Genomic DNA, 69221 nt, shown 5'->3' with positions numbered 1-69221 from the left:
ATGAGAAAATCTCACAGGTTTTCATGATGTAAAGCCTAAATTATTTTAATGATGTCATTTTTTTAGAAACACAAGGAGCAAGCTTTAGTTTTAAAAATGACTTAACAGCAGGGACTAGCTTGAACATCTTAAGCAATGGCAAATATCGTAAGTCTAATCTTACATAGCTGTCATATTTTCTCACATCTGTCCCCATTGCAGAGACTGCTGCAAAACCCACCAATGCAGCACTGTTCAGTCAGATGTTTATTGTAGGGAAAACCTGCCCAGTTCATGTGACTGATCACCATTTAAGTGGTTTATTGTTTTGTTATCAGCACATAATTAACTGGCCATTGCTGAACTATACGCTTGGGATCAGTGTCTGCAGTGCAACAGATAAAGCTAGACTATATAGTTATGAAATGTTAATGTGTGCCTAGAAGTTTATAAACATCCGTGTATAACTAGGATGGCGGTGTCTGGCAGGGTCACGCCGGCCTCTCCGCTGCCCTGCTCCCCTCTTCTGCATGCTACGCGTCCTCGTGTTTTCATGTTTTGCTTGTTTGTCTGCTCAGCTGACTTCTCCTCCAACTAAAAGCCTCCTGGTAATTCCCTGGTTGCTGTTTAATACAGTTGATCGTTGTCTTCCTCTTCAGCCAGATGAGCTGCGGGCAAATGACCTCTCGGACAGTGGGGGCATCCACTCACACAACACCCTCGCACCCTGGGCTGTCTGCCCGGCCGGTGTCACCCAGGCCTGTTTTAAGGCAGCAGGGCTGTGTAGGTACCCGCTCAGCTGGCTTTCTCAAAGAGCAGGCACCTGGTTCTCCTAGACTTGAATGACAATATACATCTAAATTGAGGATCTGCAGTTTGTAAGTGAGCTAAATTTAATAAAATAGGTGGGAAGCTAATTGGTCTGAGTGGCGTTAGCCCATGCAGGTACCGAGTCTCAATACCTCTCCCTCACTAGCTTTCAAAGATGTACTGTCTTAGTGGGCAAGGAGCATTTTGTGGGTTCAAACAGGATTTACGTGGACCCCCACTCCACCCCAAGTTTAGCACCCTTTCCAGAAAAAATAAAATATGCACTTTAGGTGGAATGTAAGTCTTCAGATATGTTTAATATGTAAATATATTCAGATGTGTTATATTTACTTTTATGATTGGATTCAACTTACCAAAGGGACCTTGGTGCAGCTGCTGAACTAACTGAAGTCAGCTAGGACTGCCTATGTGTAGGCATATGTAGGGTTACTAGATTACCCTATACCTACCTATTGTGTATACCCTATATGTATATGGGGTTGTTGAAGTGCCTGGTGCACTGCTGTTCGTGCAAGCAGCAGTGATGAGCTCCAGCAGCAGCAGGACTTGGACTCTGCGGACCTCCAGGAGGAGCTCTGGATTCAGTGTACGGCAGGAAACTCCAGCAGGCTCGGAAGGCTGCAATGTTCAGACAGATCCTGATTTCAGTCTTTCTTATTGCTCGTGCTGGAGGGAAAAGGGCCTGCTTGGAGGTGCTTGCCCAAAAAGCTGGGGGGGGGAACCCTCCCACCCTCCCCACTTCCCCCACAAATCCCCACTTTTTCAAAGCTAAAATGCTCTTTTAAATACTAACCCCCCTTCCTGGCTGCTTTTCTGGCCTCTGTCTCTTCTCTTACCTTCCCCTCTCCATGGCCACCAGCTTGGTTCCCTGCTCCGGACTTGCAAACATGCAGGACAGCAGGACCTCAGAAGCAGACCTTTCTGCAGAAGTTCGCCAGCCCCCGCCTGAAGTACCCACCCCGTGACAAACTGGAGCTACGACTCAAAGATTCAATCAGTTAAAAGTACCCGTTTTTGAAGAGAAGTCCAGCCCAGCACGATGAAGGGACTTAACCTCTTTAATACTGGTTCAGCAGATTGTGCTTTGCAGTGACCAGCTGCAAGCTGGAAGTCATTGCAACACATTGAGGACACTGAACTGCGAAGAGGGATTTCACGGTCAAGTGTGCGTCTCCCAGCCCTTGCTAGGGTTCAGAGCGTGTCCGCAGTTGCGTGGTGATGTCAGTGTTAGGTCGGGTTAGGTGGGAACGCATGGGATGTGCCTACAGGAACTGCAGCGGTTGGTTTTGAGGCTGTTGAGAATGTTCAAGTGTAAAATTAATCACTTTTTGATTTATTGGGGATTTGGATCTTAAACGTAATTTTACCAAGAGGGAGAGGTCTTATTCATCGAAGGAAATTCAGTCTGAACTGACACAATCAGCAGATTGGGCCCGTTTTCAGGACTGGCTACACGGTAGAGCTGAATTGGGTTTGGGCTCTGACCACTAAGGCAGAAACTCTGCAGCCCCATTAGCTGCTCTAGTGCAGTGTCTGTGCGTAACCAGGGTCATTTACTCAGCTCTCCAGGAAAAGCTTTACCACCCTTGAAGAAGTATTGCTAGACTCTGGAGCACCTCGTATCCTCCTTCAGGACCTGCAAGAGTACCTGAAGCAAGGCACTGCAAAATGGTCCTCCGGAAGGAAGGCAATAGGCTGGAAAGAGGAAGCCGTAATAGAAGCATATCAAGAACAAGGAGAATAAATCATATAGATAATGCTTTGATTCTTTCACCATGCTTTGCAAATGTACTTTTTACACTGCACAAGCAAGAGCTTGAGAGAAAAAGCCCTTCAGATCTTCTGCAACAAGCGGCTGTTAGGGTGTCTTGGCTAAGCTAGAAACGGTGGCAGTGGCAAATACCAAATTTGGTCACAAGACCAGGTAAAAAAAAAAAAAATCCTGCCTTTGGCTCAGTTAATTTCTGCTAAAACAAAAACAAACACAGTGGAAACTGCATATGGATGCACAAGTAAAATGGATTATGTTACCAGTGACCTTCCTATGGCTGTAATGCAAAGCTTCAGAAGTTAATAGCTGAACGTGGGTAGCAGAGACCACCCCACACCGTTCAGGTCAAAACCTTCAGCTCCCAATGCTTTGTAAGCTCTGTCAGCAAAATGTGTCCAATCGATTTAGTTTCCTGAGCTAGGAAAAAAAATCCTCCTGCATGGACCAAGAAATTCTGGAAAAGGTTTATAATAGCATTAACCTGACAACAGATCTTGTCTGTATGTTTTATCAGGCACTTGTGGTTGAACACAAAGGGTTTTATTTCACAAAGACGACAATAGGAGAAAAAAAATGATGAGGGAAAATGATAAGTAGTTGAGACATGAATTTATGTAGCCTGAGAATCTGTCTAGAGCACGTATTGAGTCTGAATACTGAAATCTGAGCCAACAGCTGCTTCACCAGAGCAGAACAGAGCAGCCTCTTTGTTGAGAGAAGAGATCTTGTGCTCTGACCTTTGGACGATCATAAGTCTTGTGTAACTCGTGCCATTTGAGAAGTGAACGATGTTGGTCTTTCCATGGTTTTCTAGATTCGGAACTGAAACACGTATCTCAGAGAGGATGCCAGTAGTTGACTACAGCATGCCGACAGCAAAGAGAGAGAGAGAAAAGTAATTATTTGCACATGTTCTGTTTCTCAGGTTGACTCACAGCAAGGTTGAGCTTCATTTTTTGTTGTTTAATACTCCTTCATAACACATTACTTTGCACATTCATTTTGCAACACACTCAGCTTATTTTTTTAATTGCCTATTTAAGTAGAGACGATTGAGTCAGCTCTGACTGGTGTGAGATGAAAAAACAGTTATCTCCACAAGAAGCTGGCTTATCTGGGCTCTTCTTGTATACGTAAGCAGAAATAACACCTCTGTAGGCACATCACCATCTTACTGAATGGCTGATTTTATTGTTTTTCAAAAGATTATGTAGAATGAGACAGTTTTCTCATCTGCCTCTTCCCACACAAGTTATTATCCCCTTGCCCAACTCCAATCTAAGAGGAGTCGCATGATGTTTTTGTTAGGTTTACATTATCCTACAAGGTATGCTGTAAGATTTCTAAATTAACACTGCACATCAACACACAAAAAATAAACTTCTCAGGGCAAGGCTTTCTCTAAATGTACAAAGCCGCTGCCATAATAGGGTAGATCTCTTGCCCAATGCCTCTGCTTATCCCCGTAATAGGCGTATTTATACGATAGAACGAGGGTGAAAGGGAGACCCCTTCACATCACAAACTATCTGCCCCATAACCTGGCTACCAGAAATGCTGAGAACATCTAGGAGAGCCACAGGAAATCTGAGAGGAGCGATCCTGTAGGAGGTTTGCCACATGTTGCAATTGCTTCCTAAACTACGTTTATCTATCTATGCATCTATTTTTCAAACATGCAAAGCAGTAATGAGATCTTGAAAGGTCAATGCGCAACATTCCCTCATTAGGCACTTGACAGATGAGCAATGCTTGGCAAACCCACGTGAACTGGCAAACAAACTTACGGGCAGCGTTTCACAGTCATCCTCAACATTTCCATAAAACAGCTGTGGCAGCTGTGGTTTCTTCTAGATGAAAAGCATTAATCCACAGGGGGTTCAGAGGCTTGTTTCTCCACTACATTAATGCAAATGTCCTAGTGTTTTCAGTTTGAACTGGTAGAAGAAAAGAATATTATAAAATCTAGAAGCAGCTAATAATTCATGAGCAAGCATATTTAGACTTGAAACCCAGTTGAGCTATCCCAAGACATAGTTCCTGTGTTATACAGACAGGAGTCTCACCGGATCAGCGAATCATCTAATTTTAGCCTGCTGACAAGGCTATGGGATCAGCAGTAACGCCAGGACTACACCAACTGACTTACAGTGCAATTAGGGTGAATCACATAATTGCTTTCTTCCTCATTTCCCCCATTTGCAAAGCAGAGGGAAATACAATACTTCTCTCTCAGATACAAAGTGGGGACAAATTCATTATCTGGAGAGCACCTTGGTGATCCGCGAGTCACAGGAGTGCTGAGTCCCAAACAGCACGCATTTGAGATCTCCATGAGGAGCTTAAAAGGGGTAAAAGGGGCAAACGTCTCCATGAAGGCTGTGTTGAAAACCATGAAAACATAGGTTAGAGTACTCCTCCTGAAGGCTCACAAAGGGTTGTGCAGAACCCGCGAACTTCCCTTAGGACAGATGAGACTGAGGCAGCGCTGGGAGCTGAGCCCAGAATCCCATTTATTAGGCCAGTGCTTTAATCTGATGAGCCACAACGCCCACTGGCAGGCAAGACCCACGCTGATGGCTTCTGCACTGTGAGGGGTGATCTCTTCTCTGATGATGCATGTTCCTGCCTCCTGAAGCCGAAGGGTTCAGCTCTGGCTAGCAGTGACAGCAATTTTCAGGACTGGACTGAAATTATTACTCAGGTTTACCACTCCCACTTCCAAGTCTCCTCTTTCTCCAGAGCCATGCTGCCCTGCTTGCCATCTGGGATCTTCACAAGCAATACCAGAACTCCAGCCTGGGCTGGTCCCCTGCGATATCCTTGATGTGACAGAAGAGGCACAAGTCACACGAACGGGGACAGGCAGAGGGTAAGGGTCTGGGTTACACACAAGACAGATGCGTTGCAGACAACTTTTCTGCCGGTCGGTTGGAGGTTGAAGGTATAAAAAGAGAAAGAGCAGCTTTTCCAGTTCAGCTAGAACATCATTAGCTTTCCTGAATTGTAATTTTAGCGTCAGGTGCTGTTCCATTGCAGAAAGACTTCATGCTAAAATTTTTCATTATCTGTTAAGTAAAAACGGCCTACACATCAGGCTTTCCGATTCATCCAGCTACACAGATTTACATTTGAGGGCTCAGTAACTCTGGCCATTTGCATGGCTCCTTCAGCCTTCCGGTTACCTCTCAATGCCAGTGAACCACGCCTGTCTGTCAGAAGCATCCTGTGCTCTGGGCAGCCTAAACGTAACTCGCGCTGACCCTTGGTAAGCAGGATCCTTCAATGCTAGTGTCAGATTATTCTGATGATGCTCGATAAAACTGCAGTTTGGAGCTTTAAAACCTGCCCACCAGAAGAAAAAAGATGCTTTGTACATGACGTATGGGGTTATGCTTAGACACATCTCGTGACAGCCTTCTCCTGACGCTGGAACGACCATCAGAACGGTTCTGAATTCATCAACCCAAGGAGAAATTCAGAGAGAAACATTTCCCATTCCAGTATAACATGCAAGCTATCCAACTGGAGAATAATTTATAAAGCAACAGCAGGATAGATATGGCCAACAGTCACTATTACTGGTAAGTAGGGATGACATAAGTTTGTCCTTTATATCTGTTACAAGATAAGAGTATGTTAATCTTTTTTTGTTTAGAATAAAGGACTACATTTTCCCACCTTTCCACTCTTCCAAATCCGTACAGTTGCATCAGATAACAAAAGATACGTCCAACTTTGGGACGAGATTGAAAACATTTAACAAAAGCTGTAGCTCTGTTTTCCTTGCAATGCGCAGCCAAATACAAAAGGTCGCCCTTTGAAACAAGCCCAGGATAAAGGTTAGCGCAACAAGGAACTGCAAAGGAACGCCAGCGCTGTGGGAGAAGAAACCCTAGGAGGTTCCTGAATGGGTTAAGAGGACACAGAAGCTAACATTTAAACTAACATCTAGCAGAGAAGCGATTCTGGTTAGCAAATGATTGAACCAATTTTCACTTTCAAACGGGAAAAATCCTCAAGTGGAAACTATGGACAAGGCAATCCCCTCTTATCTCCTCTGCCTTTTCCACTCTCTCTTGCATCTTTCAGTTAGGAAGTTAAGATCCTGTGCATTAAAACTGTGATAAAGATAAAAAAATCAAAACGTAAAACAAAAAACTCCACTGGTCCGTACCTTGCCTGTTCACCCAGAACACAAATAAGAGACACATCTTTTGGAGACGGCTGCGTTACCCGTGCTCCCGAGTTCAAAGAAAGAAACATGGATGTGAGGATATAGTTGGGTTACCCTAGCATCCCTTAAACCAAGCCCTGTATTTTACAGGAAAAGTACCTATCTAGTTTTGAATGCTGGACCTGTCTAGAAATCTGAATGTACTGATCTCTGGGACAAAGATTTAACTGCAATACAGAAAGGAATAATAGGAAGACAGACCCCTGGACCTGGTATTCCATAAGGGGAGTGTTTCCTACAGGATTCTTCCCTTCCTTGGTGATTCATGACCTTGGACTATTTGTGTTATCTGACGTTTCTTAAAAAAAACTGATTGCAGCAGCAGCAACTCTTCTGAATTCCTCCCCCAGGGTGTATTAGAGCCTGCTGCATCATGGGGAAAAAACCTCCACAGGTAAAACCACGTAAATCTTCCTATATAAATTTGCATTTGTTATCAGTTCTACTAGAAATGCAAATTTCTGGCAGGATAATTGCTACTGCTTCGTAGTTACACTTCAATGAAGGAACAGAAACGGCAGAGAGAAAAATCAAACTCCTTAGTGGTCTAACGAGATGCACAAGGTAAGAACGACTTGGGACAGACATACCACCGAGAACGGGCGCTTTCCCCGTCCCTTTTCTCCACAACTATGACCCCCCAGAGCAACAGAGAGATGCTTAACACAAAGAGGTGAGGAGAGCAGCCTACCGGGACACTCACTGCCTAGGCTGCTACTGCAACTGCCAGGTGCAGTTCGGTGAATTAGCGAACGTGCTCCCTTCCTCGAGCTGGTTCAATGGGACTATTATCTCCGCAGTAATTAAGGGTCCTCACAGTGGGAAAGGCATGAAGTGGGAGTTTTAGATGGACTCATTCTTGATTTGAGACTAGTCAGCATTTTAGTCGATTTATGAGCATACATATCAAAAGCAGAGAAGTGGCCTGGGCAGACTGCAAGTGCTTTGGAAGATAAAAAATCCTGCAGGATTATTAAATTTAAGATGCAGTATAAAAAAAACCAAGCAAAACCCCAGTAAGTTAAGCTGGGTACAACGTATTAAAATCTAAAACTAAGGGAAAAAAACCCATTGTAAATCAGTGGCAGAACTATTAAGACAATTACCTTTGGACTGATTTAACTACAACAGAGAAGAACAAAGTGTTACTGGTCGCAATTCTTGTAATTAGTTCACTCTGCTACAATTCCAGTTTGAATACTCCTCTGCTCATTGTGAAGAGCACAGAATTCCACTGTCAAATTCTCGTGAATGAAAGAATTGGAAGGTTGCTTCTTCCGTACTGAAATTGCACCACTGAGGGAAATGAGAAGGAAATGGGGGGAAAATAGTGTCAGAATGGAAACCAGCACTATAGAAAAAATTCAATATGGGACAGACTTGGAAACCACCCTGATCAGGATGTCCAAGGCCACCATGGGTTGTACAGCTCAAATTTTGCATGTCCCTTAGCAGGGGAGCCAGTCATTAACCAATAACATAGGCCAAGTGGTACCATGTGATACAGGTGAAAAATTCGCATTTTTCAGCTCAGTTTAATTAAAAATCAAGACCCCCCCCTAAACAAAACTGTCTATTCATGGAATACTAAATATTTTGGCCAGCAAAATATCTTATAAACCTTAAAGACAGAGCACAACATTTCCATTCCTTTGCCCTCTCATGACTGAATTGTAAATTATATTAATGCTTTCTTTAGTGACTAATTTGCAGATTTACCTGAAGTGCTTTAGAAATTCCTAGCATCTATGACCCATGCACCTTTTCAAGATTTTTAAAACATTTATAGTTGTAAACCTAGCACTATTTCAATATACACAGTTCCACCTTCTTTTCAAGTATGTAAGTGACATCTGACAAAAGATTACATGAATTTTCAACCAGGTGTCAAAAACTTTATTGAGTTCACTCAACATCTATGAGGATTCATGTAGAATATATAAAAAAAATTAGTTCCTTTTTTATTTTAATCTTGAACAGAAGTACAGTAAGTTTTCTGGTGTCTTGTTACAGAATTCTCATTCTTTTTCATGCAGACAATTTTTGGTACAAACAGAACTCAGATCAAAAGCTGAGTAACTGTAGGAAATCGCTGAGGTAAGAAATGTCTCTTTCTAACAGTATTTTTATCCTTTTACTAGACAGGCATTGAACATTTTTTCTACAATGGAAAAGAGAAGACAGGTGTTTTGTCCATAGTTTTATTTCACCAGGAAGGTTTATACAGTTCTGCATGACGGTCATTGTATGCACAGCCTGAAGTACAAAGCTCCCTTTGAAAACTCCAGCACAAAGACACTGCATATTGACAACATTAAACAACAATGTGGGTGGTATAGGGCAAAAAAAAAAAAGATTAAAACAAAACAGCATTCTTCCTATTGGAAAAGCAGAATAAAACAAGGCACTTTCAGTAAATAAGTGAAGAATAGAAACAAGCTGCATCAAAGATTCCACAGAGCTGACCCAGAGCACTGTAACAAACTTCTGCAGTAATGAACAAGTAAAATACAAAAAGGCACTACATAATCCTCTCCCTGCAACTCCCCTTTCTCAACCAATTAGCCAACTGAACTTGGCACAATGGAGTCTTAATGATAAAGTGCATCTCCTGTCTTAATACATTTTGAAAAATAGGCTATACAGCACATGTAGCAATACGCCCATGTGTACAATATATTGAAACAAAAATACATCGCAACTAGATTCCATCTAGTTACGAACTGTGCAGGAAAAAAATATGGCTTCTTTACAAGTCTTTCAATCGTCTCCATATAATCTGGAATATTTTTAAACAATCATGAATGTATTAGCAAGATGGTAAGAGGTAGTGTTCCAAGTGAAAGGCAAACTCACCGACTTCATTGTTACATGGGTATATAGCAAAGGTATCCCAGATTTTAAAAGCAGCATTACCGAACAAAAAGTATTACAGCATGCTATCTTGGGATGAAAATACACAGTGTTTTGGGGGTCTCATATTCGTTCCTTCAGCAAAAATGACCAGTTTTTTTAAAATGTCCAACTATAATCCCATTTTGTAAGTACTTTTCTCTTGGTACTGTAAGTTTTCCTATTGCATTGCATTAAAATTTCCAGAGAAATATTTTTCAACTTTAGAAATTAAAACCAACACATTCTACACTCTTATTAAACGTAAGATGAGTCCATTTTTACTTCAACAAGCATTAATTTATGGCTATAAGAATATGAAAACACAAATATGAAACAGATGAACACATCAAATGTGTCACATCAGTGGCAACACACGACATGCTAGTTAGATGCGTTTGGTGATTTAACGTGAAGTTTTCGTCACTCCTCTAGGAAAGTCAGCCAAATTGTATATGTACACTATCTAAACTTCAGCTGATTTTAGCCCTTATTAAGACTTTAATATATTAAATATATAAAGGCTAGATAAAAACTGAAATCAAAGCAGCACTAAGTATATTTCTTACGTTAATAGTTTGTAAGGATTTATGTAAACATTCAATATGTGCATTCTTGCTCTTTGCTGTAAATTCTTCACAGCTACTATATGCCTCTACCCACAGAGTATGTCCCAAACATGAACCTTTCCCAGGTAACAGCAGCTGCTACTGATCTATTCTTCTTCATCAGCAGTGTACGCTACTTCAGCGACTTCAATTTCTGGTACAGAATTTTCAGCCAAAGAGCCACTCCAGCATGCCTCACGGTTCTCTTTATCTGAGCTGCAACCACAGATCAATAAGCTTTGTCAAATGGAAACTAATATGATTTTCCACAGTCATTTTATGCCTGCATTCCACAAAACATTTACAGAGCTTGTTCAACTTATCACTTATTCCAGATCTAAAACTACCTATCCTGAGGGCCTTTATGAAACATAGGATAGCTACAGAAAGGTGCAATACAATGCTGAATTCCTCAGTTGTTCAGAATTTATGCAAGACCAAACATTTAAAAACATACTTAAAAAACCCCTAAAATATAAGTAAAATAATAGTATTTACCAGCTGTCCTCACCCAGGGTACCCTGGTCTGCTTCTACTGCAGAAGACTCCACCTCACCACTGCACTCACTTTCTTCTCCTGACATTTGACGAGTCATTTTTCCTAAAGATAAATCCCTACAACAAATAAGAACAGAGTACCACCAATCCGTACAGCAAACATTCATCACTGAAGAGCTCTTTGTTTCATTTTAAACTTTGCAGTTTCTCGGAACCTATTAACCTCACTCCTATGTGCCCCATTTCTTTTACTACTACAGAGATGCAGGGCTTGCACTGGAGAGCTATTTACACAGTTTATTTGCTCCAGCTGTTTATTCCTAAACTAAATTCTATCCTCTGGTTGCATCACAGTTTAGTAGCTTTACAAAATCCAAGTCCCAGAGGAGTGATTATGACTTCAGGTAAGAAATTACAAGCAGATGATCTAAACCACACAGATCTTGCCTAAATGGCAGAAGGATTATAGCTAAAACATAGTCAGAAGGAACACAGGCAGGATAAAAAGATTTCTTCAACAGTTTCCCAAGTTTCTGATTGTAACTTTTAGAGTCACATATGAAGTTTCAGAGCAACACATTTTGATAAAGAGACAGGTAGTAATTTTTTCTTAACAGCAACATGAGTTGGCAGTCTGACTAGCCTGGCTACAAATAGGAATACGGTCATGTAAAACTATCAAAAAACCTTGTTTCCAAAGTATTTCTGTGTGGAAAATGTATCAATTTAGTGTTGAAAGCTGTCACTTGAATTGGAAAAAGCTTGTGAACAATTCTGTGTTCAAAGTGATACTACTATATTTCACCCTCTTTTTAAATTACTCTAACTACTATTGTTTCTATAGTTTTATTTTAATGCATGCGTTTTAAGTAATACCTCAGCAGTATTCTCTAACATGATTATTGGCCTATGTTTGGACCAAATCCAGCATGATATGTAAAGGCCTACAAGTCTGATGCCTTGTCCAATTGTCCCCTCCTACCTCACATACATTTTAGGTACCTGGCCTTTAGAGCATAAAGACAGAAGATGCTTAATTCTTACTGGGCCATCAGATCAAAATTCCACTTCAACAAAGCCAAAGACACACCTGTTTCTTTTGCATTCAGTTCCCATCAGATAAACTGAATTTCTTTAACAAGGTCACGGGTTTACTTGGTAACTTTTACAACTACAAATCACAGTATTTATTTTCCATTAAGACTTCAGGTACTACTTGGCTACCTTCCAATAATTTTACATGTCTGGGAAACTGGCAGGGTGTTTGTGTGATCCTTTCTTCAGGCAAAGCACCTAAAAAAATGAAATTCCTTTTTGCTACTCACGCCTTCTTATTTTATTTTTAGTCACACAGAATTTCCTATCATGATGTTTTAGCCAAATGAGAGTTATTTAATTTTTATTGGCTATTCCACTGTTTAAGCCAGCGGTAGTCAGAACTTTCTCGTCAAACAAGGAAAGCATCTTTCAAATGTAATTACTTGCCTTCAGGAGTAAGTGACAAACTGAATATGGTATTCAGATGAGAATTTTCAATAAGCCACAATTCCATTTAAATCCTTTTCCAAATGTAGTTTGCTTAAACCTTATATCCAAAGATGTGATTTGTTGGGCAGCCTGGATATGCTAGACTCAACAACCCAAGCAGTATTAATATAACTTCTAAAGGGACCATGGGAATTTACTCCTTTGCTAAGGAAACCCCACAATGACTGACCCAGCAGGTCTACTGGGACACTGAATAGCCCAACATCAACTCCCCTGGGCCTGCTACAAAATTTGGCAGACAGGCACCATAAAGTTTTGTTATAAAACTCCACCATTTGTTTTTCCTTAGATTTAAATGGATGATCTGCAGCATCATTCCAGGCAATTCAGAACAAAGTTAAAGACACTAATACAGACATACAATCACTCAATCACTATGCTCTGTCAAAGCTTTGAGCACAGGTGGGATTTTATAACTCAAAGCAATTTTTCCACTGCTCTCATCTCTAGCAGGGCATTTTACATATTCAACATTTCAAAAGCAGAAGAGAATCTTTGCCTTATCTTTACAGGACTTAAAGGACTAGGAAACATAATCCCAGTTACTTTAGAGGGAAAAAGATAGGAGAACAGTTTCTCAGTCATTTAAACTAAACAACAGCTTGTTAGCCAGCATATGAGAAAGAGCCTACTGAAAAATACTGCTTTGTGTGTGGTTATGTCGGGAAAATTGTTTGCAAGAATTCATTTAAAGCTGGTGCTTGTGAGTGTATAGAGAAAACACATTCATGGAAAGAACCTCCAAAACCCTCAGAATTTATACATACCTAATTCTTCTTTCAATAGCATCTATATGAAGTTGCTTTTCACTTAACAATTTCTTCAGCGATTCAACCTCCCTTTGTTTTTCAATCAGTTCTTTTTGTAGACGGTAATTTGTTTCCTCCAGAGTTTCACAGAAAGCCTAAAAGACAAATGTAAGAACATCTTCCATTTAACTTCAGTGGGCTGCCTTTATTGATTTTTCTTTCAGAAATATCCACCTGTAACAGAATTATAGCTGCTTTTCTTTGTATTACCATAAAGAGCTATATAAACTTTAAAATAAATGTTCCGTCCTTAATAAAACAATGCCGCTTTGCTTTGAACAATGAATTTATTATGTTAAACTGCATCGCAAATACTTTTATCACATCATTTGTTTGTCTCACAAGAGACTTTAGAAAGAGGTTTCTCTCCTTTGATGTGCAGTCCCCAATTTTAAACCTTTTTGCCTATATGAAACATCAGCTGAACTCTCTTCTCCCCTTTCCCCTCATATAAGCTTTGCTTTCACATGACTTGGAAGTCAATTTCAAAGTATTTAATTATTCCCAAGATGCTAGGAATATTTGGATAAAGTGCATGTTCTTCCCTCACCCAGGATAAAGACAAAGTTGTACAGTTATGTACCAAATAACTGTTACAAATATGACAATCATGAGAGTCACAAGACCAATTAAAAAAACATTTTGAAAAAGTTTAATGAAACGCTAAGAACACTAACTACTCAACCGTGGTAAGTATGTTGTGTTACTCTGCTGAGCGTGACGTATGTATGGTACACCCTGATGAGTGTGACGGTGAGCAATCTCAAAACTTACCGTGAGGAGCCAACGTATAATGCAATACCCACTGAATGCAGGAAGTGACAGAGCGTTGGCACAGAGCCTGCTGATCTATTACTGGAAAGCAGATGTCTACCAACAGTAATGTGCAATTTTGATTTAATAATTTACACATTCTCGTTAAATAAGAAACCCACATAGGAGGCTTTCTTGGCTTAACATTACATGCAACCAACCACTAATTCACAGAATCCACTGAGTAGAAACATTTTATATGAGCTCAGTTAAGAACAATGCTGTTACAACACTGTTTTCCTAAAGTTTTAAAATGGGCTACAAACATCAAGAAGATACTATTCTTTGCTTTAATTGAAGCAGACTTATCAACTTCTTTAAAATGTTAAGTTTTCCTGTAATTATACAATTCAAACAAATGCAGTGTTTTTCAATCCAATAACCATTTCAAATTTTTTTTTTTTGCACTGAGTTTTAATTTATTTTATTGACTCGGATAGCAAATTTATCTTTGTTGACAGGCATTGAAGACCAATCATCAGTTAAGCCACAGCTTTACTCGCATCTACTAGAGCCGAGAACATGCGGAATGCAATTTTTAGTGATTGCTTTAGCAATCATTCCAGTTAAGCAGTCATCCTGTTTCATCCAAACCGATCAAACGAATTCTAGTGTATTTTGTAAAACTGTTTAGGGTTGCTGGTGCCCTAGCTGAAAATTGGCCATTATTTCCTTAAGAATATAATTAAGTTACATTATTTCTACCTTTAGATTTATGCACATGCAAATTTCCCTATTCACAGAATAACTAAAAATATTCCACATGTGTTGTCAACTGTTTCATTGTTCTACATGAGAACTGAAAAAAGCCTTTTGGAAAAAAACTCATCTCTAGCTGCCATCTGTGTATCAGCTACCCAAGGGAAGGAAGTCACTCTTCACAACTGAATAAGAAAACATCAACATACTCTGAAGGATGCCGTAAAAGCAGAAAGATGAACCAAAGCTGAGAAAGACCTATCAGGGCATTGTGTGTAATAATGAGATATCTTGCTCCTTGAAGAGCTGGACACCTGGAGTCTGGTACAGTTCTAACACCCAGGTGGGACCAATTTTCCCTGTAAGTTCTGAAAGGGCAACAGAACTAGGCCAGCTGGAAGACAGCTTTGCTTCCTTCTTCAGTGGATCATGAAACACTGATGGCTGGGAAAGGACCTGTGGGAACAGTCACCAAGCATATGACAAAAAAAAAAAACAAAAAAAAACCACCTGCTTTCGTGAATATTTTGCCTACATTCCTGTGATTAAGTTTCTGTAAGGCCTAAACAATTTCTAATGGGGGAGATACCTGAACCCATCCCAAAAAAGATAAATACATTTTGGCAAGTCCTTATTGAACTGGAATAACAGAATGGACACAAAACAAATAGAGGATATCCATATTTTCCATTATCACGAAAACAGTAATAGAAGATTTTTTTTTATTTTTTTTTTTTTGCAATGCTTTGTATGACAACAGTAACAGCAAAAATGTGGAACAGAAGTGATTTTTGAGATAGCTTTTAAAATGAACTCCAGGAATAAGTATGTGAACCGTAGCACTTGCCCTGTAGTTGGGCATTGTTAAAAAAAAGGCGAGGGATGGATATAGATGCTCTCTGATATGTAGGAGTTCAGGATCCTAAGAGGCAGGAGCATAGCAAAAAGAAGGACCACAACTATGGATTTTGGGTGAGCAGACTTCAATCTCTTCAGAAATCTGCTTAGAAGAAAGAATCCATGGGAAACCACCCTGGAGGGAAAAGCAGCCCAGGAGAGCTAGTTGATATTCAAGGATTACCACCTCCAAGCTCAAGAAAAGTCCATCTCAACAAGCAAGAAATCAAGTAAAGGTTGCAGGAGGCCTATATGGATGAGCAAGGAACTCCTAACTAAACTCAGACATAAAAAGAAAGTTTACTAGCGCTGGAAGCATGGAGAGGTGACCCAGGAGGAATATGGGTCTGCTGTCTCATCTTGCAGGGACAGGATTAACAAAGCAAAGGCCCAACCCGGAGCCAAATCTGGCAAGGTATGTGAAAGGAAACAAGAAAGGATTCTACTAGTACATAATCAGCAAAAGGAAGACTAGGAAAACCATGGACCTCCTGCTGAATGGAGTGGGGGAACTTATGACAAATCACACTGAAAAGGTTAGGGTACTCCATTCCATCTTCGTCTGTCTTGACTGGTAAGACCGACCTTCAGGAATCCCAGAACTCTGCAACCAGAGGGAAAGACAAGGAAGGGCAAGACAGACTTACCCTCAGTGGAGGAGGGCCAGGTCAGGGAGCACTTAAACAAACTGGACATACGTAAGTGCTGAGGGAGCTGGCTGATCTCCAGCTTGTTGTCCACCAGGACCCCAGGGCTCGTGACTGAAAGATCATACTCAAAGATAATTAAGGGACGTGAGCATCTTTCATGTGAGAAGAGGATGAGAGAGCTGGAACTCTTCAGTCTGGAGAAGAGAAGGCTCAGGGTGATCTTATCAATGGGTATAAATACCTGATGGAGGGCAATGAAGAAGAGGGAGCCAAACTCCCACTGACAGGATAAGAGACAATAGGTACAATTAAAAACCAGGAAATTCAATCTGAACACATGAAAATGCTTTTTTTTTTTTTACTGTGATGGTGATCAAACACTGGAGCAGGTTGCACAGAGAGGTTGTGAAGTCTCCTCTGTAGATTATTCAAAACCTGACTGGACATCGTCCTGGGCAATCTGCAGTAGCTGACCCTGCTTGAGCAGGAAGGTTAGACTAGATGATCTCAAGAGGTCCCTTCTGACCTCAACTATTCTGTAATAAAGTGGGGTATCCCTTGCAAACCAGAGTTTTATGACAGCTGTGTATGACAACTTTATAGAAATGGTTAATAACCAAAACTACAAAAGCACAGCTATTTTAATAGTTTGCCGAAAATCCTATGGTGGAAGAATAACCCCGAGACTTCACCACTGCACGCATGATCAAAATCTCTATGAAGGCAGCACTTAAATTTCTTGATTATCTGAACAAATAATTCCTGTAATTTTTATTACTTTTCGTCAACTTAAATAGCTATGATGAAAAGTGATTGTATAGAAATCAAGTATGAGCTCGTAACACAGAAACCATATCAAATTCTTCAGATATACATAGTAATGCAACAAGAACCAAGGCACACCCACTTATATGCAAAACAAACTGGTAAATATAAATCTAGTTGAAAGAGCACCACTTAACATCCACAATTTCTACAGCATTAACAATGTATGTGCAATTTCAAAACACATTGTTATTCTATAAAGCAAGAAAATTAAGACAACCTGTTCTAGACAGACTTGGTATAGCTCTGCATGCCAGTGAAACATACTTCTAATAAAACAGGCTGCAGCATACAGTATTATTTGTTTAATGTGCTCATGTGCACGTTGAAAGGCTGCTGTTGTAAAACACTACTTGACACTGCTCGGTTATCTGCAAGAACACTATTTTTGGTGGTGAGAATTAATCCTTTCATAGCAAGAACATTTCAAAGCAAGAACATGTTACTGCAAGACCTGAAATCTAAGGCGTACGCATTGTGACAATGTGCTGAATGTAAACCTACAAAAACTCTCCTTACAATCAGTAGTTGCCTTAAAAAAAATTTATCTGCTGGTCATAAAAGACAAAAGGAAAAGATTTTATCTTGGGACAGGGATCAAGTACAGCAGTCAAAGATTATCAGTGTGCACCAATAATCAGACTGTGTCAGTTTTAGAAATACATCCATTTGCAAATTTTTGTGAAAGCACAGAAATAAAAATGTTTTGTTCCATTCCATTCAGCAGGTTTTACAATATCCTAACAACAACTACTTCCTTTTGCATTCTCTTTTTATCATACTACATAGCACTTACCCTGCTCTCTTCTAGACTGTCAAAAGGACCTGGAGGATCATCCAGACAAAGAAATTCTCTCACTGCAAGGCTTTACCAAATAAAAGAGAGTGAATTACTTGACGTACAAAAAAAAGCAACAATACTTAAATACGATGATACAAGGGCAGTATTTCTTTAAAGGGACACAAACACCTATCTTCAAATTTACTCCCAAGTATTCAAAATCATGTTAACAAACTATTAAGTCTCAGTTATATGTGTTAACCAGGGACAGTATTTAAAACATGACTTAAGAAGTTGCAGAAGTACAGTTAAAGAGTTTTCAAACAGAGAGTAAGTCAATTTAGAACATGATTTTTCAAATCTTCAGGGAATTCATTGCTACATGACAACTGACAAGCAAGTTTATGCTTTTGGTATTGAAGAGGTTTGAAAAATTCTCCTGGTGAAAAATAAATATTAAAAGATGGATGAAAAAGTATGCTGCTAAAATCCATATGCAGATCCCTTCAGGAAATATCAGTGGAACTAAGCATGGGTACTGAAACACGCTTACATGTCTCCATTTTGCTAAGATCATAATCCATTGACATATACACAGTATGTAATTTATATATATACACAAAGTATACACACAAAGTATACAATTTTGTATCTCTCTCTCCCTCTCTAAAAAAGAATAATAAATTATAAAAGAACAAGAAGTGACAAGGTTAATGTGCCATGGATATACCACATAGTATCTCTAAACACACATTTTGAACTAATGCATTCAACTTAAAATTGTGTACAAGTGTGTAACAGTTGTCATCCCCCTCTATGCATTGTTTTGCAAAGGCCAGAAGAAGGAAGTACATGCAATCCTGTGGTTTACTATGGAGTAAACTATTTTGAGCATCTTGCTCATTCTGTCTTCCAAGCTTAGCTTACTTTTCACAGAACTCTTCAACATCTCCAAACATGTCCCTTCACCCACCTTTCCCGCTCTGTTGTATTCAATCACCTATAAATAACTTCCAATTGGAATACTGTATTCACAATTAATTAGCAATTCTGTGCTTGCACTCACTACTACAAATCTTTAAATCATCTCCCACTGCAAAGAATGCACAAAAATGGAAGATGTGAATCCAAACTAATTCCCCGCTTCTTCCTCCCACCTAAGTCCCGCGGGAAGGTGTGGGCAAAGGAAGTAGTTTTCTGCCTTCTGCTCATTCTCTGCATTTGAGGCAGACGCGAAGTACAAACACAAGAAAGGAAACTTCTTTTACCCAGCTACTAATCTAACCGAACAGCTTCAGGTTTAGCAAGCAAAATGGGGAGAGAAGTTTTTTTTCAGCAAATACTAATTGTTGATTATGCCAACACTTCTAGTTTTAGAAACGCTCTGAAGAATATTTATCTAAAATACATTGAACCTTTATTTTGTTGCTGGATTTTTGTAAGCCTGTTTTCAAGTGCTTATTGCACATGTGGAGATACCGGTGGGTTTTTTGGCCAATAGTTGGTAAGAATTCTTGTCTTTGTATCCATTTTCACCTCATCAGCCAACCTGAAAAAAATTCTCCTATCATCATGATCATTCCTTTCCCTACTGAATCTATGTGACATATGTGATAAAACCTTCCTTTTTCAAGGCCTCTCCATTGGTTTATATTCATCAATCCATTATCTGTGCAAGCCATAGCCTAAATCTGTATTATTAAAACAGCTTCTCCCATGTACTCATATAAAAAATTTCCACTACTTGAACCAAGACTATCACTCCAATTAGCACAAAAAACTATAGATGGTAATAAGTCATTAGTTAAATTATTAGAAAATGTAACCTCAAGCCAAATGAAAAGTTATTCAGGCATATAAAGTACATTTTCAAGAAGAGCAGGGTTGTTTTTTCCCTCTCCAAGTAGTTTAATCTGTTTGAAGTGACCCTTTTCCAACATGATGCTCCAGTCCATTTTTTAATGGTTGAATTGTTCTTTTCATAAAGATGAAGTTGTGCTGAATGAACTCATGTACGCCTAATGCAGAAGAATTCATTATGTGGAAACAATTCTGCTCATCATTTTTCTTCAATATCTTCATCCGTATTCACATAGCTCAGTTCAAACATTTCAAAAGTATTTAATTTCTACATTTTGCTAGTAAGTTTATTGTGCTATTAAAGGGTAACATTAAAATGGCATAACATGCAATAATGCTTGTGAGTGAAAAAGGAAATATCCAGAAAAATAAATGTGCAAAAATATCCAATCTACATTATCATCTGCTTACATCAGGTCAAACCCATTTTTTTTCCTGTTTTCCCTACAGCTGCTGGCAGAAAACTGTCTTTTTCTATCATTTTCAAAACTTCTTGAAATTGAAAGCTTTAGATTCATTATTTTACATAAGGAAGGCAAGAAACTTAAAAGTCACAGGTCACTAAAAACATTGTTTCTGTAACTAAAATAGGCACCTGATGGCATAAACATTCATTTGCAGCCTAGCTTTACTCCAAGAGTCTGCTTTGACCCTGCTCTCCCCTCCATGTGTTACACTTGTTCCTGTCATTTAAGAAGTAGGAGAAAATTCTGCCTTGCAAGTACCACGGAAATCTTCTACATCATGTAACAGAGATTGCTGTACATGGCTTCTTTCTTTGCTCCTATGCTAGCTGACATCCTTCTCGAGAGAGGCAGCAATGCCAGCGTACACCAGCGTTAAGAAGGGGCAGTGCCGCACATGGGATCCCTGACAAGACTCAACAGCTGACTGAGTTCCTCCCTTTCAACCTTCTTCTTATATAGGGCGGAGGCAGAGGAGAGCTGTGTCATCTATATAAAGCCAGATGACACTACTGTTTAGCAGGTTAAACTTCTTTCTCGCACTTCGTGGGTCATATGAAATTTTCTTGAATACATTAAACTCTGTGGGTGGATTTCAATTTGTTCTTTCACTGAATCTTCAATACAATGCAAAATACGAGAAGAAATCCGTAAAATGCAGACTCTAAATTTAGTCACCTGCATACCATCCTACGTTTTATCTTTAAACTACTTTGTGAATCTGGTTTTATTAAAAAATAGGTATACCAAATAAGGTCTCCTATCCCTGAAAGGCCAATATTTCCCACTATCAATATGTCTTAATGATAATACAGTGCATAAAGAGAAATGAAAGAGACTTCTCTACAAAGAAAAGGCTCATTTGATTTTGGTGCGACCCAAGAAGTTCAACCTATTTGCAAAAGTGTAGAAGCAAATGGTGAGCTTTTAAGGAGGAAGCAGGGTCAGATGCTCATCACCGCTCATGTAAGGTACAAATATTAATTTCTATTAATAGTAACTTTAATTCTCTGATAAATGGGTAAAAAAAAAAAAAAAAGCAGACAGATCAAATCTCCCTGGTTTTAATCACTTCCTGAGGAATCCAGACCTTCCATAGATCCAAACATTACAACATAAGCTGTACCAATATGTTATAAAGTTTATTAAAAAACTTAATCTTCACACAAAGTCTTACACAGACAAGATGAGAGTTCTCCTCAAAACCACATTTCCGTTAACTATCTGTTCATTAACCAAAATACAAACTGATTCCACATGCATTTCAATTCCCTTTTGTATCTGATGAGTGATGCAGTCTAAAACTTATGTTTTCGGGTTTTTTTGCCTTAAATTATGACAAACACTACTTTGTCCAATATGGACCATCAGCTAGCTTGTTAGTAGCTTTATGAAATACCAAACTAGCTGCAACATGAAACATAAAGCCTTCAGATCTATTCAAGCAGACTAACAGTCCACCCAGCTCACTAGTCTGTCTCCAGCAGCACAACATAAGTGACATTTAGAGAATATTTCCTTTTTTTTTTGGCACACCCATCATTGTGTAATTTAATAATCAGGAAGTTCTTAAACTTCTCAGCCACATATTTTGCCCATATAATGACATTTAATAGCCACTGTCAGAGAAGCTGACAGGTTGATCCCATTTTCTTTCTGAAACCACTTAAGCTTTCTGTCTCTAACATCTCACAACAAAGCTTCACAACTGAGTGTGACATATTGAGAGACGACTATGAAACATCCAAAACACTAACATTTTGAGTCATCTTCCCTATCCCCTTGATGATTTCATATACCTTGTTTAGCCAGCCCTTTCCCAAGACAACACACTAAAGAGAACAGTACTCTCCTTGCAGGGAAGTTTGTCTGTAGCTTCATGGGCTCTTGCTCACCTCTTCTGTACTGCTAGCAGATCCTCTTTTGAAATTGAATGCTCTGGTTTAGCACTGGACTATGTGGAAGTACAATTCAGGTTCCCACAGCAATAAATTTTTTTTTTCCCTTTCAAGTTCCTCTTCAGCAATTTTTATGCAACTTTTGGACTATTGCTGAATACTGAACTGATTTAGAAAACTGTATCAATACCAGTAGTTATTTTCCAGGTTGAAAAAAATCAATTGAGTTTATGATTCTGTACGTATGTACTTACAGTCATTTTGCACTTCATGACATGAAATTTAATGTTAGTTACTCAGTGCCTTGGGATCCTCTATAATGCTTCACGATCTCATTGCTCACTCCCTTTTCCAGATAATTTCCAGATATTCTGAACACCACTGTCCATAACTGTGATCCAGCATTCCATATGTAACATCCCTAAATTTCCATCAATCCTTTTCCCTTTGCCTTTCAACGATTTTATACAAGCTTCCTCATAACTACTTGTAAGATAGAGTTCCCTCTGCAAAAGACATTATTGCTTTTCCAAGTATATCTTTGTTTACCTGCTTACCACTTCGGGTTTTTTATTACAAGCAGTACCAAAAGTCAAACTTACTTACTAATCTTTAGTTCCCAGACTCAACAGTCAAATGCCTTATAAAATGTGCCAAATGTCTTAATAGCCATTCTACTAAAAAGTAAAGTAGATATGAGCATTAGGTGGTCTCACACCACAGCTCAGCACTTTTGCATTTTAGTTCCTCTAAAATTCTTGCAGGAATGCTGTTTGCTCTAGAGAATTTCTTACTCTGTTTGTAATGAAGTTTCAGATGAAGACAGTTCCTCATACTCATTCCTCAAAGAATCTCTGGTACAGCAACCTCACAACTTTTTTATTTCTCGTGTTGTAAAAGGTTTTTAGAACTAGCTGCTCTGCCTCTAGCAACTTGTTTAATAAAATTCTCTTTTGGCCTATATTAAATTGGTTTTACATTTCATTTGCTAGAATTATGTTCTACTCATCTTCCAGCTTTGGAAGAATCTTCCACTTTGTATGAAAAAAGATACCATTCAAAGAGACTTCTGCACTTTGTTGCTTAAACACATTATGTTTTTCAGACTCTTCTTAAGCCTTTTTTGATTTGTGGCTTACATTTACTTATGTAAAGCAATCTATAAGGGTACTTCTATCACTATCATGTCATGTAAATTAAAAACCTTTAGTTTAATACACATTTTAAGAACTAATCACATAATAGTGTAGGTACTTTCCATTATGAAAGCCTAACATTTAATTTCAATATAAATTAACAATATATCAATTCTGCATTCAGCACATAGAAGTAATGTTTTCGGAGGAAACACGGGATTAGTCCAACATTTTAAATATTACAGCTTTTAGTTAGTAGTTAACCACATACAATTTACAATACTGCAATTCCTTTTTTGCTTAGGCTAAGGTGGGATTAATCTAATAGAACACTAAATAATTCACATAATGACCAAATGCACAACATGAATGTTAATGCAATTCCTTACTATGTTGCTCAAAGATATACTGCTAGAACCTAAGAGTCTACATGAGGTGTTTGGACACAAAAAAAATCCAAATCCACAAGCAAAGTTTAACCACGTACCAGTTAGCAATATCTTTGTGAGCTACTAGGTTCTGGAGGAATGCTTGTAGTCCCAACTGTCGATCTTCCAAGAAGTCAGGATTATAATTATCCTTGAACCAGCGCTTTGGTGGAAGGGCCAACCGAAAGCCCGGAAACATATCTTTTAGCTGAAATAGAAATCAAAGCCAAAGAAAACCAAGAAAAAAAAGTTTTGATGGAATACTGAATTTGACACAGGCACTGACTTTACTCAGAATTACAGGATCTTTCTGCCTTCTGTTAAGTTCAAGCACAAGGTAAGTCTCAACCCTAAGTACAATCCAAATTATAGCATAAGTTGTGGACACAGTTCTGTCACTTGCTGTGTTGCCTTATGCAATCAAATGACCTCTCAAATTTATCATGTAAAATAGGAATGAAAACTTTGCTTTGTTATTTAATGTCTCCAAGTCTGCTATTTAATGCCTTTGAGTCAGTAAGTAAAAGAAAATTGTATGTAAGTAAAAAGTATCAGATGAGTAAGCATTTCAGTGGTGTTTCTTCTAAAGTACTCAGGGATAATAAGTACTATATAAATAAAATATATAAAAGCCCATTACAAACCTACAACTCTGCAACTCCTCTTTTTTGGAGGGCTAGCAGAATGAATTACAACATATGCATGAGATATTTCTAGTAAAGAGTAGCTCCTTGTACACCCAGAATTTTAAAATTTCAATATGCATTGATGTGGCTCAAACCCTAGTACTAACAGGCAAAATTGTATTTTTGAGTTACTTAAATAGTAACGTGGTATACTCAAGGTCAGAAATACCTAGAAATTTTCTTTGAATTCAGAAATGAAACATGCAAGTGATTGGAAGCATAGAAGTATGGACCTGACAAGGATGCCAATTAATTATTTTTCTAATATGCATGAAGCTCAAAAAACCATTAACGCTTTCATAAAAACCCCCAATTTTTAGATGCCTTTTCTTAGAAGGAATGCTTGACACAAAAATCTCGAAGAGAATTTACAACCAACTGGAAAAAGCAAACAAGTTTTACAAAATCTAATGTTCTTCCAATTGCCACAAGAATTGTTTAATCTTTTTCTGAAGACAGGATCAAGCCAACTTCTGTCAGGGATGTACTGCGTACACCTAATATATTCATATGAATGATCCAGTAACAGGGATTCCAGAATCTGCCTTGAAAACAGTTTAGCATTCAATGTTTACATAGCGGCAAGGTAATTCTTCAGTGGGTGTCTTGATCCTTGCACAAAAAAATTTAAGCCTTCTGACAATAAGCTTTATTTATTTAACTACTCTTTATGGACTCAGGGAAAAAGTGAATGGGTAGCTCTTTCAGCAGATTAAGTTTTAAAAAAGTTAAAACAGATAATGTTTCACCTAGAATCTCTCTACGCAGTTTAAAGGAAGAACGTTAGTGGATCACTCTTGCTCATGTAAATACTGTTTCACTGCACAAGAAAGGTGCTTTTTTAACATCCCAAGTATTGTATATTCAAATAGCCCATGATAACTTCTAGTTTCTTATTTATAGAATAGTTTATTGTCAAAGCCTAGCTCTTTATTTCTTCATTTTATTATTTAAGTATATGTCTTCATCTTCTCTTACTGAATTTCATCTTGATATTAGACTCTTCTTGATATTTTTAAGTTTATCTTTGGATGACCAAAGTTCCTTCATCTCTTACCAAGTTATCATTAATACTGTATATGTAAGTACCCTCTATGCTCCATAACCCCTCTTAAGTTAATAAAATACTGAATAGAACTGAACCCAGAAAATATAACAAGATGAGTTCCTGTGTTAGTTGTGGAGAGGACCACAGATAACCATTGCTGGGAAAGATTTTCAACTGCACAGATTTCTGCTTAATGGTAATTTCACTTGTCTCGTTATGTAGATCATGTAATTTATTTCTAAGCAAAGAGTATGCCTACCCACCGTTTTTTTTTCTTCATCCTTTTGTGGATGAAGGGAGTATGAGAAAGCTAGCTGCTGTCAGCAGACTAATTTTCAACAGCACAGTCCTGGGGCATTTTTCTTGAACACTCCTCAGACACAGCAGGAAAAACTCTGGGTCAGACAAGTTATGCTGGCTGTGATTGCTTGCTTGGATCCAGCATCTTTTTTAGATGTCTCTCCCCTACATCATCATGTGATAGATTATGCATGTCACATGAGGCACAGTCTCAGGGAGAAATGGTTAACTTGGTTCTTAAGACTGGCTATTTCATTATTTGTTCAACATCTCTACCAGTATAGTAATAAACTTTACAAGGTTCTTTTCCCACCATTTTTTGGGACTGAAGAGTATTCTTCACATACTTCTCCAATCCACTAAGTGTTCTTAACAAACAAAACCTATGCATCTAGCCAAATGTCTGTATTTTAGCCTTGCTGGAAATTCTGTCATGTTCCAACATCCACTAAGATTAAATTTTCTGTTAATATTTCAGCAAAAGGCAGTATTTCAGTCTTTGCAGTATCATTCGCTATTTGCTTCCCATAGTTTGCTCTCAAGTAATGGATCTGTTATTTTACTGCCTCCTTCCCTTACTTCTCTAATGATTTATAGAACTTGACCTATTGCTCTTAGCATCCTGTGACAGTCCACCTTGCATCTCTGCACTTCTGCCTTAGTCTTCAGAACTCTGTATTACTCTCCTTGTGCTGATCTCTATTTGTATTTTTTTAATTACTTTTGATCACTATATGGCTTCTTGTGTACTCATACTGGCAATACCTCATCTTTCCTTTACATTGCATTACTTTGCCATCATCTTCTATTTGTCTTCTTTCAGTAGGTATGGAGTTTTCATAACCTTTTCATTGCCTGGAAAGTAGCTAGCTTTGACATTCAAAGAACTTGTTGCTCACACTTGCAATACGTTCTTTTCAAGTCTTAACCTGCTACTGCACTTATTCATTTCATTCATAAAAGGAGAGTTCAAGGTTTTGAGATCTTTTACTCCTATTCTTTTCTATTTTATTAGCTGTTCCTTACTAAAAATATTTCGGAAACTAGTGGAAGTACAAAACACTTCCTAGGATCCTACGGCTATCTATTTTGCCTTCTTTATTTTCTTTGAGACATCAGGGCAAGTTCACTAGCTGCTTCTATTACTCAGCTGAGCTGTATTCATTCATCTAGTCCTGGTTTTAATCTACACACGTCCCCATTGTGACACTATTCCTGTTCTCACATTTTCTCCATTTTTAGCCACTGCCAATGTCCAACTCTTAGTTCATTTTGCACTTGCAAATAAGTATATGCCTGACACAAAACATACTGCTGTTTTGTCTTTACCTGGTCTTACTGAAAGCCATTCCCTCTCTGTTAATGCTTCAAACTGATTCACATAGTGATCATAGTGATCAATTATTCAATTCAGTTGGCATTTAATTCCAAGTTTCTAATACCATTTCAGGGAACGAATAATTTGCCACCAACCTCAAGAAAGATGGTGGAGAAAAGGATTTATAAGATGTATATTTCTCTTGTTTATATTGGATTTCTAGGAGATAGAGTACAGAAAATCCTGAAAGTATACATGCATGCAACTTCACGTCTATATTTGCCATTAAAGAACAAGGAATTGCAAGTGTTGCTCTATGCCTTTTGAACCACTGATGCGTGCATATAACCATTTACTCTTCAGTTCATAAGACATTATGCTTTTTATAATACAGAAATGCCAGCTCCAGGAACTGAAACACACCATAATTCTGAATCTTTAGAGAATTACAGAATAGTAATGTAATAAAAGTTTAGATATATACTGAAAGATGAAAAAGCTTCAGTCAGTGACACAAAGGAAAAATAAAGTTCTTCCTTTTAAACAAAAATCCAAATACCTATAAATTGTGCTAGAGGCCAAACATTTTTGTCAAAGATTTGACTGCAAAGACTAAGGACTTCACTTGTAAAATCTAAATATCTATTCTAAAATGAATACCTGTGGCATTTTAATTTTTCAAGCTACTGATAACCACACTAGAAGTCAATGCATGTAAGCCAGTTCTTGACCTCTATCTGACATAGCTGACTAAAATACGAACTGTTGACTTCTGAAATTTGAGTTGAAATCCCCAGAACATCACCATCCCAAAAGAAGTCAGGCTTTTGCCAATACCAAGGCATTCCTTAATTATGGATAGACCGAATTAAAAGACAAATTTCTTCAGAAAGAAATCTCTAAACTAATTCACATTCAAAAATTTGTAGAAGTTTTAGATTGCACTGATGTTTTAAAGGTAGCCTAAAAATAGACCAAACCAAGAACCCAGAGAAATGTATAAGTTCAAGTCCATATTCAAAATTTCAGCAGAATTAAGTTCTTGATTGATTAGGCATATTGATCCAAGGAGAAGAAAAGGTGTACAAAAAAAAAATCCCTTACTATGGGTAAAGAAAAGGAGTATTAAAAAGTTACAAGTTTGAACATGAAAGAACATAATAGCAGAAAGTGTGTTTAACTCGTAATGAAAGATTATACTTAGAAATAAAACAGTAGGACAAAGAAAAGTGTAATTCTGTTTTTCTACTTTTATGCTTCTATAGAAATAATGCTAAATGGGATAGCCAAACGCTATTTACCAATTAAAAAAACTTGTGCTTTTCAGACAAACATTTTTTGCTTTCAAGTGTTCCAAAAATATTAAGTTGCTGACCCAGAACTCCTATTTACCTGGTGTCTCTTTTCAGCTTTAAAGATCTGATATAGTATTTCACAATTAACGCTGAAGACACCAAAAATAACTGAGGACTGACCAACATACAAACTTCTTACGTTCATGAAACTTCAGTTTTACCGTGGAAAAAAAGCAGTTTGTTGCTCTGAAAAGGGCTGAATAATTACTGGATCATTCCTGCAAAAGAATACAGGCCCGTAGTTCTATTTCCATGCAGGGGATAAAACTATTAAAGACAATTTCCTTTATCACATAGACTAGAAATAAATATAAAATATGAAGGACACTAATAGCTTCAGATGAAGAAATACCTCCTTTACACTAGCTGTAGTTATTTCATGTATCTTTGAAAAAATGAGGAATCGTATGTTTTTCATTCATTAATACAGCATGTGTTTCATATGTAGTAAAAAAAGCAAGAAAAGAAAAAAGTGACAAAAATGTGAGAGACAGAAAATGCAACATGAAAGCAGTGTGAGGCAAGTTAGCTGAGAATTTACGAGTGTATAATTCTCACCTTGTCATTAAGCCTGGAGAAGTCAGTGTACCGTCTGAAAACCACCCAACTTTCATCTGGACTTCTTTTTACCAGTATTTTGTATACCTGTGTGGAAAAACAGAAATATCAGAAAGATGTGCAGAACTTCACGCTGCATTGGCTGGAAGGCTGAATTTATTCTTTATTTCTCAATGAAACAAAACTTGTGGATAAAAAAAATTATCCTTAATTGGAATTTTTTTTTAAAACTTAATTATCAGTACAAACAGTATAAATGAATTTCAGAATTTAAGGAAGAAGTTTCTATAATACCTAAATACAGACAGAAAATAGTTAAACTTAAGGAGTTTGTGAAACTGCATCCAGATTTATTCCCCAGGAAAAAACAAGTCTCAGCGATCAAAGATGTAAGTGAAGTATGTTTTAGTGATGTACTTTAACTTTTGCTGAATTACAGTTTTACTCATTAATCCTTGAGACCAATCTGGTTTTAAGTTGACTGGAATAATCAGGTACTGAGTGTTACACTGTTTTAAAATGTCTCATCTGACTTGCTTCACTAAGAAAAGTGATGCAAGATAAAAATAACATCCTCCTTTGGTTCCATTTGTCTCAAACATTAGGTTCTGTTTTTTCCAGGCAAAATATGACCACTTCCCTAGATAACTGCATCAGAACAATTATACTAGCACTACAGAACTGAAGTAATGAATCCTTTGAATCAGATTTAGCAAGACAACAGCACAGCAGTACCATTCTCCTATTTAAAAGCAAATGGATAAATAAATAAAACAATAATATAATTAAAAAAAAGGCAAACAATTACCTTTTAGGAGGACTGATACTCCTGGACACAACAAATCTAACACCACACAATTTCAACTAGAAAATATTAAACAGTGTCTAGGAAAGAAGGGTTCTCATGTCACAACCTTACTTTCTCCAGTGTAAGGAAAAAGAGGCTCTGCAATTGTACTGGGTTAGCTTTCCCAGTTTAGGTGTTCTGTAGTTAGAAAAAATAAAATACAAGGAAGAAAAAGATATTTTTGGCATCATAATGATAAACAATCCCTTATAGACATTTAACCAAATTCTATTTAAAACATTTTCTAAGCTGTTACATAGTAAAATCTTTTCCAGTATTTCATGTTTTGACAGCAGACTGTCTTAGCTTATAACTGTATTTTTCTTGTTGAAGTCCAAGCATGTGATAACCCCCGTGCTAGCCAACTTCTGTACATGTGTGAGACTGTTTTTAGCACTTTTGTATTCTAGAATATATTAAGTTGCAGACAGTTACACAAACTACAAACAACTATGGTGCAAATGAAAAGCAATTTTTCAGCAAGTACTTCTCATCTACTTTTTAAACACAGAATTCCACTTTCAAGCAGCAGCATCATGGACTGTGATAGAGGCAATATTTCAGTCACTAACAAAAAACTATTAGCTTTTAAAATTCAAGCTCCAAGACATGTCTGTGAAGCCAGCATTAAAACGTAATTCTTCTGTCTTGCATTTTCTGTATAAATATTTGTCCAAATGTTTTATCTTTCTTGTCGCACCAAAAGTATAAACAGTTTTATTTTATGAAAATTTCATCAAGCAGAACTGCTACATAAAATTGTGAAGACTCTTTGCTAGTACACAGTAAAACATAGAACAAGCAGCTTTGGAATATGCTCACGGATTTACTTGCTAATCAGTATTCTATTCTATCTTTTTATTCTACTAAAATTTCTGCAGAGGCATTGCTTACAAATGCACACATGGAAAAAAAAAAAAAAAACATGAGTCTAACCCTCACTTTGAATGGTTTCCAAGTAAATATTAGACAACTTAAATAGTCTTCACAAATTATGGTCAACTTAATTGTAATAAGGAGCACAATCAGCTTGTGATTACTGGCCAAAAAAACCACAGTCAACCTGAAAAAAACATTTTTGGTTTTCTTGCCAAAGTTGAAAAAAAGTTTTGGTTTCTTTTTAAGATTCGTAATTAATAAACAAGGAAAACTAGAGTATTACAAAACCAACTGTCTGTTCCTTCACACCAGGTCTTGGGAAAAAACTACAAATGAATTCAACAAATTCACGTAATTCCAGTCAATCCTGAATTGCCTTATTCCACAAATACAAGATATTCAATGAAAACATTCCAATATTTAGTAACAATATCTGGCTGATTCAGCATCTCATTATCATTTCTAGTTTGTTTAAAAAAAACCCAAACAAACAAACAAAACCCCATGCTAATTGCACATTCCAGGACTGCTAACTCATTTGAGACCAACTGCTTACAAACAGAGACATTTTTCAGCCTAGGCTTTTTCTCCCATAAGCTTCAGCAGCCATGCACTCCTACATGCACTAACATTTAACTCTTGAAGTTAGTACATCACCCAGCTTAAGTAATTCAGATTTGTATTTTTGGGAACTATGAGATGCTAACAAACAGTAAAAAACCTTCAGCAATTGAGTCTCCTCTCTTTTACAGGTGATTTCAATTTAATTTCCATTGTTTTCCATCTCATTGATTTTGCACTGCAGAAACAACCAAAATTTCTAGGACTAATCAGTTGCTGCTTTTAATGCACAATAGCAAGCTTATTTTCAACATGCAACTGAAAACAAGCAGTTAATTACGTGCTTTCAGAAACAAACACAGCAACAGAAGTGAACTCAGGAAGAGCAAAAATGCATCAAAGCATTTTAATGATGAAGAATGTTTTGTTTGTACTGTAACCTGGCCTTCTACATAAAATAAGGAGTCAAAGTTGTCATTGTAACTACGGTCGAAGAACATCTTACATGCACACTGAAATATGCCTTGGCATATTTTCAGACTAACCCTTGTGAATATAACAATATTAACCATTGTTTTAGTTTTGAAGGTATTATTTAAAAGGAATCTTTTAATCTACATGTGAAAAAAAAAAATTTGGCTCTTCTCTTATGCTACCATACGTGAAGATGTTAGAAACTGAAAAACTTATGACAAGACAAGCCATCGTTCTCAAGTAATTAAAAAGCAACATTATTTAATTCTTTGTAAAGAGAACTTGATGATTTTACTAGTATTTCAATTGTCATAAGGGCATTAGATTCCACATTTTTTTAATCTAAAAGCAAAAAGCGGAAAAAAAGTTTGGCTGCTATTTCCTCCTCCTTACCTATTTCTGATTAATGTTGCTCTTCTGAAGTAACATAATTACTAAATAATTAGTAACAAACAACTTCCATCAGTCCCACAAGCATTGCTAAATTATCTCAAAGAAATGTTTCAACCACATCCACAAAAACAAATACACAAATGCATTGATATATTTATGGCATATAAAAATGAATTTAATTGCCAGCTACAGTACATTTTGAGAAAAATCAATATACAAATCAGTTAAGCTGGCGTTCTGTCAGGAGATCCTGTGTATGTGACATCTCACTCTGATGTTTTCAGAACAGATTTTCCAATATTAGAGACTAAACCTAGCAATGCAAGAAGCTGAAAACTACATGTTTGCACTTTAATACAAATGTTGTGTGTTACTAATAACTATAAAGGGCAAATATGAAGGTGTCTTATCATTCATTTCAAATAAAAGACTGCATTTTATTTAATATGTTTAACTATCCAGAACTTCTACAAGTTCAATTTCACAAGGATTGTAACTTTGCAAGGAATTCCTGACTTTTCCAGCAGAAACTGATACCTGAAGTAGAAGGAACTCCTTCTTTTCCACATACACAATTACAGGAAAGACTGCTTCTGAGTCTCAATTTTCCCACCTGTATAACAGGAATGATATTTTCCTGTCAGATGGCAGTACTTTGAAGCTGAATAGGTATTTGTAAAGTACTCCAGTATCCCTGAACTGCAGGATTAATTACCAGAAGAGAATGCAAAGTACATTAATTGTTATCTTGTCATTACAGGATGAACTGTACTATCCCCAAAACTTACAGTGAATTTTGCCCTTTCCTCCATCACCTCATAACCCAGTATAGTAGGCGTGGACGGTCGATCTTCCCAGCTCCTGGAATCTGTATTCTGCTCTATTTCTTCTACGGGCTGAGTACAGTATTCTATGGATGTATCCATACCTGTAAATTTAGTCCTAACAAGTGGACTACTACACGCAGATGACGTAGAACCAATCTGGTCAGGCACGCTCATCTTTTTAAAACTACCAGTTGTAGAGTCCTCCAGCTGTCCTTTTGAGGAGCTGGAACTCGTCGAGATACTCCCAAAAGAAGAACTTCTTTGGTTTCTGTTTGTAAAGCTGGATGATGAACTTCCAATAGGAATAGGAACGGGAACATATGGTGTTGCCATCCTTCATGAAAAAAATCTGTTTTTGGTCCACAAGTTTAAGGTTCATTCACTGTATAAGCCATGTTTTCTCTTCTTTTCAAGAACAGTACCTGCAGTGAAGGACAGAAAATATTGTTGTAATTTTTAAGTGAAAGCAACACCAAGATACTGCTTTGGAAGAATCTGTATCAGCATTGAGATGGTACATAGCAGTATTGATGGTTAAACATTTTCACAAGGAATTTGACTTCATATGAAATGCTGCTTTTACGTTGTATCTCTACTATTTGACAGACAGCTTTACAGGAGTTCTCTTTTATAGCTATAAAAATTAAAATGACAGAAAGTTAAAGTAAGATTACAAAAGAGAAAAAGATTTTTGTCCTTTATGATTTAAGTGCTATTTTGTTTTATTGAAAGAGTCAGCAATCTTTAGGCATATAAGAAGCTGGTGTAGTTTTAGTGACTGTTTAGTATAAACAGTACAAAAGCTGTTCTCAGAATTGCTTCTGGAAGATATCCGGAGCAGACTACATGAGCCAAACATGCATGAAACAATATACATGACATGAATCAAAAGACAACACAGTAAACAACTTTGGTGAAAACCATATTTGCATATATTACATATTCACTGAAGTACAACGGATCTGTTTTCAAAGTGAAATATTTTTTCAAAACAACTCTGTAGCATATAATACTGCAGACATTTGTAACGACGTTAACTGGACACATTTTCTGTAGCTTGAATTGGAGCAATTAAGTTTTACAAGTGTGCACATCAAAAGCAGTGTTGTAATAGCAGCTAGTTTTCCATTCCAGCAGATTAAAATGGAAAAAACAAGTTCAGGGGAAAAAAGAGAAATAAAAGATTTGATATTTTTTCTTCAAGAAAACCATTTCAAGCCAAAATTAATCTTTTGTGTGCATGTGTGTATATTTCTAGAAAAAGCAAAAGAAAATTTAGACAGCAGTATCAAACTGCCAGAAAAGCACCATCTCCTCATTTTAACAAAGTACCCAAAGAAGAGCTCTTACAAGATGCAAATTAGATGCCACCTCTTTGGATTAATAGGATTTGAGTCACCACCCATTTCACCCAAGAGAATACCAATCAACCATGAGGCTGCAGATGGCTGTGAAATGGGAAAGCTGATTCGCATCATATACATAATCAATCATCTACTGGAGCAAAAACCAAATGAGTTTCCTAATTGCCAGGGTGAAGTGATGCTTTCATTCTCCTGCTCTAAATAAATCTCAGAGAACACGAATAAGGAAATAAATATGAAATGAACCAGCATCAACAAGAAAGACTGAAAAATGCTCTTGAAAGAATTCCTTGAGTGAAGGAAAAAACCCAAACTTCCTCATCCTTTCAGCTACACAGGGAAATCTTCACATGCTCTGTACGTCAGAAAGATCAGGGAACTTGACCAACAAGAACAATTTCAAACTGGCAGTGACTCCTTGAGAGAACTTCTGCTTCACTGTGGCATGAGGCTGGACACTCAGCAGCATCTGAGGGAGCAGAAATGTCAGTATCAAGCCCCTGCTGATTGACTTTGCTGGCCAGGTACAGGATACAGCTTCTGTTACAGCATAGTCCTGTGCTTGGTTATGTGACTTAACCCCCTGTGTCAGACAGCTGGCCTGCTTCAGCCTCACAGAGTTTGAAAGAAGCAAGTCACACCTGTCTTCAAGACAAGACCTTCTTCTGGAGCTAGACCAAGATCTAAGGCCCTCTTTCCACCTGTATCTCAGTAAGTGAATCTGTTTTCTGCCTCAAACAATAAACTTTGCAATAATTTTTTTTAATAAAGAGAGAAATATTAAGACATGAAGTATTCTCTGGTAGATTTTCTCCAGCAATATTCTCGCCTGTATAAAACACTGAACAAGGTAACTCTTTTTTCACTCGCCACTTTAGTGACCTTTCCATGTTACCAGCATAAGTAATTGAGAGCATCCCCTTAAAGAATGCCCCACCCAGCCATGTTCCTGGGAGCTGTGGGATTAAATCCCTATAAACAGAAGAACCCAACTGAGTCCAGGTTTGCAACAAATCAGAGGATCAGTAAATAAAAAAAAGTGGTTATTATCTTCTGCTGCATGACTTTATGAATCTGAACCAGGAAAGGAAAATAAGCCCACGTCTCAGGGAATCTGGTGAAGTTCACCCAGGGCTTCATGGAATTTTGAGAAGAAAAAAAAGCCTGTGCTTTTCAGCACTTTTTAGGAAAAAAAACAAAACAGAAAAAACCAACCACAAACTACAACACTATTTTCACCAGTTACAATACTTGTGAACAGAGTCTCTTCTAGAAAAACTTCTTCCTTTAAAAGTGAAATGCCAGTCAAGAACTTACTATCTTGAACTTATATACTTACTACTACTCTTAAATGCACATGCATTACTGAAAGGCTGTACCTATATTGGCAAGCAACACAGCTCCACACAAACAGACCTGTAAAGCACTTAAGTGTTAAGAATCCAACATCTACATTGTACGTGCTTCAGCAGCTTTTATGTCAGACTAGCTGTAATTTGGTACCATTGACTGAATGCTTATTAGCAGCTGGACTACATTAGGTCTACTACCAGGGTCTGTTTTCTGTTTTAGTTTCTTTTGTACTCTGCAAGACCATCCCAAATTGTGAGCCAATGCATATTAAACAGGGATGATCACACTATTTACTTCTGAAGGAAATTCTTAACTCAATCTCACACAGTAAACATACCCGTAGATACCCGTAGACACTACCAGTGTCACACCCAGATTCCTATAACTTTGAAGAGTAACAGAAGACTATTATTTGAGTAACAGAAATGTCAGGTCAAGTGAGCAAAGGGCGCACCGTGTCATTTAATTTGACTTTTTTTTGTCAAGAAAACAGAAAAAGAAACATACAAAGATATTACATTAGAACTTACAAGACTCATAAATACATATATATGCATATATATGTATGTAAATCCATCTTAAACTGTAAAAGTATCACAATTTCAAAATATTTAAAATATTTACATGCTATGAATCACAACAGGGTTTAAAATCGCATTAATTTGCAGTTTATGAAGGCTAAACATTAGAAAAAGATTACAATGCTCAAATGAGGGTCACAACCTTAGGACTCAAGACTTTTCTACGAATACAGAAGTTTACTGCCAATGCATGCAATAAAAGGAACAGAAAATAATCTGATTAAAAAAAAAAACAAAAAAACCCCAAAACTTTGAGACAAACCGTATCGCTCCTTGCTTATGTCAGCGCAGTAAGGAGGGAAGATTTAGGTGCGCAGTCTGCTACTACTCAAGCTTCACTGCAGACTGGTCTCGCATGTCACTGCATGAAACCAGCAGAATCATTGCACCACATCAACTTTCAAACACACAGATCGCTCACCACACCTAGGAGATAATCCAGCAACTACACTCTCCTTCTTGTGTAGATATTTACTTACTGTACTTGTTGCGAGAAATTAATTTCCTGTTCAGAACCCGTATTTGGTTTAGTTTGATTCCCAAGTGTAAGTTAAGAATGAAATAAAAAGAAGAGAACATTTGCTACAAGTACCGAACTGCTAGATCTGAAACAGGATAGGACAGAGTCCCAGGAACCCTACTGTCACATGCTACAAAACAGCATGACACCAACTTACGCTACTGCGTGTTTACAACAGCCATCTCCCTTTTTGCGGGTGAAGCAAATAGCCTATAATAAAACCACTTAAAAAGGGTTTGCCTCCAGCTTGCAGCTATCGCAATTCCAAACCCTTTTAAGCTAATGGTTTGTATGTTCAGTGAGAAACATGTAAGCCACACGATTCAAGGATAGTAGATTAGAAGCAAAACAATCCTTACTTAACAGTTCTAATTGGATTTAGAAGACCTTTAGCTATGCAATACCATTTGTGATCTGGTTACATGTATTACCTCTGTTTGGACAACGCAGTCAGGCTGACCTCTGTTGTTTAGGATTTAAACGCTACCGGGGAATGACAGCTGAAGAACTAGTGGAATACTTAAAGGGACAACTTGCTAAGTCAGGTTTTATAAATTTTTTTAAAAATAATCATTTTGTGTCGACTTCAGTCAAGTTACTTAACAACCTATTTCACCTGCTTACGAACTCAAAATTGGGGCCTATTTATCGCATCTCGCATATACAGACAGAGGGGCGATTCCTGCCCCGAAGAGCCCGTCACCGAATCAGGAACAACTGCAGGTAACTCTCCCCCCGCAAACTCCACAGCAGGATGCGCTTACGTTGCCGACCTCTGCCTGTGATTTAATGGCTCTGAAACAGACGAAAACCGAACAAAACCCGTCGGTCTCTCTCAGCCAGCCACCGGCACAGCCCTGAAGCGGGGGGACCCGCTGGAAGCGCCCCCACGGCGGGGCCGCGGCTCCCGCCTCCGGGCGGCCACGCTCGCCCGCCGCCGCTTTACGTAACTTCAGGAGCGGCCGCCGAGCCAGCGGCACCGGCGGGGCTGGCCTCACGCAGCTGCACGGCCCGGCAAGGCTCGCCCGGCCGCCGGCCTTCGGGAGCCGGCAGGTTCCGCAGCAGCGCCGGCTGAGGAGCCACCGCTGAGGCGAGGCGAGGCGAGGCGAGGCGAGGCGAGTCACCCCGCCCCGCCCCGCCCCAGGGAAGAGGGGTTCCGTCCCCGCCGTCCCGCGGCCCGGGCGGCGGCCCAACCGCCCGCGGCGCCCCCCGCCGGCGGGGACCGGCGCAACCGCCCGCCGCCTCCGCACAGGTGCGCGGGAGCTGCGCCACCGGCCGGCGGGGCGCGGGGGCGGCGGGGGCCGGCCCTGCCCGGCGCGGGACGGGACGGGCGGTGGCGAGGCTCCGCTCCCCGGCCCGCGCTCCCCACCGCCTGCCTCCCTCCTTCCCCTCGGCGCCTCCTGCCCCGCTCGCCCCTTCCCGCCGGCCGGGCGGCACTGAAGGGAGGGAGGGCGAGCGCCCCCGCTCACCTGCTCGCCGCCGCGCTCGCCTCCCTCTGCCGCGCCGCCGCTGCGGCCGCCCCTCCCCCTCGGCCGGCCCCGCCCCGCCCCGCCGCGCGCCGAAAGGGAAGGCGCGCGTCGCCCCGGGGCGGGGGGGGGCGGGGCAGCGGGCCGGTACCTGGGGCGCGTGGCGGGAGGGGAGGAAGAGGGCAGGGGGCGGGGCCGTGCGGGGAGCACGAGTCCCCGCGCGCCCCGCCCCCGGCGGAGCCTTCATTTCCCGGCAGGCAGCGCGGGGCCGCCCGGGGCGGGAGCAGGCCGCCGGCAGCCGGCCGCGCTGCATTTCGGGTGCTGTAGTTCCGCGGGGCGGGGGAGCGGCCTGCGGGCGGCCGGGCCTCCGCGGAGCGGGGGGAGGAAGGAGCGGGGCGGGAAGGGGCCCGCGGGCAGGCAGGGGAGGGAGCGGAGCTCTGTCAAGGAGGGGGCGTTAACGTGATTTCACGTAACACCACCGTAAAGCCCTGCTGTACCGCGAGGGGTTTTCGTGTGGCAGCGTAACAGGTGCAGCAGCGGAGCGCCACGTGAAACGTCACGGGGAAATGCCACCGGTGAATTTGCCGGGGGGAGGGGGGGGGAAAGGGGGAGGAAATCACTGTTCTTCAATAGTGCTGGGAATAAAACGGTGTCTCGCTATCTCATAGTGACCTAGGTGCGTAAAGAGAATATGATATTCCGGAGAAAATGAACACAGCACAGTTTGTGTTGAAAGGTACATTTTCTTTATATATTTTATATTCCCTATACATCACATGAAAATGTGTTACCTAGAGAAAGTCGTCTTTTTTCTGAGAAAGTCTTTCTGTTGAGCTTTCACCCAGAGGCTACCACACACCCGGTTTTCTGGGATTGCCTTTCCCCCCCCCCCCCCTTTGGATCTTTCACCTGGAAGGTACTTGACCACTTTGGGATTTTAGGGTGCCAGCAGCCTGCTAGAACAGTAGCCAGCACTGCTGCCCGACCTCTGTCTCGTGTTTGTGGGTCTGGAAGCCATTAGATGCTTCCAGAAAACATTGCACCTCTTGTTCAAGTGCTGCGCAACTGATCTGCTTGTTTATAATAAACCTGATACTTTCTGCAGCGCGTGGGCACACAAATAGTGTGGCAAAACCATGCTGGTAAGGTGATCTGCTCTGCGATTGCAAACAGTAGTATAGGCCTGTTGCATTACTCTTTTCAGTACTGGGGGCTACTGTTAGCACTGGAGTGTAATTCTTCTGCTGGAATTACATTCTTAGAGTCCTAGGGAATTTTTTTCTTTGTTTTTTCCTGTGTCATATTATTTAAGCAGTACATCAGACTGTTTGGAATTAATTTTGAACTTAGTGGTTTTTATGGATGTTGGTCTTTCAAGCAATTTCCTCAGATTTGGCAGGGTAGCTAGCATTCATCATGAGTAGAATTAATAGATTTGAAAAGCATTTGTGAATGACTAGTTCAGAAGCCATGCCATGGGGAACATTTTTGGATCTAATTCTCTCTTTAAGTTCCCAATTCTGTTTTAAATATGTAGTACTCAGAAGAGATAATATACTGGATTTTTGAAGTGGGTTATATTAATGCATATATTAAATCAGAGAAAATGTAATCAACTGCATTTTGAAAATTGCACTGCCGAACCTGATAGGGTGAGCATATAACTATTACAAAATTTAAACTGTGTCTCGCTCAAGATGAAAATGTCCTCTAACATATAGTGGCAGAGGAGAAAAAACTGCTAGAAACAAAAGAATCCTAACTTCCAATTGTTCAGAACACTTTTTGCTGTAGTAGTTGAACATGCCTGAGCATTACAATAATTTAGTTGTATATTCTGTGGGTTTTTTAGTTTTTACTGTAAATAGTTATTTTTAAAGTTTTCTACCTATACCAAACTACTTTTTAAAAACAAATGAGATTTTTTCACCTCTAGAAACATTTGGTAGCTAAAAATGCATGTTTTTCAGTCTGTTAGTCAGCTATCCTAACAGCTTGTGTCATGACATTTATTGTACAGGTTAATATAAAATTTTTGACAGCCCTCCCCAAGGACAGTGACGTCAGTTTTCACTATGACACTGTCGATCAAGCAGGAGTCCTATCCCAAAACCTTTGAAGAGAACAGGACATTTTTTGTCATGGTGAACAGGTATAGGAACAAGGCATGAGGCCGCATTTCTTTGGTCATTTGGAAATTCCAAGGAAGTCAGTGGGATTTTTGGCTGCTGAGGAATGTGGGCTCAGTGCCTTCACGTCACAAGGCACTACCCACCCACAAAGTCATCAGGAATGACTGTTGCTTCACTGGGGTGAGAGAAACTATGCAGGATTAAGGTGAATTAAAATTGGGCCTGTGCCCTTCCAGGTTTTCTCTTTATAGTAGTTCTTCCCTGTGTACTCCGGCTGTAGCAATCTGTAATGGTTTTAAACTGCCTTGCCTCAGCTGCTTGTGTAAGCAGAAAATCTGTGGCTTCCATTGCAGGCTAGATGAGCCACCCTGTGGCAATACCTTGCATTTCACCTTCATTGAGTCGAAAGGACAACAAAACTAGTTACTTACCGTGTATGAGACTGGAAAGTACTTGCTATTTTTTTTCTGCACATATTGATACCAGATGCCACCCATGTTCTGCCTCCATCCACTAGTTATTTGGTTTTCCAGAGGATTGGTGTATATATATTATAGGCCTGATCAAAATCTATCAGGCTATCATAATCCTTTGTGCCAAAGACAAGATTTTTGCTAATGCTAGCTGGTTAGCTAGCTTAATTTAACCTTGTTTAGGGGCTAGGCCTTGCAGAATCAGAAAAAGCCTATTAATGTAGAAGAACTTTATGCAACCTCTGTGAAGTTCCCAGCACTTTCTCTGCTGGGAAGAAGAATGCAGGAATTGCTAATTGTGTAACACTAGCGGTCCAGCAATTCCATCTTCTGTTGTAAAAACAATACAAATAATCCTATAGGTGAGAACTCTGGGATAATCAGTTATTGAATTAGATGTGGCTTCTGCTGTGCTAGTTGAGGCATAATGCGATATGTTTTCAAAGTCCCACCTGCCCTCATGTGAAACACTAAGGGTAGATTTTAATACTTCCTATGTCTGTGAGATGCTTCTTCAGCACATGTTCAGAGGGACATTGGCTTTTAAAGGGCTGAAAAAGTTGACCTTTATACCTACCCTTTGAGAGCTCCTGTCCCTGGGAGGTTGTACTACAGTTTCAGATATCCAGTGGTCAAAAAGGACTGAGGGGAAGGTAAGAGGTGGGATTTAAACTCCATTGCTGGCTGGCTCTTTGCAGGTTTGGTCTGACTTTCTGTGATTCACTGCTCTGTGGCTGGCTGTGTTCAAACTTACTTGAGGCTTGAGACATGTTGCTTGTGCAGTATAGGCTCCTGGAAGCCTGCACGCCTTGTTCAGAGTTCGAAGTAGCACGCTGAGGACTAGGCTCTCCCAAAGTTCAGTTCTTTGTTAGCTCTAGATCTTTTATGATTTCTAGGACTTTGTTCTAGCTCAGGTTTTGAATTTCAGACTTGACCCTTGTCCAAAACACTCAGGTGTGGGAGACCAATTGCCCCTTTGTCTCCTTACTGATTACTCTCAGCCTGGTAATATCTATATATTATCTTCTGATGCTTACCGTAAACTTTACTCGCAATATAGTTTTACACCGAAATTGGTTTCAAGGTGGTATCCTCATAATAGACTTTTTATGGAATAAAAATAGACTTAATAGATTTTTTGTGGAATACCAGATTCACAGGTATAGTTCAGCTGCTGTGTATTATTCTAGCAATTCATTGAGCTACAAATGGGACTTACCAGCTTTCTATTCAGTTACGCCTGTTGTGCTTCTCTCTTAGACGGGAGTCCTCAAGTAAGAAAGCAGAAGCAGCAGCCTCTAAGGAGTTAAAAAGTTCCTGCCTGTCAGAGGCTAGGTCTGCTTTGAGTTATAGGGAATTTTTCTCTCTCAGGGATTGCTTCTGGGTAGAGAAGCTCACAGGTGTTACGGCCAGTGTTTTCAGATGAATGAACTATAAATGTGGATTTTGAAATAATATGAGAGTTATAATATTTGCTTCTGTCCTGTGGCAGGTATTCAGATCCCTAGCAAATTGTGTCCTTTCTTCTTCCTTCCTTTTTATCCTCACCATCAGCATTCTCAGCCCCTGTCTTAGCTGGGTATATCTTGCTTTGGCTTTAAAATACACAGGTAATTATGATTACCAACTGCTCATAATGATGTGTCATTAATAAATAAGAACATACAGAAGTATTCTGATAATTGATTGTATTGATGCTTGGGCAAAATTGCCCTAGAAATTGACAACTAAAGACTCGTTGACATCTGGCTACCCTCTGGAAAAAGAACAAAATACGTAATTTTGACAATAGGTAGACCTTATGATATTCCACTGGGGTCCTGCTTTTCCTGCTTTCTTAGCCTTGGTCTTTACTGGTTGTGCTGGTTTTGGCTAGGGTAAAGTTAATTTTCTTCACAGTAGCTAGTGTGGGGCTATGGTTTGGATTTGTGCTGGAAACAGTGTTGATGATAACACAGAGATGTTTTCGTTACTGCTGAGCAGTGCTTACACAGAGTCAAGGCCTTTTCTGCTTCTCACCCCACCCCACCAGCGAGCAGGCTGGGGGTGCACAAGAAGCTGGGAGGGGACGCAGCTGGGACAGCTGACCACAGCTGACCAAAGGGGATATCCCACACCATACGACGTCATGCTCAGCACATAAAGCTGGGGGAAGAAGAAGGAAGGGGGGGGATGTTCGGAGTGATGGCATTTGTCTTCCCAAGTAACGGTTACAAATAAGTAATTCAGGAAATGGTTTCTGAACATGAAGGACAAAAAGGTGATCAAGAATAGTAGTTAGGAAGGGAAAATTGTGTCTGACCAACCTGATAACTTCCTGTGATGAGATGACTAGCTTGGTGCGTGAGGGAAGAGTGGTGGAAGTTGTTCATCTTGACTTAGTTAAGGCTTTTGACACTGCCTCACATAACATCCTCACAGATAAACCAATGAAGTAACGTCTTCATTAGTGACCATCATGATGGCACAGAGTACACCTTTGTCAGGTTTGTGGACAATATAAAACTGTGAGGAGTGGTTGATATACCAGGTAGTTGTGCTGCCATTCAGTGGGACCTTGGCAGGCTGGAGAAGTGGGCTGTTAGGAGTCTCATGAAGTTCAACAAAGGGAAATGCAAAGTCCTGCCCCAGGGGAGGCATAACCCCGTGGGATAACCAGCACAGGCTGGGAACCAAACAGCTGGAGAGCAGCTTTGCAGAAGAGGCCCTTGAGGTCCTGGGACACCAAGCTGAACGTGAACCGCAATGTGCCCTTGTGGCAAAGGTGGATAATGGTATCCTGGGCTGCATTAGGAGGAGTATTGCCAGCAGGCTGAGGGAGGTGATCCTTCCCCTCTGCTTAGCACCAGTGAATAACATCTGGAGTGCTGTGTCCAGTTCTGGGTTCCCCAGTACAAGAGAGAGATGGACATACCGGAGCAAGTACAGCAAAGGGCAATGATGATGACTGCGGGCTTGGAGCATCTGACAATGAGGAAAAGCTGAGAAAGCTGGGATTGTTCAGCCTGGAGGAGAGAAGGCTCAGCAGTGTCTTATCCATGTGCTGAAGAACCTGATGGGAGGGTGCAAAGAACTTGGAGCCAGGCTTTTCGCATTGTTGCCCAGTGACAGGACAAAAGTCAGAGGGCACAAACGGAAATACAGAAAATTCCATCTGAACATAAGAAAGCACATTTTACCGTGAGGGTGATCAAACACTGGAATAGTTTGCCCAGAGAGGCAGTTGCTTGATGATATTTAAAACCTGACTGGACACAGCCCTGAGCAACCTGCTGTAGCTGACCCCGCTTTAAGCAGGGGCTGGACTAGACTATCTTGAGAGGTCCTTTGCAACCTCAGCACTTCTGTGATTCTGTGAGCTTAGAGGCCTGCCATCCTTCTGTTGCTGCAGAACAAAAAGATAGCAGACACAGTTTCTATTTCTGTTTTCTTAAAAGCATCTGCTCTTCAAAGGGTATGGGAACAAAATTTGTTCTCATTTGCTGTTGTGTGATGAAATAAAATTCAACTTGTTGCAAGTTGACAGGTAGTCTTTGAATGTACTTTCTGATACTTTTTTTTCTGAATAAGTTTTTTTTTTTTTTTCTTCTTTTCTTCTTTTTTCCTCCCTGTAATCGATGTGAAAAGAAAAGAAGATTTTAAGGAAAACCCAGGGAGTAGCGAATAAAGAATTATTGTTAATTGAATAGTAGACTACGTGGTTTCTTTTCAATCTAAATAAAATTATTACGGCAGAGATTTCAAGCATTTTGGTTGAGGAGTCATATTCATGTGCAATAATGACTTCATTACATGCATTTGAAGCTTCAAGTTCAACAGTGATTTTACATCATTGAAATATTCACTTGCTTTCCTTGCAGGGCAAAGGTGGTTCCTTCCCAGTAATAACCTTTTGGATGCAGTGGTACCCTGCGTTGTAATTTGAAATGGCAAAGCTTCTGGTCCTTTGATATGGCCTTTGCAGAAGGTTTTGGTTTTCCCTCCCAATGCTCTGCAGCTTACTGTTTTGTATGGCACAATGTATTTTAGTATTGGTTTGTGAGACATCTCAAAAGTATTTCTTTTTCTGTGGGGTAAAGAAGAAAACTTGGTCTTGTTAAAACGTGAACGGACACAGAAGTGGGACAGACTGTTGTTTTCATGGGTTTCTGCGTGACCTTGGACAAATCACTTCAATTTCACTTTACTGTCGATTCCTGGGTTTTGCTATAGGCTCATTAAGCAAGCTAACAAAGTTACAGTGAATATAATCTTCTTCTAAATCTGGAACGCATCCCTATTACTTGCACAGCCCTGTGTTCTGAATTTAAAGCAATGCTTGTCTTTCCTGCACAACACAGCTCTGTTACAATACGCTGCTCCTGCATGCATTCACTAATACAGCCCTATAAAGCGCCGTGTTCATTAACTGTATCCTGTGCACAAAGGATGAGAGTTTCATTGTTTTTAACAATAATACAGAAACCTTCCCCTTTATTTCCAAAGTTCAAATAGCAGCAGTGGTGTGAAACAGCTTTGTCTTGGAGAAACATGTGGCACATTGATATGGAAATGAGCACACCCTGGGCTTCAGTAAGTGCCAGGGTGGCAGTGTTCCGTACTGCCACCCTTAAGTGAGCTTTTGCGTTGTGCTCGGCTTGTGTTCAGCTAGCCAAAATTCTAGCAGTGTTTCCTTCTCTGTTAGAGGTAGACTTCGAAATACTGCTATATTTGACATCCTTGCATGTAAAGTTAGATAGAATCATACTCTTATGCTTTTTTTGTGAAGTGGCAACATGTAGTTAGTTATTTTTAGATTAATATTTTACAATAATGTATTTTGTTTATGGTAAAAAACACCAGATAATTTGGACTTTTGGCTTTGAAGAAGAAAAAAAAAATCTCTGTCCTTCAGAAGGACTCTATTGCTTTCTGTATATTTAGCCTTTTAGTCTTTTTCTATTTCAACTCTACCTTGTGAATTGCAATTCAAGAGTATGTTGCACACTGACATGTTAATTTAGCGTTAACATTTGCAGGCTATTCTAGGGCTGGAGGCTACTGTTTAGTGTTTATTATTATTGCTATCTTGCAGAGCCCAGAAGTATGCTAAACATTTGGAGATCCATAGAAAAACATCATTATTTTCTGGATGGATTTGTAACTTTATATTGAACAGGGTGAAACAAGTGATGATAACAAATATTTCAGGCAGAAGTTGATAAGAGAGAACAAGGGTTATCACATGAAGATCAATCACTCATTTTAGGCCTTGACATAGAATTTTTTGTTATCAAACAGTATTTATCATGATGGATGATTACCTGGAGCAAAGACTGTTTTAGGAGAGACGAGCTCTAGTGGGAATGCCTCAGCCAATCTCAGCTGCAGCAAGTTTCGCTGAGTGAGCGTGGTAGGAACCCCCCAAATCGCAGAAACTGAGAGGCAAGTCCACTGCACAGTGTGTTCTGCGCTAGTCCCGCTGTCATCCGGAGATGCTCCCAGTGACTGGAATGCCCATCCCTTCCTTTTGAACTGCTCACATATCTTATTTCCCAGTGAATGTAAGAGTATGGGAGGGAAGCAGAGGGTGGGATGGTCCCAGCATGCAGGTAGGACACAGACATGTCTCACACCCTCACCCAAGACTGGGGAAGATCTCCCAGGTACCCAGGTACCACAGCTTAGAGGTAGTAATAGATACCTGAAATGTCATTTCACCTAGAAACCTGGACACAATCGATCGCTAGCATATTGCAGCATTCCCAAAAACTCAATAATTTTAAATGAAGGGGAAAATTAGACAGTTGGATGAGTGAATAATGTCTTTTATGTGCTGAGGAGGAAGGCAATTTTTAGGATGCCTTTTGAATTAATACATTGCTGTGGCTGGATGTAATGGCGACATCAGGCATTGCAAGTATAGGGTGAGATGGAAAACATGAGGGCGGTTATAAGAAAGGTAAGCAAATATCAGGTGGAGTTTTGCTGTCGGAACTGTCACAGATATTTCTAAGGAGATATAGTATATGATGGAACAAAGTCAATATTAAAATGGTAATTTTTTAATAAGAAATCAATATTGCCTTATGTCACTACAGGCATGAATACCCACATCCCGACAAAGGCATACTACCTGCATAATTTAAAAACGCCATAAATTTAATTTTGATGGTGTTAACTTCAATGGAATAAGTGTTCCTAAATGGTCTGATGTGTTAGCCTGACTCTCTCACTGTACGATATTAGGAACTTGAAGTTTCAGCATGAAGACCTTGGCCTACTGAGTCCACAATTGCCACTGAAAATTGTTTTAATCTTTTAATAGAGATACAGACAAAAGAAGAAAAGTATTTAGAGCATTTGAAATGTAGTTTATTAAGTGATGTTTTGAAATAGACATTTTAAAATGTAACTGTAACTATAAAAATACGTAATACAATAAAAGGTAAAATGTTTTCATTTCACCAGTATCCCCTAATTGCTTTCCTTTGTATATAAAAAGATTTTAGAAGGAAGTTCTTCCTCCTGGTAAACTCTATTATAGCTGATATTAAAGACTTTATGATATGTCTCTTTGGAAGAAGAAAAATGTATTTGAGGTGGGTTCAAGCAATTGCTTTTCATAAGTTTATACTCCCATATGATTTTTCTGGGAACAAAACAAGACAAATAAATAGACACAAAAGGGGACAGAACAACAGAAGCTAACATTGCAATTTTTATGGTTGGTGCTGATTTTTAGCTTGCAGCTTCACAAGTGGGAATGACAGGCACACAATGTCATCTCACCATCCAGCCCAAGCCCCAGCAAACCTGCATTGGCCACCTCTCAGGTCACGGGCTGACAATTAAATGAAATGAGGTTCTGTCTTAGTTAGCTGTATCAGATTTCTTTCACACCAAAGAGGAAAAGAGAAGTAGGAAAGAGCAAAAATAAACCAGAGAGCAAGGAAAAGAGACATAGAAGAAATGTTACACGTAGGACCCAAATCTTATGTTCTGGGTGATGGCACAGATTAATCTAAAGAGCAGTGAACAATTGTGTGACAAAGGGAGCTGGACTTCTCTTACTCTGTACAATGTAGAACACAGGATTTTACACCACGAAGCTCAGTGTATGAATTCTCCTTGTCTGATATTAAATGGAGTTTCTTTGGTGTGAAATGAATTGTGTGCTGTAATTTGAAAGGTAGCAATCTGACTTCTGTGCAAGAGAGATGGTTGAGAGGAAGCATAAATAATAACCGTACCATTTCTTTGTGACATGTAGATCATGCTGCACATTAGATGATGAAGATATTTCTGTCCTTTGATATCCTGTGTTCTCACAACAAATTATTATACATCAAAGAAATGAGCTCTGAGTCAAAATGATAGTAAAAGTGATGAGCTAGAAAATAATGTAAAGAGCTGGTACCTACGAAATTACTGCAAATGTCTGAAGAAATGGGGTAAAGGAAATTGCTCACAAAGTTGTTCAAATGACTTAAGCCGCTGTCTGAAAAATAAATAATCTGGGATGTGACTGTTAAAAATGAAATGTGGTTAAAAGTTGAAGTCTTTGAAGCACTGTATCCGATACTGCATTACAAGCCATCTTTCCTTAACCTTCTTCCCTGATTAAAGTTTTAGAAGGATTGTAGCGGGGGCAAGTAGAGGGCAAAAAGATTGCCAATGTCATAAAGAATCTTTCTTATCTAAGTCATTAGTCCTTTTCCAGGCATGTCAATAGTGGGTTGAAGTCATTATTGCCAGAAGACTGTTCAGTGGTCTATGTGAAATCAATTGATTTTTCGTTCTCATTCCTGTTAGATATACTTACATCACAGAAAAAGTTTGCTAGGATCGATACCACCCAGCTGATAACAGAGACTAAGCAGTGGTTGGGGATTCACTGCAGAGAGAAAACTGTAGTTAACATGGGTTAAGTGAGTCATGTATAGTGGTAGGGAAACTTCTGCTTTTTGCTGACTAGGATCTTGTGTGATCTGGTCTAGTCTCACTTCAGCGGAGTGGCTTTCAGTACCCACCTGGGGACAAGGCTGTTTCTGCCACGTTTAGCCATCTAAATTTATGTTTGAAGTGGTTGTCTAGGATCCCTCATAGCCCGTACAGAGACAAAAGCATTTTCAGAGGACTTCAGTTTCTCTGAGATAACTGTTTTGGAGATGTTTTGGATCACTTTGCACAGGTTGTTGATGTAGTACTGTTAAGAAATGTTGAACTCCGGGTTGTCCCCTCCTGCAGAAACGGCTGGGTCTTGGTTTTATTGATATGCCCAGAGAGGAAATTAATTTAAAAGCTCTAAGTAAAATGACACGTGGGTTAAACTTTTCCTTGTTGGCTACAAGATTAAGAGCAGAGATGAACAGAAGACAAAATGTTATGTATTCTGGGAAGCTCTTCCTATGAAAAAAAAACAAAGGAGGAGAATGTAATGTTTTAGTGGATGTTAAATATTCACACTGAAACTGTTAGTGATGAAACTGAAGGCAGAAAGCACTGTTTCCCGTTACTCAGAGCACAGACTTTCCACAAATTCCTGCAGTGTAATTTTGTCTTTGATAGCTCTTCCTTCTGGGGCCTCAGATTAGTTACTTAGCTCTCTATTTCAGTTTCTAAGTCAATAAAAGGGGATATCAGGACTTTCTATCTCCCTTGAAAAACGTTACTTAAGAATCCAGTGTAGAATTACAGGTGAACAGTGGTAGGTATGTGCTGTATGTGCTCAAAGGCCTGGACCAAGATCTCTTGAAGTCGATGGTACAGACTTAACTTAAATATGTAACTGTCACATTTCTATCAGCAAAGAGTTATAAGCTGTACATAAATTTTTTAGCTGTAGCTTTTGAACCCTCCCTTGTGCTTCCTTTTTGATTGTGGCCTTAAATGTATATATATATTTTTTTTTTCCCAGAGGGAAAATACAGAGCAGAAGGTTTGCTTTAGGCTGTGGTCTTGGTGATATATTTGGATGTTATGGAAAATTGGAAAACAAATTATTGCCATGTCTTATTAAAGATCCATGTGTCTGGACCAGGTGTTTGCTCTACAGCCAGTTCTGCTAATGAGGAAAAGGGTAACTAACCATAACATGATTGATTTCTGGGTGAAGGTCCATCTTTGCCTCTAAACCTAGCAGGTGTGTTTATTTGCTGTATTGCAGAGAATACACATTTTGTGCATTGCGGAGAATATGATATAGCCTGTCCACTACCAGGACTTACGAAAGAAAATATGTTGGCAAAGACCAACAGATCAGGACTCTTTCTTTAGGAAAAAACAAAACAAAACAAAAACCCCTGTTATTTATTAAAAGTATCTAGGCAAGTGGCAAGTAAGTTGCCTTCATTATACTTATTTTATTGCTTCTGTTGCCTTGAATTGTGAATTGTGATTGCTTAGATAAGTGCACTGAAAGACTGTTGGTTCTCACTTTGGCTTCCAGAAATACCTCTTTATGTTTTCCAGTGAGGTACTGTTTTGTAATTTACATCATCAGTCTCATTGTGTGAATCTCTACAGATATCTCAGCAACCTCTTCAGGAGTAATACAGTGTGGATACCATTTCCCTCTGCTTTCCAACAGTGAAAGAATAATGCTCTCACAAAGCTGTGCTAAATTAGAAGACTAGCTTTTTCTGTGCTAACTCCCTATTGTTATGTACGATTTTAGTCCGTATGGTTAAAAAAAAGGATGAAGAGCCCCTGCTTTCTGGGTGGTCTAAAAAATCTGTCATCTTCCCTCAGGTTTTCCACAAATGTACTTGAGCTTTCCTTTAAGTCTCATGTCTGAATTTGAGAATCCCCATAAAGAAAAGAAAGATTCAAGCAATTTCTGAATGTAACTTTTAAAAGTTGGAAATAGGACTAATGAAATCTCAGTGTGGGTCCCTAAAAGATAATTTAGTGGTAGATACTGAATAGAGCATGCTGTGTGATTGCTGATGAATCCTGTGAGATTTACTTAGACGCAGGATCAACCACGCTGACAGCAGAGCAATAATTCAAGCACTTCTCCTGAGTGACAAAATTGCCGTCTTCCTGTAGCTGAGTTAGTGCTGAAAGGTGCAACAAGCTAGCTCATATATTTTCAATAGGAATTCTTTAATAGAAGGCAATAAATTTAAAGCACCCAGCTGTTCTATAAAGGCATCATAAAAAAGGGACAGTGTGTAATAAATTAACCCATCATTTATTTTTAAAAAGGGTTTCTAATGAAAGCTTAGTGCTAATTAGATCTAATCACACTGGGAAAATTTGGCTAATTTTCAAGACATTGAGATCCTGTTCTTAGCTATTCTACTTTAACACTTTCGAGATTTCTATCATCTCATCTGCACCATGTCCACTGTTCTTCAAAATTACTTTTTCCCTAACAATTGGAGACTACAAATCCTGTTATAGACTATAACTTTATGTAGGCGAGCAGAATTTGAATCTTTACTAGCTAGTCCCGCTTACAGAGCTAACTTTTCCTTTTCACAACAAAAAATGTGTGGATGTACTAGTTGTTAGCAATGTATATTTGCTCTCACAAAGTCTTTAATCTCTTTCTCCATATTTTCTTAGCTTAGTGTTATGTTTTCTGTTCAACAGAAAAATGTTTTGAGTTTGTTTTTTTTTCCCTGTCAGTCTCATTCTAAATTTGTCCCCACTTAACTGCATATGATGTCTGCTTGCCCGAGGATTTAGTTTAAAGCTCTTCTGCATTCTCTATCATCATTTACTGTGCTTCCAATTAAGTATCGTCTGAAAATTTGGCCATTTCCCAAGACATTTAAACAGTTCATCTTTTTGCCTACTTTCTCTTCTGTTTCTTTAAAACCCCTTAAAAACTAAAGCAAACTAAAATTAACCTGATCTTTAGATACGTTAACATCCCAAAAAGGGAAGAGGCCTTGTTAAATAAATGGGGACATGTTAGTTCTTGCAAAACTCTCTTCTGTTCCTATTTAACTTATTTCATTATGTTTGAGTCCATTCAATTATTTCTACTAGAGAATATAAAAAATATGTAGTTTAATGCAGAGTAAAGACACCGATACATATAATTTTGCATTTAATACAATCTAATATCCTCTATTTTTTCCCTCCATGCAAACAGAAGAGGCTTTCAAGGACAGTGACCATTCATGGAAATTGACTGGTTTCCTCTTTAATAATTTTTAAAGATTTCTTTAGACACTCCTGTTCCTGTGGTCTGCAGACTGAAAAGAAGACTTATACCCTCAGAAACTCTCTGCAATGAATTGAGACATCAGTGCTTCTTAGGACTGATAAAATAACACCCTGTCAAATACTTGATGGTGGAGGGATGGTGAGTTGCTCACTCAGATGACTGACTAAGTCACAGTCTCAAGATTTCAGAGTGGAGGCAGAAATATTGCTTTTGTTAATGCTTTCTCTCACCTCAAGGTGCTGAGGTCAGGTGAGGTGAAGTTGTTTTTTTATAGGAGAGAAGCTTGCCTGAAGACACTTTTACATTTCTTATACTTGGTTCATATTTCACTCTTTTGCCTTCATCTAAATAAACATTGCGTATCATTGGTAGAAAATTAATTAAATTCCTTCAGATCCCATCTTCTCATGTGATGCTTCTTTATTTTTAGTGATGCCTTCCTCTTTCTTACTGAGTTTTGAGCCATGGTTCTTTGGACCCCAGGCATGTCTCAACATTTATGATAGACCAATATAACTTTTTATAAAATTTGTAGTGGAAAGCATTAGGAAAGCTCATACGGTCTCAGGGACTTCCCCTGGTGGTCTAAGGGTTGCAGTGGCCACTGCCGCTGTTGTAGGGCATTTTACTTTCCCCCTTTTCTATGCAAGGATCTGTGGCTGGCCTTTTGAACCTCTGGCTAAGGAGCGGACCACTGGCTGTTGTGTTGCTTTTACTCCGGACAACATTTTGTCACGCACATCCATTCAGTCACTCATTGTCTTCTGTGCGCAGGAACACCGCCTGCGTCTCCATCATTCACACTGTGCACCTTGCTAATGGCTTTGCAGTATGCACACACAGAAATACATGTGGGATGGGTCTGGTTTTGATCTAACATTTATGTTTGCACCTGTTTGAAGGTCCTTTTATGCTGCTGGAGCAGTGTAAACAGGCAGTAGTGGTGTGTACCTGGGAATTAAGCCCTATTTAAACGGGAAGGGCTCAATTCTGTCACCCGACCCAATTTCAGGTAATACCTCACTGTCCAAGTACTACTAGGTTCAGTGGATCTGTTTATATGACAAAGTGCTGTTTATGTGAGAAAGGACAGCAAAATCAGGCTGCTTGCACTTAATCCCAATGGGAAATAGGATTATTAACTGACTCTGCTACAGAAGAAGAGCTGTTGTAAAAGAAATATTTCACACTGGGAAAGAAAGAACAGGTCAGCAGGATAACACACCTTGAAGAACACAAGTGGTGATTATATGTCATTATTTGTCGGTATTTCTCTTCTGTAATCTAGAGCGGTTGGCAAAGTTAGCTGCAGAGCTTGGGAGTAACTCTAATGGGATGTTGGCATACCTGAATGGCTTAAGTAATGCGAACTGAGCGTGATCTACCTGTGTCGGCAGCCGGCAAACAGAAGGCAATTTGGTCAAAATTTCTTCTGTTATATTTTCAAGGACGTTCTCTGTAGAAGAAAACATTGGTTTGAAATGTATTTGTTTTGAAGCACCTACATTCACAGAGCTCATTACCTCCAAGAGCTCAAGAATAAAGGTTTGAGAGGAACCTCTGTGCATAACAGATGCTATACTTATGAACTACATTTTCCCAGCATGCATAATTCTAAATATTGAATGATGGCAATTTCTAAGGGCATTTGAAGAGTGGGACATTGAGGAGTGTTGTCATATTATATTAGTTATGGGTAATAGCTGCTGACTTTGGAACAGTGATGTGAAAATCAGACCACTTCAGAAGATCAATTTGGAAGCTGGGAGAGTCATGCAAGGTGACAGATCAGTACCAATGTAGGAAATGTCTTAGAGGCAGATAACTGCTGTTTTATGCAAAAGTAGTCAGGGTCCCAATATTTTTCCTATGCAAATCAATGTCAAAATTCAGGTTAACCTGATTAGGATCGTTTCCTTGCAGAGAAGGATTGTCTGTTGCTATATCACAGAGAAGAGTTATAATTACATTTTAGATGGAGAAAAGTTATAAATTCCATCATTTACATAATATGTTGAATTTAGCAGTCCCTAGGAAAGTTCTTAATATCAGTTATTGTCTGCATAGAACAATTCTTATTCAGAGAAACAAAGGAGAAAGGTGTTTTTCCATGAGTTTAGGAAGGCATTTTGAATTGGTATGCATGGTATGCATTTGTGCTGATCCTGCAATGTGCATTTCTCATAGGCATATTCCTAACTCGCACTTATTCCTAACTTGTACTTACGTTAGGTGAGAGTACATTGAACATTCCAGCAGACTGCTCGCTCATCTTTGGTAGTCTGCCTAAAACAGTGTGATCTCCATAGCTAATGATGCTTAAGGTTTTTTGTTGCATCTCATCCCTCATCTACATGGGGTCACCTTTGCCATTTTTGAAGAAAGACTCCCGCAAAAGAAGGGTGTTCAGGAGAGACTGGCAGAGAACTGCAATACGTCTCAGGGAGGAAGGAAGATTCCTTCTAATCTGTGGTATAAGTAATAAAATGTGGCCAGACGAATCATCCTTCTTCTCTGGAAAAGTTCAAATAACCCGTAAGGGAGATATTATGAGCTCATCCAGCATGTAAAAAAAGTCATGTTCTCATTCATTCACGAGGCAACAATAAAAAATTTATTTTGTGTCTTGCATATTTATCATTTTTGGATGTCAGAAGTATTGCTTTCTGTCATCACTTAAAAAGATTTTCTGGTGAACCCTCACATCTTCCAAGGAAGATGTATATTATACCGGGAAAAGAGTTCTTTTGCTATCGTAATATAAGCTGTATTTTAGAATGGAATTAGCCATATTCACAAAGGACTGTTTTTAACATCTGGGTATCTAGATTAGCAGTGTTGCTATTGTAAACAGAATTTCCATATGGAAAAATTTTATGAATGTGGAATTACTATGTAGTGGCTTACTGAATGTAATAAAGTATATCTGTCTTGAGACTTTCATAAGCTGTTCCTAGTTAGCAAGAAGTATACGTTGCAGTGAGAATGGTTTAGTAGGTTGTTTTGCTCAAATATAGGAACATTCAATGCTCTAAGCAAATACGTAATTTCAAAGTTAGTTCCCCTGATATTTCTCTGTTTGTTACCTCATTCCTCCTCTCCAAACAGTGAGGCTCCTATTTCTAGAATATATCTAGTATCACCAACATTAGGCCTTAGCTGATAAATCCAAACGTTAATGCAAATTTTTGGCCGTTGAAAATGGTAGAAGTGTTTTTCTATATGTGCTCTTCCAAAGTAATTTCTTTGCTCCTTTGCTCCAGTGCTACTTTTTGCTTTTGTACAACCTGATTTTCTTTAAATGGTGTGACAGAAAAATAAATGTGCTGCTGTTTAGATTATTGCTCACATTATTTTAGGATTAAAAATTGGATTGTTGTGCTGTGGTGTCTTACTGAGTATTTACAGTGATATGCATCATTGATTATTAGGGTGAGAAACAATTTTTATTTTTTTTTAAGAATATAAAAGGAAGGAGAAGCAGAAAAGTGCACAAATTTTGAATATATGAATTCCTATTGTTACATCTTGTATATAGCCCCATTCTCTAAGTAGTAAGGCTCATGCTGATTGTAAACACAGAACAGCTTTGTAATGTTTAGTGCTTAAAGTAAGGTTTGGTTTTGTGTCTTTTGACAGTTCTGGCCCCTATTTCTTCTTAGGTATTGCTTTACATTTCAAGCAAAGCATAATATAAGTGTACCTAAAGTTCAGAAATAAAAATAGATCATAATATGCACTGACTCTGAATCCATTAAGTGATGGTGGGTGTTGCTTATGACAAGACTGATTGTATTATTACCTGACCTCGACCACTTTTTGTGTAATTTCTGTATTAATTTTCATAAGCTTTCCCTTTTTAAGTATTCTTCTAAAAGGGATTTTAGAGATGAAATAGGGTGGGGAATGTTTTCTTTTCAAAGCAAACACTCTGGCTTCACTCCTAGGAAGTGCTACTGGTATCTTTATCTTCCTTTCTTGATAACTCTGGGGAAGAGAGGTTAAATTGCAGTAAATCTCAGTGCATACTACAATTTATATATTTTATTATGCCTGTTCCCTGATAGATAGGTAAGAACTTTAACATTCCCAGGTCTGCAATCTAAAGTTATCATTTGTTGCAGATTTTTTTTTCCTAAGTAAATGCAATGGAAGTACAATGAAGCTTCCTTTCTGGAAGCAGGATGATGATTTTTTTCTGCCATTCAAAAAACTTCAAAACAATAGGAAACTCTTGAATTTGGTGCATTTGCATGTACTTGGAAAAAGTCTACTTTTAAATAGGACAGCACTGTATCATTTTAAAGCACTGAAGAGTAAGTAATATAAAATCAACCAAGAGGATAATCTCTGACATTTACAAACATTTATAATGGCATTAGTTCCAAGTAAGTTAGCTGAGGCAATTTGAACCTGTAGACCTGAACAAATAAATAAGCATGGCTTGCCACCAGCTATTTCAGAAATGTACCAGTATTGCTGTGGAGCTTTGTGCATTTAAATAAGCAAGGAGATCTACCAGATTTCTCTGGGGCTTCCTTCAGTCAAGATATGGTCTGCTTTACTAGGAAGTATTTCACAAACAGGTAAAAATGCTGTGTTGCAGAAATTTCTGGGCTTTCTGGAATTTCTGCTGCAGTGTTTTGGAGCTGGTCTGAAAATAATGGGCTTACAAAAGATTCAGTGACAGGGCTTAAAGGTGAAATTACTTTTGATGAAATGTCCCTGATTGGCAGGTCTGGCAATAGTTTCCCTTGCTTACCCATGAAACGAATCCATTCTTTATGCAGCTGTATGCAGCGGTTAGACCGTGTTGCCAGGGCGGGCCTGAGCTTGTACTTGATCCCAAACTGACTTGTCCAAATTCTCTGAACCCAAGCCAATGCCAAAGCAGCTTTCTGCAAGCCCTGAGGAGTGCAGGAGAATAATAACTGAGCCTGTGCAAATTTTTAGCATGAGCAAAATATGCGCTTAGTATCAGGAAGGAGAGCTAAGCACAGGCGTGCCTGCTCTTGCTTAGCCTCCATCTGCTGCCATAAGTGCCACAATGACTTGCAGTCATGTAATACAGCCATATGTGGATCGGAAACATGATATTATGGTCGTCATGACCTTATGGGAAATAGGTCGCTGTGGCACAAGTGACCTCGACAGTATGCGTGTGCAGAGCGTGGCCTGGGGAATGGGCTGTGCTTTAGCCCGCTCTTTGGTTCAGTGGGCACTTAGCAGGGCAGGCATGGTTGCAGGGCTTTGCTACGCTGCCTTGCCCCCAGTATGTATTGCTATACGAGGGACAGAAGCACTGATACTCACCTCTTTGGACTGAAAAGAGAATTCATTTCCCCACTTAATTGCAACCTGTCTTTAGGGGAAGTCTTATTTATTAAAGATATCATCCCCATTATTCCTCAGGGAAAAATGTGAAGAAGAAGAAGAAGAGGAGTCTGAGTCAGCAGTCTGAGGGCCAAAGGAATTTGGAGATTATTAAGCAGACATCCCAGCAACTTCTGCTCGGAGACTCAGGCAAGAGTGTGCAGAGTGGGGCTGACCGGTGGCAGAGACCCTTGGTAGGACAATATTCATCAGGGTCCCAAGTCCCTGCATCAGCAGTGCTCAGGTAAACCGCTAGCCCTCCAATCTCAGCTCCAACAACTTTAGATATTTGCCCTGAGAACCATTTAAGACAATTAACCTGATGTGGTGTTCAAAACTAAAAGCTTGATTTAAAAGTAGAGAATTTACAGAAGCACAACTGAGAGTTAAATTTGGCTTCTGAAGCCTGTATTTCTGGTACTAATGTTTAAGATGGAAACAACCCAGCTTGACTTCCAGTTCCCCAGAGTGAATTTGTAGGCCTGAGATTTAGAAGAAAAAGCCCTTTTACTGGTATATTGAGATATTTAACCTCCAAATCCATGAGAGAAGACAAAAATGCAATTCTCACAGTGCTTTGATTGCATTTTTTAGGGGAAAAACATATTTAAAAACTGGAAGCAGTGCTAAATGCCAATTGTAAGATGCATGCTTTAATGCTGATTTCCTGCTACCATCTGTTCTGTAACAAAAAGGCAGTCTCCATTTCTGGGTCAGAAACAAGGCTCTGGTAGTAACTTTGTACTTCTTGGAGGATGTCATGTGCTTTAAACCAATTCTCTCCTGTGGTGCTGTGCAGTGGGAGGTCAGCTGAAAAGTTTAAAGATAACCCAGGACAATTTAATCACACAGTTTTAGCAAGGGTCTGTTAGTTTTAAGCAGTAGCACAGTTTGGCCAAGGACTATGTGTAGATTGATTCTTCAAAGTTGAGTGCACATCTAAGTAAGACCTGGAGGCTTACTGCAAATGGTTTTATGTTTATTCTTTTTCAAAACATTCTTTATAAAAGTTTCTACTGGGTGGCGCTTTCTAGTTTATACCAAACTTTTGTAATGGTGAAACTTAGAGTACAGGATGAGCATCCTGTCTGTAACTGCAACTACAGCCTCATGGAATATAAATCTGTTGTCCCATTCTCTACATTATTGTTCTAATGAATGCCTGTTTTCTGTTTGGTTGTTTTTGTTTTTGTTTTTTTCCCCAAAGATGTGACAAAAGGAATCTTCTGAGTTAACAACATATTATATTTTCAAAATTGTTAAAAATATGAGTTTTTAGAAGTCCCCGAAATAGTTATTGATCCAGTGGTCTCAATGGAGAGGGCAAAATTGAGAGAGTGTGCCTTAGTGTGTGATCTGATGCTTTTGTATGTATGTGGTTTTGTGGGAGCTGAAAGACTTGCTTTTTGTTATCAACTTTCTGAAATTACTCTTCTGCCCCAGTTTTTTATCTTGTTTTCATGCCTTTTCCAAATTAAGTTCATAGATTGTTCATGAAAAAAAAAGATATCAACTGGTAAACATTTCCATCTGCTAGAATACCCTGTGTTACAGCTGTAGTTAGGGTTGTTTAGAAGAAACCCAGGAGACCAATATTTACAAGTATCACCATTTTGGAAATGAACATTGAGTATTCCAAATAAGTATTGAAATGTCTTGAAACTGGCAAAAGAAAAACCACTAGCATTCAGTGAGGACCTAGTCTTCCTAATTCGAGCGTCTTCCTCTCACCACTGGCAGCATAAGGAATGTAGCACCTCCAGTGTGTGCTGGAGTTCGGTTAAACTGGGACTCTTCAGCTGGGAGTATTGGAAACCCATAGGACACACAGGGTGGTCGTAGTCATCAGTCTGGTGTTGGCATTCCCACCTTCCTTTTACACAAGAGTCAAGGAGCACCGTGGGGGAAAACTGACATTACAGCCCCTGCTCCTGGGGAGTGGCATGTGCTTTGCGTGGCTGGATCACCAGATAAGCACAGACATGATTCCCAGGGAATGGACCTCACTCATCCCTGTTCCCTTCTTCTCTGGGGTGAGTGGGCATCTGGGAAATCCCACTGCCTGGCACCAGGGCTCTCCCTTCCTGGGACAGTGCCCTGCGGGCTGGCCCACCACCCTGACGCAGGGCAGCGGGCCTGCCTTCCCTCCCATGCCAATGGTAGTAAATTGTTTGTAACATTTTCAGGGAATGAAGTGGAGTCTGCATGCTTGTCTGCCTTGTCTTGTCTTGCCCTGGATCTTCACTTCACGTTCAGTGGTGGGTTCCCAGTGTATTTAGCAGCCTACAATGTTGATAGATGTACTTAGTCACTTAATCATAGATTATGCTAGAAAGTAACTGCTCAGATTGCTGTCTTGGACATTCAGTGGGTTTTCTGGAGCTTTCCGAATATTTTCCTGTCCTCTTTCTTTTCCTGTTAACCTGGGAATGCTAATAATTGAAATCCCCTCTTTATTCAGAGCGAGATGGGCAATGGCCCAGCAAGGCTGCACATATCGCAAACACTTGTAATTTTACCTTGCCTATAATGGAAGCTGAGGACAGAATCCAAATGGAGAGATTAGAGTTAATCCTTGGAAGTAAGATGAAGTTCACAAATTGTTTATTTGACAACTTAGTTTATTTGTCTAGCTGCTGCCGTCTATATAGTCCACCTATCCCTTCTTGATAAAGAGATCATTTATCGTTCAGAAACATGGCTCAGTTTTTTCTGTGCTGGTGCACACAACTAATGCATGTCATTAATGCAATCCAGAAGGAGCAGTTCAGAACATGAGAGAATAATTTACTCACCATGTGCATTCAGTCCTCAGCCTCCTTGCTGAGATGCCCCTGCTGGTTTGTATTCTGTTTTCTGATATAAACCTGCTCTACCTGTAATAACCAGAAAGGTAGTGAGCCTACTAGTTTAATTCAAGGATAGGATGGTACAAATTCTCTTTGCAATCTTCGGAATTCAGAAAGCTCAATTCTGTTTTAATCTGCAGACCCATGCCTAGTTCTGGCATTGCTACCTCTGTATGAGTTGAGCACTATGTAAGGAAAGACTGTGAGATAATTATAATCACTAAAATATGAATAAATTATTCATATTGATTACACTGGAAATAGATCTGGTTTGACTCCACATGAGAAAGAAAATTCTGGGGGGGGACACTGATTTCAAGATGTGCTGTGCTGTGCTGCAGGGGCATTCCACGGTGCTGTAGGTACCGAAGTGCCTTGGCCTTTGCAGGAGCCTGCTCCTTGCAGCTCTGTAACGTCCCCCTGAAGGCGTTGAGCTGTTAGCTGGAGCCTTTGTGCCAGCATTTTTTCCATTATTGTTTTCATGCTGTTATTCTTGTACCATTTGCATGGATTTGCACCTGCAAATCCTGACAGTGTTGTTATGGCAGGCTTTCATGGAAGTAGCTACCACTCGTTTGAGAATCGCCCCTCTTTCCCCTCTTTCTTTCCCTCCTGTTTTGTAGATTTTAATTTATATTAGGGAAAGCAAACACTCTGCACAACAAAGTAGATAATAGTGATCTGAATGCTCAATAAACATTATCCAATAATGTATGTGGACAAAAGCTTAACAATCAGTCAATGTACAGCGTTTGCATCTGATTAGCATACTCTGGTCAGTGTTAATGGCATCGTAAGCAGGAGCAACCCATAGGGAATTTGAGTGGGTCTCAGTGAAACATTCAGGATGAGGGGAAAACTCCTCCTCCTCCTCTTCATCATCACCACCTACCTCCATCACCACTGGCGACACTGTCCAGAGGATGATGTTCACCTGGGACCACCTGGCTGCCCTCTGGGGAGTTTTTCCTTCTCCTCTCTGCATTTTCCTCTCTCCTATCCTCTTTTCTCTGTCCTTCTCCTCTGCTTTTGTTTTTGTTTTTCGGCCCAAATTACTTTGTCTGTTAGAGTCAATGCGTGTCATCAGCAGTGAATCCTGCTAATAAATCTTCGTGCACGTTACCCTGCCTCAGCATCCTTTGTGCAGCAGGGGAACTGGTGATGAAGGTTGAAGTAGAAAGCTGTAAGAGAAGGTGAAAGGTTGTGATCCAGCCAGGTAAAAGCTGAAGAGGAAAGAGGGGTCGAGCAGCAGGACCTTAGGCCAGACGTAGCGCTGCTATGGATATGCTGGTATGGTTGTGCTGATCTCTGCTATCAAAGTGCTCTTGCTGAGGGTACAGTTTGTAACAGGAAAATTATGGGATGCTTTCAGCTCTGTCTGCAAAAGTGCAGTTTTTCTGGAATAAATGCATCTGTGCCAGGACTTTGCTGGCACTGATATGTCAGTCACAAGGACTCTGCACCAGCAAATGTTTGTAGGACACCAGAGTGTGTTTGTGCATGTTGAAGAAAGCGGGATGCGTGCGGAGGCACAGGCTTACATCCCCAGCTGGGCCCAGCTCGTTTCCTCTGCTGACAAAATGGCATGCAGCATGCGTCAAAGTTCTTTTGCAGCCCACAAATGACTCTGGCCTTCCTGCCGTTTGTTTATTAAATGTCTGTTAAATTGTGTCTCCTCCTTCCTGGTAGAGAGGGTGCCGGGCACAAGGTAATCCCCCATACAGAGAGGCGAGCATCCGAAGCAGTGAGCAGTCCTGGGGGTGTGTTAGCCCAAAGGCCGGCTCACGTGCAGGCGCTGCAGGGCTGAGGTCCCCAGCATGGGGTGGGCTGGGCACTACATCACACCAGCGGTCCCTGCCTCTGCCTGTCTCCCCCAGCAGAGCTTCCAGAACCTGTCAGAAGCCTGTCTGCAGATCCCTAGGGCCAGGAGACTCTGTAAAGTGACCTATTTTCACATTTGCCACTCCTTTTGCTTACAAAAGCAGATTTAGCTCAGTCCTTATTTTGTTTCGATTCTATTGTGTATATACTAATTGTATATTCCATGGAAAAATATAAGTAGCTGACTTATTCACAGAGAGATACGATATCAAATATAGTGTTATCTTTTTCTATTCATAAGTAATTGATAGAAAACAGCAGGTGTTATATTTTGTCCTGGAGCAGATAACATTCAAGGAAGAAGAAAAGGAAACCTCTCCTTTTTCCAAGGGTAAGGGACTGATAAATTATTCCATGACAGATAAGGATAGGACTCACACAGGTAACAAAGCTTTGGAAAAAAAGCACATAATAGTAATAGTGGTAGTAATAATAGTAATAATAAAAGATGAATGTATGCTTACACTGCTAAAAACTTGTTTGGATGCAGAGCTCCAAAGCTTTCCATATTATTGAATCTAGAAGAAAAGCTTTTTATTGCTCTTAAATTAAAAAACAAACAAACAACAAAACAAAACCACCAAGCCATTGTACAAATGCAGTGGATTTGAAGGTTTGACTGACAATAGATAACCCAAAACTCTTCTATTTTTACTTGCTTTTCTATACTTGTCTGTGGCACAAAATTGAAATTCCAGTATAAGAAGAATTTGTAACTCCAGCTGTCTTTGCATCTATCAAATAGGGAGAATAAATATGTTGAACACTTCTAAAACCCAAGAAAATTCTCCTGGGAGGAAGCTCAAATAAGAGAAAAGGGGTATAATGGTGCCTTACCCATTCCTGTCCCTGGCTCTCCCGTGCATCTCTCTTTTGTTTCCATTGGCTTGTTCTTCATCACAAGGAATGTTCCTTAAGGTCGTTTCTCCCATTGCTCTTGAGCTGCTATTAGTATCTAATAAGTATATCATATACCCAATGAGTTGTCAAGATTGAGTCAAGATCCCTGGTCTATTACACATCTCTAAGTGCGCTCTCGGAGCATTTAGCTTGGGCACAAAACCAGAGTTTAAACCCCATTTGTTCGGTCACACTGAACTCTTCTTATTCGGGTGCTCCTCGATCTGTTCTGGGTGACCGGCTGGGTGGTTTGGCCGAGGTCTGCTCTGCGGGAAGCTGTACGCCAGGTCTGGGTCTGCTGTGCCAGCCACGCAATCTGTTGACCTGTGCCTGGGTCCTGCAGTGCTGCTGTGGCTGCTCTGATGGGCCAGGGGAATGGTAAGGGAAATCCATGCGGAGAAGTTCACCAGTGAAATCCACACCTAGGCCCTGGCCAAGACAAAATTTTCCACTGTTCTAGGTGTTGGCTAGAGTCTGTCATTGGAATAATTCTGCCGAGAACAAGGCAAAAGCATTCACTGATTATTATGGCCTAGACCATGGGCTCTGCGCACAGACTTATACTACTTTAAAAGTCTTGTCTTGTTCACTCCATCCAATTCATCAGTATGAAAAAAAGTGAAGACTAAAAGTTCATTTTAATGAAATACAAGAGAATTAACTCACAAAATGTGCCCACGTTCTTATATTTCATGCAGTCCCCTGCCGATTACATCTTCTATTGATATCCGTCTGAGTTGGTGATGAATCTCTTCTATGTATTCTTCACTCCTCCAGTGTAATTGAGCCTTACCTATCTGAGGTATATTTAGATAACTGGCTGACTGTGGTGCTATGCAATTGATTTTAAATTGATGCTGAATAGTGGAATAGTTGCTTGTGGTAGAAAATAATAAATGGAAGCAGCTCTGAGGTCTGTCCAAGAGCAGTTTAGAGATCAGGGTTAAATCAGACCTTGTGAAACTAGGCACAAACCTGTGCAAGTTGATGGAATCACTTATGCCAGGGCTGAGTGTGGCATAGTGAGCTATGAGATGGGTTTGCAAAGCTTTCTGGGTGTACAAAATACTATTTGAACTGAGCTTTTCTTGTTGATCTTTGTCTAACATAGGGAAAACTTTAGATATTTTGAAATTTGCAAGAAAATAATGAGAGCAAAAATGGAAACCTGCTATCTTGGAACAGAAACTATAGAGGTATTTAGGACACTAAAAGTACATCATGGTAAATAAAGGACTGAGTCTCTGCTTTCTCTGGCTTGGAACAAGGACTTAAACATAGTTGTCTCTCTTTTCAGGGGCCAACACAACATAATTAGGCCAACACAACATAGGTCATTCTTCACCTGTCCTCTGAAATGGCAAACAGATCTAAGACATGTTTCCAGCACAAAAGTTACAAATGCCTCATTCTGGAAATGTTTGCATGAAATGAACTTTTGTCAGAAATTAAGTTAAGCTTAACATTTTTTCACCTAGCTCCTTAGTACATCCTTTTACCTGAGAATATGGCCTGGCCTGATCTTCAGCCAGCTCTCTGATCTGTGTCTTCAAATGGACTGAATTTTGTGTTAGGCATCTAATGATTCTTTGGAGGTGAAAAAGAGTTATAACTTTTTAAAAGTTGGAATTTTTAGTATGGATGTCAACATAGATATTTAGATTTGCTGATATGGTCGGCAGGAGCTCATTGCAGCTTCACAAGTTATGTAGAAAAACTTTCCATTGTATTTACCCTGGGAAAATGGTGTCTCTCTGCTAACATCTGTATGCCAAAGACAAGGATGGGCTTATTTTGAGCTTAGCTTATTAGCGAAAAACTGAGGATCTACTCTCTTTCTTGGGCTGATGGTTTGTAAATAGGCTCAGAGCTGAATCAGAGATTTTGTATCGTGTTGCCATTCATTAAATAGACTGAAGTAAAAGAAAGGGCTGAAGGTCTGACTTGCTTGGCAGGCAGCAAGGAAGAAATCCTGAGCTTGCATCTCTGCCATTCAGTTTAAAAATGTTGAATGCGTCTGATGAAATGGAACATTATGCCTGCCCATTTTAATTCTCTCTAAAACTTTTGAAGACTGACTTTGCACAGCAAAATGTGAAGGTTTCTGTGCTTCTCTGGACACGTCCTGGAAGATGCCTGTTGCTCCCAGCTGCCTTTGAACCAATCGAGCTGCAGCTCAGATAACAGGAATCTCAGTTTTGCCAGTTGTATTAATTTGAACTTGTCGAGCAGGTGAGAAGAGAAAAGAAAATAACTGAGCCAGAGTTACATTTTTTGTGGCAAAATTTGACATACGGAAAATGTCCCTTTACTGTTTGTAGCTGAAGAGGAAGGTATATTTTATAGATGCAAAGGAATTTTTGCTGAAACTATTCTTGTCCATTTTTCTTGAAGTGCAAGGATGGAGTCAAGTTCTGAAGCAATTTATTTTAAAGTAAAAAACTTACTATCAGGTTGCAAGGAATAAAAAACAGTAAAAACATGTCTGTGGACTAAATTGTATACTTGGAAGGTTTTGTCAGTTATTTCCCTTGATGTGGTTTTCTGTTTACTTGAGATACTATATAGATAAGAATGTTTCAGATTCTTGACACAACAGTAGTACAGATGTTTAATATCATACTTCAGAAATTTTTAAATAGCAATATTTTAATAGTTATATTAATAGTTAATAGTTATACATTACATTAGAATAATATATATTATTATATTATAATATAGTTATATTAATAGTTAATATTTTAAATAGTAATATTTTGCAGATCCTAATGATGATTTTGAATCCTTACAGTCTTCCTCTGTTGAATGGTTTCATAGCAGTTTTTTCCATGTGATCATTATAAAATGGGGATGCCAGAGTAGAACATTTGCATCGGCTTTCACATTTTTTCAGTGATGGAGGCATGCTTTCTTGTTTTTAGAGTATTGCACAGCTCACTGTCCTCTCTATTGTCTAGTTACATACTAAATAATCTATATAATTTTTGATTACTGTTCTAATAGAAAAATGTTTTGGGGTTAAAGTACTAAACTGATTAACAGCAGATCTAGTGTTAGTGCCCAGCTCTGCCACAGACTTCTTGACTGGTCCTTGGCAGGTTGCATAATCTCTCTGAGCCTCCTTCCCTGTCTGTTAAAGGAGGGAAGAGGGTTGATGGTTCATCCTTTCTCCCGTTCTTCTAGAAGAAGAAACTTATTCTGGAGAGTGTTTAAACATAACTTAAATGCCACTGTATTGGTAGCTTAAGTACATGTTTACAGCTTTGCTTAAATAAGCATAGATATATGCCATTAAATCCTTTCCTGGACCAGGATCATGGACAGAAGGTTGTTCAAGGTAAGAAGCACCCTCAAGAGTGTGCCTGTGTTTCTATGTTATGTAGGGGCGCCCGCCAGGGAGGAGAGCTCAGAAGGCTTAACGGGTGCAAATGATTGTAAAGGGCATCATTATTTGAACTGTTCCCTTTCACACTGGACCTGCATCAGTTCTGCTAGCGGAGTATGTCTGGAGGATAAGTAGCTGAGGTTGCTACTTCTCACACTAAAGGATTCATTTATGGTCTATTTCTTTGATTTCAGCATGATTGTATCTGGGCTGCATGTGAAACTGCTCTGCGATCCTGTTAAAATGGGAATGACTTTATCTCACTGTCCTGCAATGGAGGAGTCAGCAGCCACTGTCAGGCTGTCTGAGAAACTGGGACAGTGAGTTCTTGGCCGTGTCCATCTTGCTAAGCTAATGGTAAACTGAACAGCCCAGTTAAAAGTCAGGTTGGGTCTGGTCTCTTTGCGAGTGAGTACTGACCATGAATGCTGTGAGAAATGCCATTATTTAACTAAAATTCTCACTACAGTAGAAAAAGCTGTGCTGAAAAGAGATTTTTACTGTGTTCAGCCCTCAAATGCAAAAGAAGTATATTTTGATTCTGTATTTTGTTATGGGTATGATTACTTGCTTCTTGCAAAACCTGGTATAAATAACAGCCCTAGATGCAGCCCTGGCAAGCATTATTAGCATTATTGGCAATCAGTGTGAAAGGAGGATACTTGGTCTTCTGCAGATTTGGGCTGTTTATGATTGAAGTTGGTGGAAGAGAGGCTAGACTGTAATTTTACTGAATTAATCCCATGCTTGAAGATTAATTTTAAACTTTTTTTTTTTTTTCCTGGGGGGAAGATTATCTGTTTGCTTGGCTTAACATTCAGTGCCATTTACACTAGGTCTGAATGGCTCACATAATTTCGTTTTTAAGTGTGAAACTAATTTTGCATTTTGAATCCTCTTTCTCCCCCCACTACTCAGAAGGGAGCTGGAGATTGTTTTAGCTGTCTCATCGCCTAAGAGCAGTTGCATTATGTTTAGTTTTAATCAAGTTGTGTATAAGCAAAATGCTTGCTCCTAGGCATTCCTCCTGAATGTTGAGGAGCTAGCATTCATATAATTTGATAAGAAATACATTCATAAACTGAATGAATTGCTAAACATATATTTTTCCTTAATGCATGATTGGTAGGACTCATATGAGGATAGTGAGGATTAGAATGATACAAACAGCAAAAGAATTAAAACCAAAAATCTGCTAATATATTACTTATACAGGGAAGAGACTGTAACAAACTATCTATCCCTTCTGAAAAAATCTTATTAGTATTTGTATTTTAAAAAATCTGAGTTATAGTTGGTGCAGTTGAGTGTTTGCTTCAGGGTCTGTGTATGTTGAATCTGATTTGGATCACCTCTGTGTGTGCAGCTAGGCATACCTCTGGAAGACAATGCACAAGCCTACTTTCTCTCTCTTATTGAGAATTACCCTCCCACCCCACCCCAAACTGGTTAGAAAGGTACTGAGGCTTCCCTTTGTTTCTTTTTAGTTGCACCATTTTTCACCGGTATTCATTGGTGTTTCTTTTCCAGTGTAAACTGTGTGTGATTGATCTTCCCATGTTACTAAAAATTAAAGTATGATCTAACTAACTTTAATTGCACTTCCATTTGTAGATCAAGCTGTTCTCTCCTTATGTCCCATGAGACCAAGATATGGCGTCAGCTGTGAAGCCAGTTTCTGTCAGACATTTAAAACAAGGCAGAGAGATTACTGTGTGCATATCCATAAATTAAAAAAAAAGAGCTCCTTTCAGAGCTGGAATTAATTTCTTCATGTTTTTTTCCCCAGTCTCATGTACCATGTAGAAGGTGTTTTATTCTAGGTGAATGGGTATGTGAAAGGGTATGTTGTCCCTTTAGATGACTTGATTCAGATTTGAGTACAGATGAAAGCATGCCTGACATTTATTTCCAAGACTGTATTGGGAGACAGAGTGACTCTATTCAGCGGCTGAGTTTTTTGTTCATGCTGAGAGGCAGCAACATGCTAATGTACCACAGAATCCTTTCTTACAGGTCCTAAATAAACTGCACTGGGATTTCACTGACATAGCGTATCAGGCTTCAGCAAGGTAAATTTTCTTAAGGATTTATGCATATTCAGTAATGGATGTCAGTGAGTGGACTAATATATTTATTGTGACAGTGAAAATGGAAGATTTTAGCACGTGTTACTGTGCTCAGAAGCCCATAGAACAATACTGGTTCTTTTTCATAGCTATCATGCCAAATCATCTTTAGAATACAAAATTCAAAGTTAGTTAGTTTTATTACACAGAGATAGCTTCAGTGGACCATCAGAAGCCCACATCTACCTCTAGCAAATTTTGTTATTGTTCCTGGTGGATGAAGGATCAAATCTTTCTGTTATGGATTCTCTTCTGCTGTGGGAAAAGGGAAAAAAGGAGGATTGCTCAGCTGCCATTATTGGTGGTGGCACAATATGAAGGTTAAAGCTAAAAGACGAGAGTTTTACCAGTTTGCAATAGCTTCCATGCCAGCTGGAGACTGCCAGAAAGCATTGTGCTCCTGTCAGTTCCCATCACTGTTTCTAGAGCTTTTTGGAAAGGTGATGCTGAGGGTCTGTTTCTGCTGAGAGCTCCCTGTGCCTGAGGAATTACCAGCAGGGGAATGTAGTGCTCATTTCTGGTCTTTCTGCACACCGTGAATAGCACTTAGGAAGCAGAGCATTTGGATTTACGTGATGTAGTTGTATTAAGCTGCTCCTTGCCCTCAGATACTGCCAAAATATATATATCAAAGTTAAGTTCCATGTCATTCTGATGTCTGCCCATGAATACCCTGAAAAAGTCATTGCACCATTGACTTTCAGTGCAAAGTGTGAGTCAGAAGTCTCCTGAGTGACTCTCTCTGCCTTTGCTGCTAATGATTTTATGGTAATAACCTCAC

General features: G+C 39.4%; 1 protein-coding gene across 2 annotated transcripts; it reads right to left on the bottom strand.

The window, feature by feature from the left end:
- Nucleotides 1–8820: 8820 nt before the first annotated feature.
- On the bottom strand, nt 8821–38216 carry SNX16 (sorting nexin 16). Of its 2 annotated transcripts, XM_082306461.1 has the most exons (8): nt 38158–38216; nt 32832–33292; nt 28890–28976; nt 23684–23832; nt 17854–17923; nt 13132–13268; nt 10817–10933; nt 8821–10534 (listed from the first exon to the last, which is right to left on the bottom strand). In XM_082306461.1, exons 2-8 carry the CDS (start codon nt 33201–33203, stop codon nt 10426–10428), a joined length of 1041 nt encoding a protein of 346 aa, XP_082162587.1. In that variant the 5' UTR covers nt 33204–33292; nt 38158–38216; the 3' UTR covers nt 8821–10425. The 2 variants fall into 2 exon arrangements, with proteins under 2 accessions (XP_082162587.1, XP_082162588.1); XM_082306462.1 differs by lacking the exon at nt 10817–10933.
- Between the last annotated feature and the right edge of the window lie 31005 nt (nt 38217–69221).

This window comes from Platalea leucorodia (genome assembly GCF_965183815.1).
Source record: "Platalea leucorodia genome assembly, chromosome: 1".
Classification (NCBI taxonomy): Eukaryota; Metazoa; Chordata; class Aves; order Pelecaniformes; family Threskiornithidae; genus Platalea; species Platalea leucorodia.
The sequence above is the reverse complement of the archived record's forward strand: the minus strand, read 5'-3'. Positions and strand labels throughout refer to the sequence as shown.

What these genes read in the sequence shown, in the direction of transcription:
- SNX16 (XM_082306461.1), bottom strand. Translation starts at nt 33,203, where the DNA reads ATGGCAACACCATATGTTCCCGTTCCTATTCCTATTGGAAGTTCATCA. An exon ending in CACAAAGATATTGCTAACTG is followed by an intron (nt 17,924 to 23,683) that starts GTACGTGGTTAA and finishes TATTTGGTAAAG; the next exon opens with CCTTGCAGTGAGAGAATTTC. An exon ending in ACAGTCTAGAAGAGAGCAGG is followed by an intron (nt 13,269 to 17,853) that starts GTAAGTGCTATG and finishes TTTGTCTTTTAG; the next exon opens with GCTTTCTGTGAAACTCTGGA.